Source organism: Pleurodeles waltl, chromosome 1_1 (assembly GCF_031143425.1).
Source record: "Pleurodeles waltl isolate 20211129_DDA chromosome 1_1, aPleWal1.hap1.20221129, whole genome shotgun sequence".
In the NCBI taxonomy this organism is placed as follows: Eukaryota; Metazoa; Chordata; class Amphibia; order Caudata; family Salamandridae; genus Pleurodeles; species Pleurodeles waltl.
Genome location: NC_090436.1, coordinates 395472523 through 395544611, shown reverse-complemented (window position 1 = coordinate 395544611; position 72089 = coordinate 395472523). Strand labels below are relative to the sequence as shown.

Genomic DNA, 72089 nt, shown 5'->3' with positions numbered 1-72089 from the left:
CAAACACAACCTTCGGGAGTAAGAGGGTTCTGGTGCAAACAGGTCCAGCACAGAAAGGTAGCAGCTCCTTCAGAGTAGTAGTCCAACAAAGTGGCAATCCTTTCCGCAGCACAGCAGTCCTTCTTCATGGCAATGTATCCACAGGTCCAAAAGTGTAATATAGTGGTGGTGTCTGACGTCCTTCTTTTATTTACAGTTGTGGCTTTGAAGTGGGTAGAAGCTTCTATAGGATTTCCCTGCCCTGGCTTCAGACTAACTACAGGGGGTATGCAACCCTTTGTGTGAAGACGGGGCACAGTCTATTCAAGTGTAAGTGGAGCTGTGCCCAGCATCTCCCTCCCATCCTGCCAATGATGGCCTATACAGTCAAACCTAAGATCCCATTGTGTGCGCCTGTCTAGGAGGAATATACAGAGTTCAACTGCCAACTATACCTAGTCAGGCGAACAGAGAGAGTCTGCAGGCACCAAATGGTTAAGGCAAGAAAATGTCAACATTTCAAAAGCAGCATTTTTAAAATCTGACTATACAATAAATTAGGATTTTATATTAGGATTCCAGGGACGCCAAACATTAACTAAATATCTACTCCCATCTAGAAATTACACTTTTAAAATGTAATAAGGCAACTTCAATGGTATCCTATGGGAGAGAAAGTCCTTGCAGTAGTGAAAAATGAATTTTCACTAGCAGGACATGTAAACTTAAAAGTACATGTTCAACTTTTGAAATATACTGCACCTTGCCATTGGGGCTGTCCAGTGTCTAACATAGGGGTGACATAGATATATATAAAAAGGAAGATTTGGGCCTGGTAAAAGTTTAATTTGGTATGTTGAAATGGTAGTTTAAACTACACGCACTGTCACATAGGTTCTCATTATCCTAATGAGACTACTGGATTCGGGCAGCAGAATCACCTGTACTGCGGGGGACTGAGTCTGATCCCAAACCATGTGACACCTGTCGGCCTAATCCAGGTTTATTCCAGCTAACTAGCAGTGCCACATATCCACCCGCGAGCAGGGATGACTGGGGAAACCAGGTCCATGACATAAATGACTCCTCAGGGGAATCGTGGTCACTCAGATCTCATACGTTTCTCTCAGCTACATTAGTCTCACATTTGCAAGGACAATCAGAGGCAGAGTTATAGTTGAGGTATAGTTCAATAAGGTTTTATTGAAGTAACTGCATCTTAGGTAATAAGACATTTATTGCAATAACTAGGACGATGAAGCACAATAGAATTAAAATTGTGACAAGGAGAGTAAAACACAAAAATAACGCTACCATGTTGTCACTAATGTCTTTAAGGATAGCTCCTACCTAAGCTATGTTAGAGCACAGCATGTTATGCTCTAATTCTGCCCTTCAGGTTTCCTCCTGGGAATACATCATCCCTCACACTTGAGCAAGAGGCCAGTAGTCTACATAAGTAGCTGCAGCAAAGCAATCAGCAATCAGCATACAGTTGTGGTCATCTGGCTGGAATCTCCCTCTAACATACATAGGTCAAAGTAGTATTTTTATAATAAAACAGCTGATGTTCCAAGAAAGGATTCCCACGTAAGAGTTTGTATGTTTCTGAGAACATTGGAGACAAAGCATATCACTTTTGGCGGCAACCTATCTCACTGCAGCCTTGAGAAATGCACAGAGTGAAAGAAATGTCTTGTTTAAGAACGCAGTGCTGACCTAGGCGAAGAACAGCTAGACAGAAAAAATAAAACAAGACCGCAAATGTGGCTAATATAACGAAGCTAAAATAAAACATATCTAGGTTAAAGTGCACAGTGGCAGGCCTAGTTTGCTAAATAATATATAAAACTATAGCTAAAAATGGCTACACAACAGCACGGGCTCTGCAGTGGTAGGTCTGAGACATGTTCAAAGGGTTACTTAAGTGGGTGGCATAATCAGTGTTTAAAGCACACTAGTAGCATTTCATTTACAGGCCCTGGATGCCTGTAGTGCACTTTACTAGGGACGTATACATAAATTAAATATATCGATTGGATATAAGTAAGCTTTATCATGTTTTAAGGAGAAAGTACAAGCACTTTCACACTGGTTAGCAGTGGTAAAGTGCACAGAGTCCGTAGGCCAACAAAATGAATTCAACAAAAAGTAGCAGGAGGAAGGCAAAACATTTGGGGATTATCGTGCAGAAAGGGTCATTCTCTACAACATGTGCTCACTTATGTCTGCCTGCTCCCCAGGAAAGTCTTTAAATTCAACAGTTCTCATTCTATCAAAACGACATTCAGAAGCATTTCGCTTAAATGCAAAATGTTGATCACTGCAGAGTTAACAGACAGACTGCTGCTTGTGTTGGAAGTACATGTTTCACTCTGCATGTCAGAATGTTTTACTGATAGGGATGAGGAAGATATCTGAGAAATCATTGAAAATGTCTGGACTTTAGCTTCGTAGAGCACTAGCCATACTTTTCATGACATACGGAAACCCCTAATTTCTTCATTTACTGCAGTACGAAATGCCTTCAGTTTTACAAGTTTGATTCCAACAAAATGATGTTTAGGTGTGCCACACTCTTGTCATAAATACAGAATGTTAGTCCTGTAGTTGTAGAAAACAAAGGTGAAGGTACAATAGAACACTGGGGACTCAACAAACAGGCTGCTGTGGAAGTACAGGTTTTACTCAGAATATCCGACTTTGTTCTCACATGTCTGAAGAATATAGGCCCTCATTACAACCCTGGCAGTAATTCCCGCTTACCGCCGTGCTGACGGCCATCAAGATACCGTTACCACGGCGGAAACCCGCTACAGGTATTACGACCCACATTTCGTAATCCGCCACAATACAGACACCCACACAAGTCAGCCACACCAAAGGTCAGTGATAAACTGCCGATAGCAAAACCTACACCGTTACGGCAACAGGAATACGCCCACACTATCAGGACCCATGAATCAACGCAGCGGTCATTCAACCGCGGTAATCCATTGGCGGTACACACCGCCGCGCTCAAAATACACACACATTTACAAAACACAACCACATTGGACAATTCCAAATATACACACCTGATACACATACAAACACCACACACACACACACTCACACCACTATAAAACACATACCAACATTACCCACAACCCCTTACAACGACATTTTTTCAAAAAGCAGAGAGAGAGAGAGAGTAGCAAACACAACACCAGCATCCACAGGCACACAACACCATCACTCATACAACATCCATGAACCTCAAAGAACACACCCCAACACAACACATCACACAGCACAGCAAACATCACCTCACACATCACCCACACCACAATATGGCACCTCAAAGACACACAAGTTTTTCTGAGGAGGAGCTCAGGGTCATGGTGGAGGAAATCATCCGGGTAGAGCCACAGCTATTTGGATCACAGGTGCAGCAGATGTCCAATGCAAGGAAGATGGAGCTATGGCGGAGATTTGTCGACAGGGTCAACGCAGTGGTACAGCATCCAAGAACACGGGATGACATCAGGAAGAGGTGGAACGACCTGCGGGGGAAGGTGCGTTCCGTGATAGCAAGACACCAGGTAGCAATACAGAGGACCGGCGGTGGACCCCCTCCTCCTCCCCCACAACTAACAAAATGGGAGGAGCAAGTCTTGGTGATCATGCATCCTGAGGGCCTCGCAGGAGTAGCAGGAGGACTGGACTCTGGTAAGGCCAATATTTACTATTGTATCCCCCCACCCTACCTGCATGCCATCACAAACTCCTACCCCTACCCTCACACCCATCACCCCAACAGCTCACAGATACCCCACTATCACAACCCACACATCCCAAAACCAAGCCCTGCATGTAACACCAATGCATGGTCACCTGTTACCAAAGCATGTCCAGTAGAGAGGCTCACCCAGGTCCCTAACTCACCAATCACACAAGGGCCAATGCAAAAATGCAAGCACAGTAGTAGAGGGTAACTCACCCATTGCATAAGATGGCACACACAGATAAAATAGCAATGCATTTACACCCCTACCCAACGTCACCAGACAGGAGGTGCCAGCCATATCCAGTCCCCCCACAGAAGAGGCCCACAGTGACGACAGCAGCTCTGCACACCTGGATCAAGATGACCAGCCCGGCCCATCAGGGACCTCTGGACAGTCTGTTCCCGTGCCACAGTCCCAAACCACCACTGAACCACCCCCCTCAGGAAACACCACCACAGCACCCACCCAGCGGGCCCACCCCTCTGTCCCCAGGACACGTCAATCAGCAGTGTGTCCACCACTACAGGGAACCCAGGCAACCCCACTAATCCAAGACAATCAGGGACCTGGGGTCAGTGGCAGTGGGCACACGGTTCAGGGGACAGAGGCACAGGACAACAGGGAAGCTGGGAGGACTGCTGTGCGACAGGGGGAGGACAGGCCCAGGGAACCCACTCTCCATGAGGCACTCTCCAACATCACGGGAGCATACCACCATTCCCAGGAGACCATGGGCACGGTACTGGCCAAGTTTCAGGGGACCCAGCGGCTGCAGGAGGAACAGTACTTGTATATCAGGGAGGACTTGAAGTCCATTAAAACCACCCTGGTCACCATTGCAGGGGTGCTGGCAGACATGGCCAACACCATGAGGGAGACAGTGGCGCACCAACTGGCTCCTGACTCTAGCCTGAACGATAAACAGCCCTCCACGTCCGCCGGCGCTAGTGGACAGGAGGTGCCGCCACAGGACCAACAGGCCACCAGAACCCCACCCCCTGCAGAAGGAGAACCACCCCCCAAATGGTCCCTGAGATCCAGGTACAAGACAGAGAACAATGCCAAGACCCCCGCCAGGAAATAAGACTCTCCTGATTGTCACCCTTCTGTCCCACTATGTCACCCTGACAACCTTGAACTGCCATTACTCCACTCCCTATGCCCCCTTGGACAATGCACCTGTGATAGAAAGAGACTGGACTCCACCATGGACATTCCTCAACCATCATCCCAGCCTTTTGCACATACCAATCTACTGAATAGCACCCTAGAATCACAAAACGATCTGGAGTCAGTCTGTACTTTAAGTGTGTTATTACAACCTCTCTGACAAATATCAATGTCAATGTTCATTTTCACATACCAATGTTTGACAGTTGTTGGGCAGCAGTAAACATAGCTGAAGGCAGAAAGCGATATCCAGATCTGTGAAATGGAAAGGCAAAGTGAACTGTCAGGGTCCATACACAGAGGTAAAAAGGCAGAATCATGCAATGTCCTACAGTAGTATGATATGAGAGGAGCAGTGCCAGTCACTTACCTGGGTCTCACTGGAAGTATTGCATGATGATGTTGTTTCGGTTGTCTATATCTTCTTCTTCTGTCTCCTCTTCTTCACTGTCCAAAGGCTCCACAGCTGCCACAAGACCAACATCAGGCCCATCCTCCTGCAGAAAAGGCACCTGGCGTTGCAAAGCCAGGTTGTGCAACATACAGCATGCCACGATGATCTGGCACACCTTCTTTGGTGGGTAGTATAGGGAGCCACCTGTCAGATGGAGGCACCAGAACCTGGCCCTCAGGAGCCCGAAAGTCCAATCTATTATCCTCCTAGTTTGCCCATGTGCCTCATTGTAGCTTTCCTCTGCCCTTGTCCTGGGATTCCTCACTGGGGTCAGTAGCCATGACAGATTGGGGTAACCAGAGTCACCTGCAAATATTGAGGGGTATCTGTTAGACAAACACCAACCCTTAGGGACTCTCCCATAACCAGACACCTATTCACTGTGTGGGGACCTTTGGCTCACCTATTAGCCACACACGGTGCCTCTGGAGTTGCCCCATCACATAAGGGATGCTGCTATTCCTCAAAATGTAAGCGTCATGCACTGAGCCAGGATACTTGGCATTTACATGGGAGATGTACTGGTTTGCCAAGCACACCATCTTCACATTCATGGAATGGTAGCTTTTGCGGTTTCTGTACACCTGTTCATTCCTTCGGTGGGACAAATGCCACATGTGTACCATCAATGGCACCAATGATGTTGGGAATATGTCCCAGGGCATAGAAGTCGCCTTTCACTGTGGGCAAATCGTCCACCTGAGGGAAAACGACATAGCTGCGCATGTGTTTCAGCAGGGCAGATAACATTCTGGACAACATGTTAGAGAACATTGGCTGTGTCATCCCTGATGCCATGGCCACTGTGGTTTGCAAGGAACCACTGGCCAGGAAATGGAGCACTGACAGGACCTGCACTAGAGGGGTGATACCTGTGGGATGGCGGATAGCTGACATCAGGTCTGGCTCCAATTGGGCACACAGTTCATGGATTGTGGCATGATCAAGTCTGTAGGTGATAATGATGTTGTCTGTCTTCCATTGTCAACAGGTCCACCAGGGGTCTGTATACAGGAGGATGATGCCATCTCATCATCTGCCCCAGCGGATGTGCCCTATGGAGGAGAAGGGTGAGCAGAGGGTCATATACCACATAGCTTGCACAAGGGTGTTTTGCACTATTGTGAGGTAATCGGTGTGTGGCGCTGTCTGTCCGTGTTACTGCCCAAAAGTGCTGTGACGCAGTTAGTTGGCCTACCATGTGGCCCCCCGAAATTGCAGCTGCCTGACCTGTAAGGAGGGACAAGGGGAAATGAGGTAACTGCGCTGGCATTGTGCAGCGTTGCGGTAGGCGGACGAAGACCGCAGCGCAATTCAGCATTGGTTATCATTGGGCCCTATTGGTTCCAGGAGCCAATGACGATGTTCGCCGGCGGTGATGGTACACACCGCCACGGACGTAACCGCCATTTTCTATCTGTTCAATCACTTGATACCTGAACTTCAACAGGAGAGGACCTACATTGCAAGTGCTGCCATGACCTGAGTCTGGAAGCGACAATGGCTACAGTGTTTGGGGAAGGGCCCCTGCCTTCACCGCGGAGGAGGTGGCTGGGGTCCTCCCCAGTACACGCTACTCTACAGTCCTCCACACAAACAGGTGAGTACACTGTGAGCATGATGGATGGGACATGAATGTATGGAGTGGCATGGATGTAAGATACATGTGGGGGGGGCTGTGGCCACCATGTGAGGATGGTCAGTGTATGTGTTTCAGGGCATGGTTGGGAAGTTGTGGCCAATGAGTAAGAATAACCGTACGGGGAGTAAAATCCATTCTCAAATCACTTTTCCTCTAGGTCAGCGCCCACCAGAAGAAGGGTGTTTGGCATGTCATCGTCAAGGAAGTGGGGACCCTGGGGGTCTACCATAAACAAAACACCCAATGCCACAAAAGATGGGAGGACCTGTGCCGCTGGACCAAGAAGACGGTGGAGGCCCAGCTGGGATGGCCTCCCAACGTGGAAGTGGTGCCTGTCGCACCATGACCCCCCTGAAGTACCGGATCCTGGCGGTGGCATATCCTGAGTTGGATGGGCGCTTGAGGGCATCACAGCAGCCACAAGGGGGTGAGTACAGTCTCATTCAGCTGACTCTGCGCGCTTTACGAGGTGTCTGGGTGTCTGGGTGGGTGAGGGAAGTGGGCTGTGGATTCCCCTAGGCCAGAGCAGGTCCCTTGTTAGGCAGGCTCTGTGGCACTCCAACCCCAAAAGTGGTAGTGGCCATCTACATCCCCTGTGGGTTCCAGGTGTGCAGCAAATGGGCTTAGGCACAGTCCCCCATGGGCAGGTGATTTTCCTAAGAACTGTTAGTGCATGGCCTAGTGCATAGGGCTGCTCCCTGTGTGTTGTGTCCGCCAACGGTGGTGTTGTTGCTGGCACTGACCATGTGTCTCCTCTGTCTTTCCCCCTTTTTTTGTCACCCTGTCCTTGTATGCATTAGCATCATCTGGGGGAGGAGCAGTGGCACCGGAGCAGGAGGGAGCTGCAACCCACATGGCCCAGGAGGGTGAATGTACAGAGTCTGCAGGCACCAGTGGGACGGAGGGCGAGGGGAGCTCCACTACGTGGACAGGAGGAGACACCAGTGACAGCGACTCCTCCTCTGATGGGAGCTCCCTTGCGGTGGCGGGCACCTCAGTGCCCAACGCAACAACAGGTACAGCCGCCACTCCCCCTACCAGAACTGCCCTCCCAGCAGCCCCTCAGCGTGTTTCCCGTACCCGCTCACCCGGGAGGGTGGGCATCTCCTTCACCCCAGGCACCTCAGGCCCTGCCCCAGTCAGCCCTGCTACTCTCAGTGAGGAGGCTATTGACCTCCTGAGACCCTCACTGTTGGGCAGTCAACCATTCTGAATGCCATCCAGGGTGTCGAGAGGCATTTGCAACAAACAAATGCACACCTGGAGGGCATTCATTCTGGCGTGGTGGCCCAACAGAGAGCATTTCAGGCTCTGGCCTCAGCACTGATGGCAGCCATTGTCCCTGTGTCCAGCCTCCCCCTCCTACTTCCACTACCCAGACCGAATCCCCTCTACCTCAGCCTATCCCACGCACACCATCAGACCAGCATGCACACTCATCAACACACAAAAGTGGCTCAGGCAAACATAAGCACCACACATCCCACAGGCACTCACACAAGCACCATACCCATGCAGACACACCAACATCCACTGCCTCCACTGTGTCCCCCTTTTCCACATCCTCCACCTCCCTCCCAGTTTCGTCTCCACTCAAACCTGCATGCACTACATCCTCAGCCACTACTTCCATCTCCAGCACGCCCATCACCACACACCACTCACGTGCAATCACCACCACCACTACCATGCACACATCCCCTGTGTCCTATCCCAATGTGTCTGTGAGCCCTCCTCCCAAAGTATACAAACGCAGGCACACACCCACTCAACAGCCATCCACCTCACAACAGCCTCCAGCCCATGCACCCTCACCCAAACTCAGCAGACTTATACCTCCTACAACCACTACCTCTTCCTCCACTCCCAAAACCCCCTCCATCTTCCCATCCCAGTGTGTCTAAAAAACTCTTCCTAGCTTCCATTGACCTCTTCCCTACACCTCCCCCCACCCCGTCCTTCCCCTAGGGCCAGGATGTCCAGATCCCAACCCAGCACCTCAGCCACTAAATCCTGGAGCACTGTGGTCCCTGCAAGTCTGGGAACATCGAAGGCGGCACCCATCAGGGCTGCCAGTGTGCCACCTAGTGAGGCCAAGGATCACCCTATTCCGCCACTTGCCAAGGTGAAGAAGAGGCCCACATGCCATAGGTAAAAGCCGCATCAACCACCCAGCAAGGCCTCATCCAATACAAAAGTGGACAGTGCCAAGGTCCCGGCAGCGACTTCCAAGGTGGGGAAGGGACACAAGGCCAAAGGGAAGTCAGCTCAGGGCACAGAGCCTTCGGTGAGGGACTGGTGTCACCGCTTCTGCAAGACAGAACAGCAACCAGTACGACGGTGGCCACCGCCACTTGCACCGCCACCTGCACCGCCACCTGCACTGCCACTTGCACCGCCAACTGCACGTCTGCTGCCTCTGCTACAGTCCCTAACATCATCCCCAGTGGGCAGCCGTCCGAGACTGCAGGAAACGTCCTTGTGTCTCCCTCCACAGGTGCTGACACCTGCACAACCGGCAGCATCTCAGCCGCAGACACCGCCGCAGCCACCGCCACCTGCCCCCGATGTGCCCAGCCAGTGCCACAGCGGACATCAGCAGCATCCCCAGCAGGCAGCTGTCCGAGGCTGCAGGAGACATCCTGGACCCTGCACACACTACATGAGGCATCACTACCAGCACTGGCAGTACCAGCGGTTGGCAGGCTAACTCGCCGCAGGGTGGAGTGTGTCTCTGCCTCCATGGAGTATAATGCTACCTGTTCCCAGGAAATCTCGTGGCTCAGACACCCAGGTGAGGGAATGGGAACTGCCACACCCCAGGTGCAGCACTCTGGGCACAAAGCCCCCTCCAGAACCAGTGGAAAAAAAGCATTCACTAACACAGTCCTTGGCAGGATGAAGCACTCTGGGTACAAAGCCCCCTCCAGAACCAGTGGAGAACAGCATCCACTAACACAGTCCTTGGCAGGATGAAGCACTCTGGGCACAAAGCCCCCTCCAGAACCAGTGGCGAAAAGCATCCACTAACACAGTCCTTGGCAGGATGAAGCACTCTGGGCACAAAGCCCCCTCCAGAACCAGTGGAGAACAGCATCCACTCACCCAGTCCTTGGCAGGATGAAGCACTCTGGGCACAAAGCCCCCTCCAGAACCAGTGGGGAGGCCATCCACTAGAGAGACTGTGGCTTTGCACTTCCCAAGATCAAGCTGTGGGCAACCCACTCACTTGAGAGACTGTGGCTTTGCACTCCCCAGGACCAAGCAGTGGGCAGTGCACCCACTTGAGAGACTTGAGAGACTGTGGCTTTGCACTCCCCAGGACCAAGCAGTGGGTAGTGCACCCACTTTAGAGACTTGAGAGACTGTGGCTTTGCACTCCCCAGGACCAAGCAGCGGGCAGTGAACCCACTTGAGAGACTTGAGAGACTGTGGCTTTGCACTCCCCATGACCAAGCAAGGGGCATGGAGCCCCCTCGAGGAGCAGTGGTGTTGTCCCATCATCCGGCTGATGTGCCCCCCTCCCCTTCCACCTGAGGTGGCTGTGTTTTCTTCGACCTGATGCCCCTGCAGTGTTCTCTCCGTTTTGAGGCAGGTGTCATGTGTGGGTTTCTCCCATGCTTTTTGGGACCACTGGTCCACGGACATGTGATGGAACAGTATACAGACTTGTGTACTTGCTGTAAATATTTGTATTTCGTCGCCGCCGTCTTTGATGTTCCTGGTAGAAGAGGAGGTAAACCAACATTGGTAACACCTGTAACTCGGGCTCCATGGCATCCTGGTTCCTCGTTGGGTGTCGAGAGGTGAGTGATTTCCATTCCACAGGCTGTTTCCACTGTGCTTTTGATGGCATTGGTACCGCCCCGGAAAAGCTGGCGGATTGGTGCCTTGTAATAGTGTGGGAGGTACATTGTCTTCCGGCTGTCTGTTGGTGGTGACCGCCGCGGTGTTTGTTTCTACCACCGTGGCGGTCGGAGTGTTGAAGTGGCTGTCTGTGTTGGTGGTTTCCGCCATGGTCGTGATTCCATTTTTTTTACCGCCGGCCTGTTGGCAGAATTACTGCTGCTTTATCACCGACCACCAGGGTTGTAATGAGGGCCATAGTTTGAACTTACAGAAAATATGTTCTCACTTTAACTTCTGGAACATCTTCCATAACCTCTATGAGAGAATCATGAGAGAAACATGGTTCATCAAATCCCAGCAGAGGACCATCATTTTTCACAAAATCACACAAACACAACTCATAAATTTAATATACTATTGCCAACAAGTGATTTCCAGTGTGACTAAAACTTATCATCTTTCATATGTGTTCTTGTCTGTGTCTCTAAATAGAATCTTTACTGAAATGGATTTCAATAGGGACTATCATGTGGCAGTCCTGTAATGACTGCCACAACATGTCCATGTTGTGACCAGCCAATCAACGAGGGGTCAGGGTGTGCTCACCCTGATACTTTATGTGTTGCTCACATTCATTTTCAGGATGCAGGGACCATGAGTGCTGTAATGGTTGTTACACCATATTGTACATGTTGTGGCAAACTAATACAGACTGACCAATTCCCATTAAACTGACCAAACAAAACCTATCTGGACACTAATGGTCGAGATATCACTAACTTTTTCTGGTATTTAATCCCCGTATGCTCACTCCAAGCACATTTTTCAACACTAGTTTCTTCAAAACAATAAGCAGGCTTATACCAAAAACTGAAAAGCACATATATATATATATAGATAGAGAAATTTGAGATTTGGGAAATTAAAGGAAATCCAAATTTGGATATATAGGCATGTGAAAAATTTGCGACCCCTCCCAATCTTTTGCTGAGATTTGATTGGCTGCCAACATTTCAACAAGGAAGTGTTGGTAGCCATGTTGGGACTCAACTTCAGCTGAGCCCCACAAAAAAAGAATTAAAAAAAACAAAAAGAGGCTACAGTACGGACAGCCTGACCCCTTCGCTCTGGGACCCAAAGGGACCCCCACAGGGCTAAAAACATTTTTATTGCCACTGTGATTTGCGGCAGATCCAGCACAAATCCTCCAAAAAATGAAGCGCGGGCTTTGTAATTCTGAAGTCCCAGAGCCATTGCTAATATATTGCGGGTAGGGCCACCCAGCCCCCCGGGAAACACCACCTGCCCAGAGCTTTCATGAACTGTAAAGGGGTGCCACCTGGCCCCCCCCCCCACACCACTAGGGACTGCCACCTCCCCAGGACTTGAATCTAATTATATGCGGGAGCCGCGTCCCCAGGGCTTTTAACAAACTGTGGGGTGGGGAGGTGGTGCTGCCTAGCATTGCAGCTCCAGGGACCACCAACTCCCCAGGGCAAACATTAAAAAATAGGAAGGGGGTCCATTTCGTAGCCCCTGCAGCCTGGGGTACCACCACCTCCCTGGGGCTATATTTGTGGGATGGGGGCCGTGTGGCCCCTTTTGAAGGAGCCACTAATAGCCCTAGGGAGCACCACCCCTGAGGGCCGACTCTTGCTATGTCCTGAAGTGTCCACCATAGCCTTCCAGCTGCCACCAAGTCTCAATAAACACTCCGGTACGATGAAAGGAGAGCTGTCAAACAGCTTTAGCTGCTCCTTCTCTGTGACAGTAATGCTGGCTCCCACAGGTGGTAGGGAGCCAGTTGGAACCGTGGGGGCCTTCAGGCTCCCTCCATTGTCCCCAACATTGTAAGTGGGTGCCCTGGGAAGCACCCAGGTCACATTGCCCGGCCTTGGGGGATTGGGTCCTCTTGGCCAACATGGCACTCCTTCCAAAAACAAAAACAAATAATAAATTAATAATAGGAACTCCCCTAAAGAAAAATATATATTTAGGCTGGGCGATGGGGTCCCCAGGGCCAAGATTGGCCTGGGGAGAAGGGCCAGGCAGCCCCCCAAAAAAGAGTAAAAATTAGGCCAGGCCCTGGGGGATGGAGTACTCGGGCTGAGATCAGCCGGGGGCGGGGGCAGCATGTATATATATCTTTCTGGGTTTTGCACAAAGTGGTCCCATCCACCTGGCGTCTGGGTGCTCCATTGTGAGTGTGAATCCCACCAACTATAGCCAGCATACAGCTTTGGAAACCGAAGAAGAGAGGCACTCCAGGGTAGTGTAATAATAATGCTTTTATTCTCAGCAGAAAAATCCAACGTGTTTCGGCTTGCATGAGCCTTTCTCAAAGAGACAAGCCCCACCACTGTTGAAAATAAATATACATGTAGGCATAAATACTGAAGAGTTCCTCCGTTAAGTGTTCAACAAGTCTACTATGCATAAACAGTTAATAGTATCCATAATGATATTAACATTTGATTCTACATATAAGTTCCAAAATATAATAACGAAACATGATCCATAAAGTGCTCAACAAAAAATACGCCAAAAGGAAAATCAGTCGACATAAAAGAAATACTAGATTCCACATAAAATGGAAACTTATTCATGAACCTGAGTGGTAATACCTGGGATGTGGTACTTGATGTCCTCTCAAAGCAGCTTTTAGTACATTAATGAAAAAAGATGGCGACACTTCCTAGTCAGTCAGAATAACCACATATCGCACAAATGGGCAATTCATATGCACAGAATATATCAGCGAGTGCGATGCATGTGGAGCAGTGCGTATATGTAAGACAAACAATCTAGACATCAAAATGCTAGAATTTCACCCTATTGGGCAGGACATATTATCACAATTCCCATAATGTAAAATGCATTTAACTCAATATATTTATATGACAACACAATATAATACATACATCGCATCTCTTAATAAAAAAGTTTCAATTAATTAATGCCAGATTCAACCATATGTACAACACATAGAATGATACTCCAACAAAAAAAAAAATAGAAAATGGAAAATAATAATGCAACAGAGTCTATCAGAAGAATCAAATCAAATATGATCGATATAAACAAAGCTGCCATCTAGCAGTCAGAATGCCACCAGGATATAGGAGAGTGATCATATACCATATCATGAGTCATCACTACAATATGTGGGTTTTCAACACCTCATTTTCTTCATTAAATTAGCCAATATGCACCTCTAATTCCTCATCCTTATTAAGGCCTGTGGTATGTTTTGTCTATAGATCTAGGATATACTTTGATTCTAGTTGTCTTTTGCCTCCAAGCTCATTTTAGTTTATTCTGCCAATACTAGATAAAATATGCTGTATAAGCTGGAATACATCCTGCTGGTGAGTTAGAGAGAAATGCCTTGCTACAGAATAAGAAACGTCTACATTACTAATCGCTCTTTGATGCTCACAGATGCGTTTTCCTGAGTGGAAAAGTAGTGCTCCCTATGTACATTAAATTGCAGGGGCACTTAAGTATGTATACAGAGACCTCTGAAGAGCATGTGAGAAATTGGCTATTACCTCTCTTTTGCCCTCTAAATGACACATATTCATGGGTATTCGAGATGTGTTTGCAGGCCTTAGATTAGCCACATTTGGAAAAGCCCATGGATTTGCACAGCCATGTTTCCTCCTTCGATCCTCTAGCATGATAGTTATGTGGCAGAATATCATCCCGTGATTTGCCTCTCCTATGGGATATGGAGGGTCTAATATGCAATTCAGTGGTGTCTATAACCCCATTATTTCTGAGATAAGTCCAATGTTTCCTCATGATGTTCCTTTTCTCATGTGAAGATCTACTGTAGGTGGTAATCAGATATACACACTCATCTTTCTGCTATTTATTAATGTTGAGGAATAGTGCTTGGTCTCTAGTTACTGTGTCTGCTTTTCCCTCAGCCATATTCAAAATCTTAGCAGTATACCCTCTCTCTTTAAATCTCACATTCATCTGAGTTTTTTGTTTCTGAAATTCATTTTCAGTATTCATACCTTTTTGATCCTCAGCATTTCGCCATAGGGGATGCTGTTAACTAAATTTCTGGGATGATGACCTCTGAGATGTAGGACACTATTTCCTGTTATTTCTTTTCAATATATAGAGGAATAGATTGTACCTTTCTCTACCCAAGGTTTTACATTCAGGAAAGCAATTACAATTTTACTCCTTCTGGTTGTGAACCCTTAGGTTGAAGGGATTCTCATTTAATATCGGCAAAAATCTTTGTGCTTTCTTTAAAGACCTATTCCCCAAGAGGAACAATTCATTGATGTTCATAGTCCACAGGGCTATGTGTTCAGTAAACTCTTTATTTTTTTCTGCTCAGACCACCTGCTCCTCCCACCAGCCCATCATGACATTCACAAAGCTGGGGAGAAGCAGGTGCCCATCACAGGGCCAATCCGCTTCCTGTAATACATGGCATTAAACATAAAGATATTCTCCTTAAGACAATGGGGGTCATTCTAACCCTGGCGGTCAGCGACCGCCAGGGCTAAAATGACGGAAGCACCGCCAACAGGCTGGCGGTGCTTCCTTGGCCATTCTGACCGCGGCGGTAAAGCCGTGGTCAGAAAAGGGCAACTGGCGGTTTCCCGCCGGTTTACCCCTGGCCCAGGGAATCCTCCAGCGCCGCCATGGGGATTCCGACCCCCTTACCACCATCCTGTTCCTGGCGGTTTTCACCGCCAGGAACAGGATGGCGGTAACGGGTGTCGTGGGGCCCCTGGGGGCCCCTGCAGTGCCCATGCCACTGGCATGGGCACTGCAGGGGCCCCCTAACAGGGCCCCACTAAGATTTTCAGTGTCTGCAAAGCAGACACTGAAAATCGCGACGGGTGCCACTGCACCCGTCGCACCCCTTCGACTCCGCTCGGAGCCGGCATCCTCGTAGAAGGGGGTTTCCCGCTGGGCCGGCGGGCGGCCTTCTGGCGGTCGCCCGCCGGCCCAGCGGGAAAGCCAGAATGGCCGCCGCTGTCTTTTGACCGCGGTGCGGTCATTCGGCGGTTCCCGCTTCGCCGCCCGCCAATGTAGGAATGACCCCCAATGTCTAATCATATTAAGCACTATCCTGCTATGTTCATAAAAAGACAACCCTAGTTTTTCAAAAAAATATTCCACACTTGTGTTTCTAACTGGTCAAACTGGAACAGTTTCATTCATAATAATCATGACATATGTGTCGACCCACTCAGTATACTGTATCTTGGTTAGGAAATCACTACTATCCCTGCAATAGGAGGGTAACGCGGATACAAAGGGAATGAGAAAATCATTTGAGGAAACAATTGTCCTCTGGGGTAATGGCACATACTTTACTGGATCTTAGTTAATAAATAAAAGCATGGTGTTTTGGGACAATCTTTCCTTAGAAACAAATATTTGTCAAAATCCAATATGGCCTGATCAGGCCATTCTAAAAGATAATCATAGTATTTTCATACTGACTCTTTATACATTTCTAATGTGATGGTCATATAGCATCCTGTCTGGCTCAGCTGTTTTAATACCCAATTTTCATACACTGTAACATCGAACACCACAGTGCTACTACCCTTGCCTGAGTGCTTCTGCCACTTTCATCCAGTGCCATCCACAACAAGCTGTAAAACGACTATAGAGAGCTCTGAAGAGCTATAATAATAGTAAATCACGTGCCAGGAGTTGCTTTTATTCATTCCAGGTTGGCTTGGATGGGATTTTACCATTCCAAAGCTGCAATACTGTGCCTGAAGTGGTAAAAAACGTTTGTCATTTTACAGATCAGCATAGATGGCACTCTGCTAATCCTATGCTTACAGAATTTGGGCCTGATATAGATTTTGGTAGATGGGTTACTCCTTCACAACGGTGACAGATATCCTGTTCGCTGAAATATAAATCCCATAGAAAAGAATGGGATTTAGATTTAGGCAGAGGGGATGTCAGTCACCATTGTGATGGAGTAAACCCCTTCAGTGGACAGGATGTCTGTCACAGTTATGATGGACGAATCCATCTATTGAAATCTAAATCAGGCCCTTTGTTGTAGAATTTGCAAATTACTTTGTCCCTTTCCAGCTTGGCATGGATGGCACTGTGCTAATCCGATGCTTAAAAACCTTGCTACAAAAACAGAAATTTGAGGTGAGCAGATTCAGGGTGTTGCTGGTGTTGTAGGGTACTCTATGGAGAAGCTTCTCTCCACCTAAACTACCCAGAGTTCTCTGCATTTTTCTTCTTTTGATTAGGTGCCACTACTTAACATGTTTCAGCACCCATGTAGCTTTGTTCACATTACTAGGCACAATTTTACAATCACTATGTAAAGTGCACTTGGGCAACGGGATAAAAGACACACTATCACCAAGTGTCACATCAGTATTCTTTCATATCCATTTTTCTTACATCCTTCTGTGTAATACTTTGCACAATATATTCACATGGAAAATATAATTGCAATAAATAAACAGCAATTAATACTGTTTATCATCCTTCCCCAGTGGGCAAACCTTATTACAAATCTTTAAATTATACCTCTCATGGGATTAATCTAAATTCTTCTCACTTATGCAGAGCTATTCTTGGCTTTTTAAGACCTACCAAGTTCCTATCAATTCAAAATGTAAATATTTTTATAAAATTACTATGTTTTCCACAAATAATGCCCAAGTGGGCTATTTCATAAAATGTATCCTTCCTCTGCATAACACACTAACACGCTAATAAAATGTCACAAAGTTAATTTCCTCCTCTAACAAATGCTTAACCATAAATATATATCTGAAGTGACGCTACAAAAAGTGATCAAGTTAAAGTGCCTATTAAAAGTGCTATTGCAAAGTGACTTGTGCAGAAACATAATAAAATCTTGACATCACCCTATCACCGCTGTCAATGGGAGGGAAAGAAGAGTGAATGCTTATAAATGTGTGTGTAAATCCTCTTCTACATTTAATCCTGATAGCATCTTTGTATTAAGCTCAATGATGTACCTTGATTCTAAACAACATCTCTATCTCTACCTCTCTTATGTCTGGGTATTGCATCAATAACTCTTCAAAATGCATTGCAACCCAAAAATGTTATTCTAATTTATTAGATGAATAAAAATAAATACATTCTTGTGGAGTGAGTGCGTATATATATATATATATATATATATACGCACTCACTCCACAAGAATAAATACATTCTTGTGGAGTGAGTGTATATATATATATATATATATATATATATATATATATATATATATATACACATATACATACACTCACTCCACAAGAATGTTGCTGGGTGGCTTCTGCACTACCTGAAACCCCCCACAAACATTAGAAAAAATTGTTGGTGGTGCCCTTGGCCCTTCTAGGGCCACCACTAGGAATAAAAAAAATGAAAAAGACCTAAGGCATTATGGCGTGTTCCTTGTATGAGGCACTTAATATTAAATGAGAAGCTCCTACTGCTTATTTCGTCTTTTTTTTTTTACATAAGTGCCTCAGTGCCCACCTGGAGCACCCACAACTTCTCCAAACATTGGGAGCTGCAGGGTAAGCCTATGACTGCATCTCCCATAAAGGGTGCAGGAGGATGCCAGCAATATTATTTTTAAAGTGGGTGTCCTGAGGTCCACTCAGGCACCCACAACATTTTCAAATGTTGGGGGCCACAGGAGGAGAACCAAGGCTACCACAGCTTCTTACGTCACTCTTGCCAGCATCCATACTTGGTCTCAGCAGTTGCTGGGATTTTTTTTAAAGTTGTTGACTCAGTGCCTACCCAGGAAACCCACATTCTAATGTTGTAATCCATGGGAGGAGCCTAAATGCTCATACAGCCCATGCAGCTCCTCAGCTAGCACTCTTTGGGGTACTGTCAGGAGGTGGACCTTTTACTTTGCTCCTACCTGAGTGAGGAGGATCAAAGTTGAGTTTCCTGCCCAGGAGAGTTAAGGCAGGCAATGAAGTTTATATTCCCTGACTACCCTCTACTAGGCAGAGAAGACCAGAGTCCCAAGCAATGGGGTTGCCACAACACTGCACCAGTCATTGAGCCCTGGGGGACAGAGTCCCTGGGCTGATGTACAGCTCAGGGAGGGGGCCACACCCCATCCTCCCCAAAATTGAAAGCCTGCCTCCTGGGGATGGGGTCCCTGGGGCCCAATGAAACTAGGGAAGGATGGGCTGCACACCCTAGCCCCTAAAAAACAGTCATCCCCGGAGGATAGAGTCCCTGTGGCTGTACCTCCCATTTCCATTTAATGCTAAATGGACCTGTGGGATGTGGTCCCTTGGACCTCCACAAGTCTCAGAGAGAGAGGCTACATGCTCCCTCCTAAAAATCAATAAACAAGCCAACACTAATAGGACCTGGCCCACCCTGGGGTGCTCAGATTTAAAAAGGTCAGGAGCCAAGGGAGGGAAGCAGAGAAGGTTTATTGGTGTTGTGGATTTATGTGATTTTTTTAATGTTATAAATTGCCACTTTGTAAGCTTGTTATCCGCAAGAAAAAAAATGAAAAAAGTCTGCTTTAGGCAAAATGACCACTTACTATCAGTGAAAGGAGATGCTGGGTTTGCAGATCCATCCACACCAATGAGATATGCAGCAGGCCAGCATTGAGATTTAAATATGGTGGATATATATCCAGCCAGGCAACAAAGATTGTGTTCTCTGCTCACAAATTAAGACAGCAGGCCACCAGCCAAGGAATAAAAAAAGGGACACTGAACCTTGTTTAGGTGTTGAAGGATGGGATACTCTGTCACAAATTTGGACCATGTCTGTCTGCCTTATTACAAGTTCAATTTAAGCTTATGGCACTTATAATGTGGTGGACAGGAGATCCATCATGTTTTGACAGAGTATCCCATCTGCCAAACTTTAAATAAGCCCCATAGTTAAATAAATGTTCCCAAAAAATATAACTAAGAGATTTATATTCTTAACCAATGTGCAATGTGTCTGCATGTTATGAAAAATTAGACTTAAGAAATAGTGTGTTGCAACATATCAATAATGAACCTTGAAGCTTCTCTTGCATTTGTCAGACAGGCTATGTCAGACTTGTATCTTTTTCAGCAGAAGTGAAATGGACACGAGGTAGTCCCCAACTTCACTGAGAGACAAACGGTCCCCAAAACTTGTTTCACCAGGACAAAGAGACAAAAACTTGACCAGGATCAGACCAATCCTCCACTTGGCAAGATTGAGTTTGTCTAATTATGTTCTTTTCCCCTTGCTTTTCAGGGTCTGGTTCCTAAGGACTGTCTGTAATGCGTGTGATTCATCCTAGTGTGAACTATAGGAGAAAATATCAGTTCTGTGTATAATCAGGGACCAATTTCTCTAGAGTTTCAATTGTTTTTTCCCCTCAGCATGAGCATTTAACGAACACGCATGGTAATTAAGTGATGTGTGTACTAAAATCAATAACTTTTCTTTCTCTTTTCCTTTTAGGTAAAGCAGAACGTAAAGAAAAATGGTTGACTTCACCAAACTTTGTTTATAAGTTCAATCAGATAAGTAATCCTTGTTTGAATATAAAGAAATGTCATAATGTTACCATGTAAGTACAAATTCAGCTTTCCTGAACTCTATTGTTCTTGCTGTTGCTTAAATCCTTGGGGAAAAGATCCAGACGCAAACAAAAAACAACTTAATCAGGCAGGAAAGAGAAAAGACGACCCAACAAGTTAATGGGACACCAAACTCTCCGAGAAAATGACAAAATCAAAGGATGCAAGTGAGTATGGGGGAAAGGGCACAGACGATAAGCAGTTGTCATGGAGCAGCACGCAGCCTTAAAGGCTAAGAGCCGCATCACACGGGAGCCACCACGCTTCCCTGCTTAAAGGGGCCACAGTGGCTAATAAGGCTCCCCACAGTACACCCCCCAAAGCGCCACCCACCGGTTTGGGTTTGTCAGGATATCGCCAATGAAAAAGGCACAGCAGGAGGGGGCGTGCACATTACACGCAGGCTCCCAGGTACGATCCTCAGGTCCATAGCCCTTCCAGTGGATCAAATTATACAGTCTGTGTCGTACTCATTTGGAATCCAGGATCGCTTCCATCTCAAATTCTGAGTCGTCATCTAACAGTATTGCAGGGGGTTTTGCTGGTAACGCAATTCCAGGAAAGACAGGTTTTAACAAGGACTCATGAAAAACAGGATGCTATCACAGGTGAGACGGTGGCTCAAATTTCATGGCAACATCATTTACACATTTCAGAATCGGGTAAGGGCCAATGTAACGTGGCTGACATTTCTATGTTACTTTCAGTTTCAAGAATTTGGCGGATAACCAAACCTGATCTCCTACCCTATAATCCAGACTTGCTCTGCGATCAGTATCTGCATTTACCTTATATCTCAATTTAGCTTAATCCAAATTATCATGTGTTGCTCGTTGAATAGTTCGTAACTGATCCATGTAGTCTTGAACAGCAGGATAAAATCTTTTACGCTATTTCAGTGCAAACTTAACTCCATATTTATATTTTGACGCTAGACCCGTCTGGTGTCAAAATATTGGAGTTAAAGATATTTTTTGCCTGTGGAAAACTACCTTGCGTCAATAGATGCAAGGAAGGCGTTCCAGAGCAAAAAATGACTCCAAGGCCCATTCGTTTTATTTATCCTCCCATACAAAAATGGTGCACGGGAGGAAGGTGGGCCAAAATAATGGCACTAAGGTTGCTTAGCGCCATTATTTAACGCCTGGGTCAGGGCATGGAACAGCGTGGAATAAGTCCACAGGTGCATTCCCCAGACCCCAAGGACACCCTCACCTTTACCAGAGGAACAGCAGAGGTAAGTATAGGTAAGTATTTTATTTTAAGTGCCATTGGGGACCCTGAAATGGGCCCCCATACATGGCACTGGGTGCAATGAACATGCCCAGGCGACCCTTGTCCCCTGTGCTGGCCATTGGGGTGGTGGGCATGACTCCTGTCTTTTCTAAGGCAGGAGTCATGTGGTATGGTAGGTTTAGGGTAATCTTTTTTTACTCTACCCAACCTAACGTCATTTTTTGGTGCAAAAGCCTCTTCTCCCATAGCAACACCCCCACCCGGCTAACATCATTCTCTATGACGTTAGCCCACCCTTTGCGCTGGATTGCTCCATTCCATAAATAAGACGCCCGGCCGGCGTCTTGGAATGGCACTAGCCGGCGGTATACTTTTTTAAGCTAACCTGCGTTAGCGCAGTTTAGCTTCAAAAAGTATAAATCAGGGCCTTAGTACTTGGCACCTACTATATTGTTCCAAACATTGCTTGACCCTCTCTGTCTGCCCATCCGACTGTGGGTAGATTGATGTCTATTTGCAAAAGATTGCACACAGCACTCAAAAAGGTAGAAATATATTGAGGGCCCGGATCAGACACAACAATAGAGGGCAAACAATGCAAAGATATATATGCAAGTGTTTTGGATGTAGGTAACCCAGTTAAGGGTCTGAAATGAGCCATCTTAGTAAACATATCCACTACCACCATAACTGTAGTATAACCTTGATCTGTCTTGGGAAGTTCTACTATAAAGTGTAAGGAAAGTGTATGCCAAGGGTGAGGAGGAGTGGGTAAAGGATGTAGTGACCCAGCAGAAGCCTGATGGGAATTCTTATTTTGAGCACAAATAGCACATCTTTGTACAGACAGGTTTGTGTCAGTTACCAATGTGGGCCACCAGCAATACCGTCTAATTAATTCTAAGGTCTTCTTTTCTCCCAGGTGTCCTTCCATCAGATCAGTATGACACCAGTGCAATGCTTGCTGTTATAAGACAGGAATAAAAATAAACAATATATCATGTACATGATGCAAGTTATTTACAACTTGAGGTTTGTGTCCTTGTAAGGCATCTTGAGCTTCCCTGCTGAGCTGGGTGGCAGCTACATCTGCCAAAAATGATTTTTCAGATGTCATTGCCCCTAAAAAATGGTTGGGGTATTATGAAAGGATTTTCTGATTTATGTTCCTCAATTGCATGGCCCAAATGAGACAGAGCATCCGCTTCCCCATGCTGCTGACTGGCTTGAAATTGAATGACAAAATCATAGGCTGTGAAACATTGCACCCAACGCAACTGTATCATAGACAAGGCCTTAGCTGCTTTGAGAAATGTGAGGTTTCTATGATCAATAATAACTGTCATGGTGTGAAAAGCGACCATGACATGACGCCACACCTCAAAAACGTTTTTATTGTCAGCTATTCTTTATCTCCAATATGAAAGCTAATTTTGGCAGGACTAAGTTTATAGGAATAATAGGCTATGGGGTGTAATTCTCCTGCTTCCTCATTCCTCTGAGATAAGACCCCTCCTCCCCAACTGCCACTTGAGAAGCATCATCCTCTACCACGAAGAGTTGTGTGGTATCGGGATGCTGCAGAATGGGGGCCTTAATAAACATTCTTTCAATTGCTGAAAGGCATGTTCTGCAGCTTCAGAGCAATGAAATAGAACTCCTTTGTTCTGTAATTGAGGTATGGGGGATACCAATGAGGAAAAATTGTGAATAAATTATCCGTATAAATTAGCAAACCCAAGAAAACTCTGAGCCTCCTTAACAGTTTTAGGAAACTTCCATTGCACTATCGATTCTTCCTTCTGTGGGTCCATACTAACACCTCGTGAAGAGAGGACATAACCCAGAAACGTAACTTCAGAAGCATGAAATTCACATCTCTCCAGTTTGACAAAAAGCCTGTTCTCATGTAGTCTTTGCAACACAACCCTGACATGCTCCTCATGATTTGACAGAGATGGGGAATATATCAATCTATAATCCAAATAAACCACCACACACACATCCAGAAAAATTCTCAAAACCTTATTTATAAAAAGCTGGAAAGCAACAGTGGCATTCCATAATCCAAAAGGCATCACTTGGTACTCATACAGTCCACATTTGGTACAGAAAGCTGTATTCCACTCGTCTCCCTCCCTTACTCTTACCAGATGGTAAGCTGCTCTCATGTCCAACTTAGTAAACACCTGGGCATCTTTACCTAGTCTATGAGCCTAGAAAGAAGGGGCAAGGGATAACGGTTCTTAATTGCAACATTGTTCATTGCTCTATAATTGATGCAAGCACGTTACTCACCCTATATCTTGGGTACAAAAAATAAAGAAGCAGGTGAACGGGAAGGCCTGATAAACCTTCCCGTAGTGCATATATCCTGCTACATGGTGTACGTGCCCCAGGAATCAGATCTATTTGGCAATCATAAGGGTGATGTGGAGGGAGAGCAGTGGCTTTCTTTTTATTGAGTACATCTGCTAGGTCTTGGTAACTTGGAGGAAACTGAGGAGTTTCTGCTTTGATAGATAGTGCTGCAATCCTGCCTGGTTCTGTCAGAAGAATCCTGTCTGGTTCAGTTTCAGAACTAGTGTGTAAACAGTGCTCCTTACAATAAAAAGAGCAAAAAGTTATCTTATGTTTCTTCCAATCAATAGTGGGATTGTCTGACTCCAACCATGGAATTCCTAAAATGGCTTGGAATTGGGGTGCTTGTATCAAATCAAACTATATCTGTTCAGAATGAGTTCCCTGAATATTGAGTCCCAAGGCAATAGTGGCATGAGTTATGGGGCCTGATTCTAAAGCACTACCATCTAATGTTTTCACTTCTTCAGTCTGTTTCTTTAGTTCATGAGGAATGCCATATAAAGTAGCCAGGATACAATCTATAAAATTCTTTGTGGCTCGTGAGTCAACTAATAACTGGAAAGTAATAGAAACCCCATTCCAGGGCAACTGAGTTGTGACACGGAGTCTCTTCCTTATTTGAATCTCCTTTATTCAGCATCCACCCACAACAACCAGCTCCAACCTCCTTCGATGTCGTCTTCCCACAAAGTTCCCAACCGTTCACCATAGAATCCCGAGAACGAGGATTCTATCACCAAAGCGATCACCATGGAGATACCATGGATTAAACATAACACATCTCCCTCTTTAAATAACACGAAATGTTAATTCCCCCCCCAATAACTATATACATTTATATAACAACAACATCACATAAGATTTGCAGAGAAATTAACAAGTTGCAAAAACATTACAAAATGTGCATTACAGTTCTTAACACAAGTATTTAATGCATGGCTTGAGTATCATTCAAATTACAAAATCCCTAAGATGTCTAGGATATGTGCAGTTCCTTCCACTCCTTCTTACTCCCACATTCACATCCACATCAGGCAAAACAGTATCATGTTCATCTGATAACTTGGTACACTTAGTTAGTCGAGACATGCTCCAAACCTCACCACCTTCCAGGACAACAACATTCTTCTTCACTTCTACAATCCTCCTCGGTCCAACATATTTAGATTCTCCTTTAGGACACCAAACAGGTTTCTTAATAAACACCAGATCACCTACACACCAACTCTTTTGTCGCGCACAACGCCTCTCATCAAATCGTTTCTTATACTTTGTCTGGTTCGCAATTATTCTGGCTTGAATATTCTCTTTGTCACGAAACTTTACTCTAACTTGAGTTTTAGAATGCAACCATGAAGGATTCAACTTCGAGCCTGCTAACCTGCCCTTCAAAATACGAAATGGAGACATACCGGTAACAACGTTGGGTGCATTCCTGTGAGCCCACAACTTCTCCCTCAAAACAGTCTTTAATGGCCATTTGTTCTCTAGAGCTACTTGAGCACTTGCCTTCACCAACTGATTCATTTTCTCAACTAACCCATTAGCTTGGGGAGCATAGAGTGCAGTGCGATAATGAGAGATTGCCAGATTCCTAAGGAAATCCTTCATCTCTGAGGAAGTGAACTGAACCCCATTATCAGTCACTTTCACTCTGGGAATTCCTTCACAAGCAAATACATCAGTCAAAAAATCTATCACAGTTCTGGTGGTAACAGAGTGTACACAGCTAGCAGTGACCCATTTGGAAGTATAATCGACAAGAACCATCACAAATCTTTCATTGTATGGTAACATTTCAAAGGGTCCTACCAAATCCAGACCCAATTTGACCCAAGGTTCATTGGGAATAGAAACTGGAGATAAAGGAGCAGTCCGAACTATTCTGGATTTATCATTTCCAGCACATTGTAAACAGTCCTTGACAAGAGCTCCTACCTGTTTATCCAGACCCGGCCACCAATAGCACTCTCTAATGCTAGATTTTGTAAGATTTCTACCTAGATGTCCTTCATGGCCTAAGTTAATCAGTTTCTCACGTAAACTGAAAGGAGGAACCAACCTATTATTTCTGAACAAATTGCCATCGATAATACTCAACTCATCCCTAACTTTCCAAAAGGCTTTGGTATCTTCATGACTCTCATGCAAGCATGGCCAACCCTGAACCACATAGTCCATAACCAACTTTAAAACCGGGTCTTTACTACATTCTCCATCCCATTCCACCTTGTCTAGAGCAGATTCCTTAATCCACAGCACAGGAATTTGCCCATCAAAACTACAATCAACCACTAATGATCTAGACAAGAAATCTGCAGGAATATTCTTCTTGCCAGGAAAATATTCCATAAAATAAGTAAAATCTAACAAACTTTCTACCCAACGCTTAATACGTGGTGTCGTACTCTCAATATTCCGACAGGTGAACATCTGTACCAAAGGTTTATGGTCACTCCTGAGCACAAACAGTAAACCCCATAAATAATATTTGAAATGGTTTATGGCCCAGGTACAGGCTAATGCTTCACGCTCAATTACTGAATACCGTTCTTCTTGACTTCTAAGGGAACGTGATGCAAACGCCACCACTCTTTCTTCTCCATCCACATGTTGTGAAAGGACCGCACCAAGACCTTTCATACTAGCGTCAGTGGATAAGAATGTTTTCCGCTTTACATCAAAATGGCCTAAGGTGGGCATCTTCCCTATGTCATTTTTCACTGCATTAAATGCCTCCTTACATTGTGGGGTCCAATCATACTTCACACCCTTCTTCAGAATCATTCTTAATGGTTGGACAATGCTAGCAAAATTCTTGATAAATTTAGAATAATATTCTGCCAGGCCCAAAAACGATCGTACTTGATCTTTGTCTATAGGTATTGGTACAGACATAATTGATTTTGCTAACTCTAATTTTGGTTTGATACCATCTCCAGAAATGGTATGACCAAGAAACGAAACACTTCCAACTCTAAATTTACATTTCTCTTTCTTCACAGTCAAACCATTCTCTCTCAATCTCACAAGTACAGCTTTTAAAATGGAATCATGCTCATCAGTGTTTTTGCCATAAACAAGAATATCGTCCTGAAAAAACAGAACAGAACTAAGGGCCAGATGTAGGAAACGATTTGCGACTCGCAAACGGCAAAAATGGCCGTTTGCGAGTCGCAAATGTGAGTTTCCTATGCAGAAATGCATTTTGCGAGTCGGGACCGACTCGCAAAATGCATTTCCGACTCGCAAATAGGAAGGGGTGTTCCCTTCCTATTTGCGACTCGCAGTGGGATGCAATTCCATTTGCGACCGCGTACGCGGTCGCAAATGGAGTCGCAGTTACCATCCACTTGAAGTGGATGGTAACCCACTCGCAAACGGGAAGGGGTCCCCATGGGACCCCTTCCCCTTTGTGACTGGACCCCATATTATTTTTTCAGGGCAGGTAGTGGTCCAAGGGACCACTCCCTGCCCTGAAAAAATACCGAAACTAAAGGTTTCGTTTTTTTTTTTAAGTGCAGCTCGTTTTCCTTTAAGGAAAACGGGCTACACTTAAAAAAAAAAACTGCTTTATTTAAAGCAGTCACGAACACGGAGGTCTGCTGACTACAGCAGGCCTCCATGTTTGCGAGTGCCTTGACTCGCTATGGGGCCGCAATTTGCGATCCACCTCATGAATATTCATGAGGTGGGTCATTGCGACCCCATAGCGAGTCGCAGTCGGTGTCTGAGACACCGTACTGCATACCAATTTGCGAGTTGCAAATTGCGAGTCGCATGGACTCGCACTTTGCAACTCGCAAATATTTTATTTGCTACATCTGGCCCTAAGACCCTTGAGTACTTCCTTCATCACTCTCTGAAAACAAGCGGCAGCAGACGCCAACCCGAAAGGCATTCTAACATATCTGAATGCCCCCAAAGGAGTGACAAAAGAGATAAGGTGTTTTGAATCTTCATCGAGCAGGATCTGATGGTACGCTGCTGAGAGATCTAAAACACTGAAAACATTTGCCCCAGTTAACATGGTCAAAGTCTCATTGATATTAGGCAACGGCTGGCGGTCTACCCAAATGCACTGATTGAGACCTCTAAGGTCAACACATAATCTGATTTTTTTTCCATTATCTTTGGGAACCAAAACTATGGGTGCTAACCACTCTGAGGCTTCAATCTCCTCTATAACACCTAAACCCAGTAATCTGTCAAGTTCATCTTGTAAGGGCTGCAACATCAAATGAGGTACCTTTCTCACTTTGTACACAACTGGTCTAGCATTGGACTTTAAAATAATTTTATGTTTAAAATGTTTCAGTAGTCCAAGTCCATCACCAAAGACCTCCGGAAAATTGTTTACAATTTCCTCATCATCACCCAAATTGGAAACAGAAAGAACCTGGTCAGGAGTATTCGGGTTCAGAACAATACCTAAATCCCTTTGATGACGCCACCCCAACAGATTATTACCCCGTTTTGCTACATAAACTTTCCCTACTGTTTCACGTCCTTTAAATTCTATTGTCATCACAGAATATCCAATAAGGTCAATCTTCTGTCCACCATATCCAATAGGGTCTATATCAGGTGGAATTAGTTCAATTCTTTCACCTGCAAAGATCCTTTCCCAATTCTTGTCTCCAATTAGTGTAAAAGGGGATCCAGAATCAGCAAGAACTGGGACAGTTTTCCCATCAATACCAATATCACACTTTGGCATGACTAATTTATTTTCACTGCACTGTTGATTTGTGTAATCAACCTGCAAAATCATCTGATGTGTGCTTGCTGACTCATTGACCATGTTAACTTTCGAGCTTTTACAAACTTTCGCTAAATGCCCCCTTTTTCCACAATTCCTGCAATTTACATTCCTAGCAAAACATTTTGGGTTGTTAGCCAAATGAACAACATTTCCACACTTATAACATCTTACATTGCTCTTCTCCAGAGTATCATTGTTGATTTTTGCTTTACTGGACACTTTCTGGACAAGGTCACATTCCTGAACGCAATCACAGGAAGAAACTGGAAATGTAGGTTCAGTATGGATGCCATGACTGGGACCTGCACCCTTCATCTCCTTGGCCCATAAAATGGCATGTTCCATACTTTCAGCAATAATCTGCGCCTCCTGCAAGGTTGGGTTCTTTGCCAGCAGCTTTTCCTGGACTCTAAAGTTGTTGGTACAACGCACAAGTTGGTCACGTATTAGAGAGTCTGTAAGTTCAGCAAAGTCACATGTCTGAGCCAGTGTCTTGAGTGAAGCAATGTAATTGCCAACTCTTTCATCTTTAGCTTGTGCTCTCATGAAAAACTTGTGTCTTTCCATGACAACATTTATGCGACCACCAAAGTGTTTTTTTAACATCATGAGTGACATCTCGTAGATATCTCTAGGTTCACCCTCGGCTGTCCCAATAGTTATTAAATCAAGGCTGTCATAAATATACCGTCCTTCAATTCCTAGATTATGTAATAAAATGCCTTGTTTTCTTGCAGGGGAAAATTTTTCTCCACCAATACCAATTAAGTATGAATCAAATAAATGTATCCATTTCTTCCATGGTAGAATTGGCTCACCCCGTGCAGATAGAAATTGTGGAGGCTGAGATAAACTGAGAAGAGGTTGTTGAGTCATTGTTGTTGAAAAATATTGAAATTGTAAATAAAACTGTTGCACTTCCTGAATGTGCCAGAATTCTCTGGGTTAGCACACTAGTTTATATTCACTTCCTGTGATGAGGAACTTCGCTGATATTATCTTCCTGCAGGCTCAGTGTTCAACTTTCTATGCGCAGATGATGATACAGGGCTGGAAAACCCTTGCCGAGTCTTTTTGAAGACTAATAAGAGTACAGCCAAGAGGTGAGGTGTGAGCGTCGTCGGAGGAGCTGAATGTATTGGTCGCACTCACCGTTGTAGCGTTACACACTGCAGCAAGCGGCTGACGCTGGATACTGAGGCGCTGGATACTGACACTTAGATCGGCTCATGCCGCTACATACTGCGGCAAACAGCTGACTGTTATAACAGCCCTGGGACAGAGCGGCGCTCTGTGCACGAAAGGATGAAGTGTGAGCGCCGCGGAAAGAGTAGCCGCGCTCACGTCATATAAATAGATAAAACAGGTGTGATTGCTCAGTCGCGCTTTTGTTAAAGGCGTGCGCATTAATAAAAGTTGTTTTCAATGAGAATGCGCGTATTACAAAAGCGCATTGCTCCGGGTCAGCTGTAAAATCAGCTGTTGTTCCACACACTGGAAAAGTACATGAACGAATACATTACAGACAGCCAAAATGTCGCGTAGGTCCGATGAAGGGTGGATGATCGTCGCCACTTGACACGGAGTCTCTTCCTTATTTGAATCTCCTTTATTCAGCATCCACCCACAACAACCAGCTCCAACCTCCTTCGATGTCGTCTTCCCACAAAGTTCCCAACCGTTCACCATAGAATCCCGAGAACGAGGATTCTATCACCAAAGCGATCACCATGGAGATACCATGGATTAAACATAACAAGTTGTTATATAAAAAAGACGGGAATAGTGAACACAAAATGTTTGTGTTAGTGTTTGAGAGGCTAAACGAATCCGTGCACCTGAAATAATTGCCTCTTCAGGTTTTGTGTGTTCTAGTTTCCCGCCTCATTTTTTAGGTCAAGCATAGCTTTTCCAACGTGTTGTATGTATCTGACATTTTAAACATGCCCACCACACGCCTATCACTATCACTCATTCATAGGCTTGCCTTTCAAAAATCCTTTGTTTTCGCTGGTAAATGTTTTACATTTGTCCCTCATTTGGGGGTTTTTGCCATCGACCCCGTTACATGGATAATTGCACTTTTGCCAATAACTTTGACTGAGAGCAAATTTATTTTTCCTTATGTGTCTCTCCTTCGCACTGATGCTCATGGCGGCGGTGGCGCTTTGAATCAGCTCGCTGTTGTCAACTGTTTTATTTTTAGTCTGTGTGTCGAGACAAGTCCGGTTAGAAAGTGTGATAAAACAGGGCTGATTGCAGAGGCCCCCTAACTTTTTGCCCCCATTTTTCACTTTTTGCGGGTGTTTTCCTGACTTTGATGGTGCCCTGGGTAGTGCTAACTAGTCCCAGTGCCTGTGCTCTGTATGAAATAAGTATGCAAATTAGGCTAATTATAATTGGCGATGTCTAGCTACCTATAAGTCTCTAGTAAATGGTAGGGCATGTAGGTTTAGGGACCCCAGCATAGATAGTGCACCCATAGGTACACTGCTGAGGTGCCCAGGGTCATTTTAAAGGCAGGCCTGCCTTGCTGGCTGCTTTTAAATTAAAGCTATATGTGAATTCGACTTTGGAATTAAAAGTACTTCCACAGTCTTAAACTACCTTATTGTTACATATAAGTCACCCATAAGGTGTGCCCTATGTGCTCCTAGGTTTGGGTGCCATGTAACTATAAGCAGGGACATTATAAAAATAGTTTTGTAAGCCCTGGTGGGGTAAAGGAGACAAATTCATTTTCCCTCATTGTAGTGAATTGCCTCCATAGGCTAGAATGGGGAGACTTTATTTTAATTTATAAAGTCCCCTTAAGTGTCAGATACATCAAGTTTGGTATCAAATTAATTGTTATAATAAATTCCACAACTTACAATTGTTGGATTTAATGTAACGTGTTCAGGTAAAGAGTTTTAAACTATGCCTAAAAAGTCGCCAACTTCAGCCCTGTAGTGCTCTGCTCTGATTGGCCAGCCTCTGGCTGCCTGGCCAGGCTGCCTTGATGAGGTGTGAAGTAGCCTGGGCTGTACACAAAGGAATGTGCCTGTGGGAGGAGAACTCCCCTAGGCAGATGAAGAAGCAGGAAGGGGGAGGGCTGCCAAACTGGTCTTCAAAGGCAGGGAAGGGCATTTGGAGTAGCCCAGCACCTCCCTCGCATCCTGCAACCCCAGATAATTAGATGCCCTCTTGATTAGATTATGAGAGGGCAGTAATTGGTGTGTTTAAGATTTTTTGTCACACCTGTGGGTGGGCTCAGCCAGATGTAACCTCCAAAAATCAGTATCAGTCATGATGGATTTTTGATGACTGTTGCTCCCTGGGATTGAAATTTTGCAACACTTCCCAGGAAGTGGTAATCACAGAGGGAAGGACCCTGCATCTTATTGGAGAACCAGGACCCCACTGTTCTTCACCAAAGAGCAAGGATAAATATGGCAGAGCTGCACCCACACTTCAGTTCCCTACCAGATCCCAACAAGGAAGAGCATCAGAAGAAGCAGGACTGCCCTGCTGCACCCCTGACCTGCACCTGTACACTGCACTCTGAATGACTGCACTAGCTGCACATTTGGGCTTCATCACTACAAGGACTTTGCCTGTCTTCTACTGCTTCAAGAAGGGACTCCCTGTTTGTTACAGGTACAAAGGAGCTGCCCAGAGTCCCCTGCATCATGTCCTGCAAGCAGAGCCCATCTGACCAGAGTCCAGTGGCCATTTGAGGATTCTGACCAGGTGCATTATGGGAATTGTAGTCCCAACTCCCAAGGAGCAACTCAGAGCTTCTGGAACCTTGGATCAAGTTGTGGACACTTCAAGGACCCAAAAAGTACCTCTGGAAGAAGATCCAGACGTTTGGAGATGTTTGGAGCAACTCCATAAGTTGAAGAGGTGCATTGTGGGAGTTGTAGTCCAAGACCCCAAGAGGCAAACCAGAGCCTCTGAACCCTTGGCTGGTGCTGTGGACCAAGAAACACTTCTGAAAGTAAGTGTGACAGTGTTACCTTGTGGGTTGCCTGAACTCTGGACTGTGTTCCTTTCCAGTGTGACCTTTTTTTAACCCTTTGAGTGATAGTTGCTTCTATGCGCTAGAAAGCATTAATTCTTTAAAAATTAATATCTCCGTTTCCCGCTTATCCGATGCTATTCGTTTTGGTGTCATTTTAAAGATAGAAATATAATCTATTTTTATAAATTGGTGTTGGATTTTTATTGTCTTTTGTGTTTCACTTATTTACTGTTTTGTGATGTTTAAATGCTTTACACATTTGCCTCCTAAGTTAAGCCTTGTCGCTCATTGCCAAGCTAACAAGGGTTGAGCTGGGTTTAATTTATTGAGACCTAACTGGGCCTAAGTGGAGGTTAGTGGCCTTTTGCTAAGTGTAGGTACTTACCAGCACTTACCAATAATCCATTTTCCAACAGAAAGTTACAACGCTAATACCTATAACTCGAGCAAACGCAAGATCCATTGCATTGCAAATGCTTGTCATTCTTGGTTTCTTAGGACAGTCCTGTAAGAACTGTCCCATATCTCCAAACTACAGACATAGACTTAAGGTTCTTCGTCTCTGACGTTCTTCCTCGCTTAAGGACCCCTTAGACTACCAATCTGCATGGGTTCTGGTTCTTCATTTTACTCTGGCTCTACCTTCTTTTCTTTATATACTGTCATTCAAGGCTCTATTCGGCCTTTATCCCACCCACGTTCAGACAAATGATGATCAAGGTTCACCACTAAGCCTATAAGCTCACTACAGTTCTTAGGGAGAGTAACCACTTGAGCCAGAAAATCCTTCAATTCATCTCTCAACCCTTTGTAGAATAAGGAACTTCTTTTGCTCCCTGGCCACTTAGATTCTGTTACTGAGCGACTGAAGGTAGTAATATAGGTTAGTAAATATTTAGTACCTTGTTTTAGGATTCATAATTATGTGCCTGTACTAATTGGACAAAAGTTTGGTGCTCAAATAATTTCTTTAGATCAGTTTTAAATGCAGAATAATCGTACATTAACGGGTCCTCTACTTCTACAACAGGGATGGACCTGGTAGTGGCTCTATCTCCCAAATATGACAAAATGAAGGCTACCTTGGACTAGCCATAAGGAAAGCATGCCGGTTTACAAATGAAATGTAGCTGACACTGATTATTAAATGTAGCAAATTTGGAGGGTTCCCCAGAAAAACGCTCAGGAGGCGCCAAAGGAATAGCAGAAGGAGGCGTGGTAACATGTATTATTGGTGCACATGAACTACGACTGAGTCCAGCTCCCTCAGACTGTGAAAATATCCCTAATGTAGCACCATGCCTATGCTCTGAGCCCGAAGCAGAGAGACTCTTTCTTGCATAGGGGGCTACTTTTTGTGCAATGTTTCTGTCTCTTTTTGCAACTTGCCAATCACATTGGCTAAATCAGCCAGTGTAACCTCTTGTCCCCATTTCACTGAGGCGGAAACTCAATGTGGGCTCATCGCACTGTCAGGCTTTTACCTTTTTCCTCAGGAGTGAAATGGGCACTACATAGTTCACAACTTCCCTGCAAGACAAGCGGCCCCCAAATATTAGGCACGCCTTTTCCCCCGGGACAAAGGGACAAAACTTGACCAGGACCAGACCAATCCTCCACTTGGCAATATTGAGTTTGTTCACTTATGTCCCTTCTCCCTTTTGTTCAGGGTCTGGTTCCTAAGGACTGTCTGTAGTGTGTGTGATTCATCCCAGTGTGAACTAGAAGAGAAAACATCAGTTCTGTGTATAATCACAGACCAATTTCTCTATAGTTTTAATTGTTTTTTCCCCTCAGCATGAGTCTTTAATGAACATACATAGTAATTAAATGTTTGTACGAAAATCAATAACTTGTCTTTATCTTTTCCATTTAGATAAAGCAGAACATAAAGAACAATGGTTGACTTCACCAAACTTCCTCATCAAGTTCCATCAGATAAGTAATCCTTGTTTGAATATAAAGAAATATGATAATATTACCACATAATTACAAATTCTGCTTTCTTGAACTCTATTGTTCTCGTTATTACAGAATCCTTGGGCAAAAGATCCAGATGCAAGCAAAAAACAACTTAATCAGGCAAAACACGACCCGATGAGTGAACAGGATGTTGAGTGCTCAGAGAAAACGCCAAAATCAAAGGATGCGGGTGACTACGGGGTAAGGGCAAAAATGACGAGGAGTCATCACATGGCAGCTGATAAGCCGCCTGACAGGCTATAGTGTAACAAACATGGAAAATGCCCTATACATTATATGAGAGGTGCATAGTAGTTAGGGTAACTTTTAGTATGGCAGATGGAACACCCACCACGTTTGTGACAGAGCGCCTGTTCACCTAGATAAAAGAAAGGAACTTTTCTATGAATTAAGTGAAAGGCCCAAGCACCTTTTCTATGAATTATGTGAAAGGCCTGCACACCAGACAAAGGGCCTGATTTAGATCTTGGCGGTACTGGTCCCGCCGCAACTTTTCAACTGAAAACCTGCCCGCCACCATGATGGTCAGCCCGCTGTATTTAAGTAGTGGAAGTCCCATAGTTGAAAGCCCGCATTTGAACCGCCACCTCTGCCAAAAAACACCGCCCACGGCACCAAAGGGAAAAGTGGCTGCCAGCAGTACCCCAGCAACCCTTTTGTCGTGCAGATTTGGATGTGCCTAACCGCCAAGCACAAAGTAGCAGTTCCACCTCCACTTCTGACTTGGCAGATTGAGGGAGGGGAGTAGTGAAAGCTCACCTTTTTTGTGATTCCACCCCCGTATTCGACTGGACACAACTGGACAAACACCTGCCGTCACTGTTGCCATTGACGCACAGAAAGAACACAAACCTCAGTCGCCGGACTCGAAGGTAGTATTTCCGTGTTTCCAGGGTACGTTGGGTGGGCACTACAGAGGAGGTCGGGACCAATTGAGGCATATAAATGTCACAGTACTTTTTAAAATCACTGTGACATGCATAAGTCGGAGAGGCAATTGTGCCACACATGGCTGTGGACACACTGGCACAACATGCATTGTGGTGTCGTTATTCTTTGGCAAGTGAATGATGGCACCACTATGATGATACACTCACACTTGACAATGGTGTCCATGTGTGCAAATTACAAGGGGACCTGCACTGGTAGGTTTGTGCTATCTGTTGTGTATGTGAGTCAGTGTGCATGTGTGTGTGTTGGGGGGGATTGGCTGGTTGCAGTGGAGGGAGCTGGAGTGAGTGACAAGGTTGTGTCTATATTTGTGTCACTTTTATGTGGAACTGATGTATATATTGTGTAGCTGTGTGACACAATCAGGTGAGTGTTGTTGTGTGGCAGACGCTGTTGTGATGTGTGTAGTTGTACCTTTGTGTGGGTGTGTTTGTGTAGCTGAGTGTGTAGTTGTGTTGGTTGTTGTGGTTGTGTCGTGTGTGGGTGCAGTGTCAATGGGGTGTGTGCCTCGAAACCCTAACAGCGCCTCGAAACCCTAACGGGTACATAGCGCGCTTTATAAATCTATTGATTGATTGATTGATTGTGTGTTGTGTCATGGATGTATGTTAATTCATTTTTTCAGCATGTACGAGTTATGTGGTGTTGGACTTGCAGTGGATGATGCTGTGTTGTGTAGTGCTTAGTGCAGGGGGACACCTATGGTTAAGGTAGGGTTGTGTGGGTGTCACTTACCTCTATTCCATGGCCCCTGCCATTTTTACAAAGTCCATTGGTTCCTGCGCCTGACTTCCTCCATTAGCAATTCGTCACCAGTTCACCTCTTGCAGAACTGTAACATCTAAATACAACTGGTGGAACACAGTGGATGTGACGGCCTTTTTGAGTCCGTCGCAAACACAACTTGATGGTAACACCGTCAAGATCTAAACCAGGACGAAAATTATGTATAAATTAGTCAATATTGCATTATAAAAACATGGAAGCCTGTAATCCCTGTGTAAATGCCTGTCTATAATTTCCTCATTACAGGTGACTTGTGACAACTCTAGTCTCCTGTAATAAAGAAATTATGTAGCGGCTCAACTATAATGAAATATTACAGGTAAGATCAGACATCACAATGCTTTCTGCAAGCACCCAGGCTGAAATGCATGTCATGCAGCTGTGCTTGAAACAAGAAAAACGGAAACTGACCTTTGCTTTTATTGACATGTTTTCTAAAAAGTAAACATCAGTAGAAAGAAGATATTGTAATATTTATTTTTTACATGCTATAGTTCATTACAGGAAAGATAGAATCTGTACATGTTTCTGCACACACTAAGCCACAGCATGTTTGACCTGATTTACATTAAACTAGTTCTAATATATGTTTGCGAATGTTACTAACTGCTTTTTAATTTGTTTAATTTTGCAGTAAAGATTCTGCTTTTTTCCTTCTTGTCTGAAATGAACAGGAAAGAGAAACACACTATCTATTGTAGAGGTTTAAAGGAAAAGTTATGGTATGGCAATGTTTTATACGGGATAAAATCCCCCCACCCCCTGCTGTACATTAAAAGTATATTGCAAGTCCTCTCAGAGTTTACATAGCATTATAAAGGAGCTCTGCCTTAGGCCTCATTCCTTTAAATGGTCATGGAACACTTTCGTGACTCACAATATCATTATAATGTGCAGTCTGTAGTACTTTTTCCCACATATAACGTTTGAAGATATAGATTTATTTTTTTCCTCTGAGTTTGGAAAGAAATGTGGCATACTCCTTGGGATTGAAATTAGATTAACCATGTATTTGTCAGATGATGCCTAAAAAAGACATTTGTGTAATATGTAATAATTAATTCTTGGTCATATTTTTATTTATGTATTTAATATAGAACTTCCTCACAATCTGAGGAAGAAGCTAGCTCATGGCACAGAATGCGAGTGGGCTGGCATGGAAGATGGCACTGTGTCAGGATCCAACACAGAGTCTGAAATACTTTTGACCCTGGAGTGCTCCTTTTTTTAACATGCTTTTATTGCATTGGGTACAAAAACAAGGCACAGTGAGACAGTACAAATGATTTAAGTAAAGTGGAAAAGCATCCGTTTCCACGTTTAGAACCAATTCAGTAACCATGAAAGTGGCCAGATAATCTGCAGTAAGTAATGTATGACAAAACAACTGAAACAACTAAAGATTACACAAACTTGAGCACTAGCAGTAGGTCAATATGTCTGCAATGACAGGAAATCCCCACACACACTTAAACTACAGATAGAGGATGGTGGGGAGGATGAAGCATGTAAGGGCAGCAAAGAGAACCGGTGGAAGGGAACGAACAGCTGCAATCTCTATTCTCCATCAGCGACACACAAGGATGCACATGCATCCTGTTAGATCGAGTTGCCAAGCTACCACCGAAACCTTCTGCAGGGGCGACCGCCGGCCCTGGGTTCTGGCAGGCAAAAGGAGATCCATCTACCGGCAGTTCTACCTCTGCCAAACTGTCCAACATGTCCTCCCAGTTTTCCGGATCTCGTTCAGCATGCTTGTCAGTACGTAATGCACGCAGGACGCTGGCCAGCTCCTTGTTATGGCAACAAAGACTCTGCCGTCTTCTACTGAAGCACCCCTATTGATCCGGCAACCCCTACATTGGGAGGGGGGGTGGAATTGAAGACAACGGGCTAGGGTCTCGTTTGCCCCAGGCACCTCTCCTCCTGTTCCTGTACCACACCTCCCTCTTTCAGAGGAGGCACTACAAGTGTTGAGGGGTGTTAGTGCTGGGCAGGCTGCATTGCTGATTGCCTTCTAGAATTTGTTCCAGAAGGCGGACCAAAAGGTCCAAATCCTGGAGATATTTGTTCATCAAAGGCCCAGCACCTAGTGCCTTCAGGAGATAATACCTGTTTCGAAACAAGAACCCCACCATTCCCAGGGCTCAGAATTTCCTCTTCTTGTGTCTGTGCTATCAGCTTTTATAGTACCTATCCCTTCTGCAAGCATTCCAACATTTGCCCACCAAAGAAAGGTATCTGGAGCTCCAGAGAAATTGCTCGAGCAGTCCCTAAACGAGAAGGAGGGTGATCAGTTATAAAAACAAGGCAACAGGTTTTAAAAAACGTAATCCCCCCCCCCAACTTCCTCTTTATAGACTTTTATCTAACCCTTCCACCCCAATGCCTGGGATGTGTTTCGGTTTATTTTTTTATAAAGGTAAATTGAGGTTTTTGAAGTTACAACTGTGTTTTATACATTCTAATATGTTAAGGAGTTTAATTTATATTTATAAATTATTTGTTGGTTAAATAAAAAAACAGTATTTCTACATTGGACTCCCTGGCACACTACTAATGTGATGTATAATGGTACTGGTGGTGTACTATTTAAATATACCAAAAACATACTGAAACAAAATTCTTAATTTTGTATGTAAAGATTGATAACAATTGGCTATATTCCATGAGGATGTTTTGTGTGCCTTTCAAATTTTGCAAGGTGTAAGATTTTTTAATGATTTTTCTTTTTACATTTAAAACATTTTAACTATGTTTTACTTAATGAAAATGTTTTACATTTACCTTTGGTTTTGTACTGCAGCAGCCAGTTTGTCCACAGGTTTCCCAGATATATTTCCTGGGCTCTGAGCAGCCGGGACTTCATGCCTGATGTTTATTGTGAAATTAGTGTGTCTAGGTTTTGGCTATATGTCCTTTCTTTTTTTACAATAATAGATGTTGAGTATCTACCTCCATGAAGGTGCCAGCAGATGATGAACTATAACTATGACAGACAAAGTACTGGTATACAACAGATCATCCATCAGTTTTCATCTTTAAAACTGGTGATGGAAGTAGTAGGAGGCTGCGGAGGACAGACAACAGATATTCATTCATCGTGCTGCCAAACTCTAAATACAGCATACCGTATTTTATGGAACAGGGCGCATGAATCACCAACTTTTGATGGTTCAGTCAATCAATCATCTGTAGAATGCTGCACTATCACCCCTGGGGGTATCTGGGTGCTGGTGGGCGAGGTCTCCATCGATGAGTCAGGTCTTGAGTTTCTTCCTGAAATCTGTTAGGGAGGGTGCTGTGAGAAGGTGGAGTCTCAGGGTGTTCCTGGCCATGGCAGGGGTGTAGGAAAACGAGCGGCCATAGCTGTGACTGTGACAGATTCAGGAAGTATGTGCGAGGGCCAGTGAGAAGCGCAGATGTCTGACAGTTTGGCAGACGTTCAGTTGGTAGTTGGTGCAGGCTGATCCTTGACCATGTAGGGCCTTGTAGGCATGTGTCAGGATTTTGAACGGACATCTCTTCTGGATAGGGAGCCAGTGGAGTTCTCTGAGGTGGGGGGTAATGTGGACATGTTTGGGGAGGTCTAGGATAAGTCGGGCTACTACGTTCGGTACAGTCTGGAGTCTTATGAGGAGTTGGTTGGATATGTTGCAATACAGCGCGTTGCAGTAGTCGAGGCGGTTGGTGATGGGGTCCTGGGTGACGGTTTTCCTAATGTTGACTCAGACCCACCTGAAGATCTTGTGTAACATGCGGAGGGTGTTGAAGCAGAAGGAGGAGTTTGAGTTGATTTGTCACTTCATGGTCAGTTCACTGTCAAGGATGACGCTGAGGTTGCGTGCATGGTCTGTAGGTGTGGGGTGGGTCTGAGTTCCAATGGCCACCAGCTGTGGTCCCAGGTGGATGTGTTTCTACTGAAAATTAGGACTTCTGTTTTGTCGGAGTTGAGTTTGAGACTGTTTGCTTTCATCCAGTTGGCTACGTTGGTCATGGTTCATCCGCATCTGCTAAACTCTAAATAAGCCCCTATGTTTCATGGATTCTTTTTCCAAAAGGTCTAAATATACTTGAATATTTTATTGGTGCTTTTGTTTGGTGATATCTTGTTGGGTTATGAGGCAGTGATGCCATTCACTAGGAGGCCCTCCATAGGTTTTCCCCCGCAGCAATGATCTGCCATACCTAGAACTGAGCAATGCAAAAAATAAATTGCTTTGCCATTTGTGAGGGAGTATAGGTTAGTCGTATGGTTATCTGAAATCTGTTAGGGAGGGTGCTGTGCGAAGATGGAGTCTCAGGGTGTTCCAGGCCATGGCAGGGGTGTAGGAAAACGAGCGGCCATAGCTGCGACTGTGACAGATTCAGGAAGTATGTGCGAGGGCCAGTGAGAAGCACAGATATCTGACAGTTTGGCAGACGTTCAGTTGGTAGTTGGTGCAGGCTGATACTTGACCATGTAGGGCCTTGTAGGCATGTGTCAGGATTTTGAACTGACATCTCTTCTGGATAGGGAGCCAGTGGAGTTCTCTGAGGTGGGGGGTAATGTGGACATGTTTGGGGAGGTCCAGGATAAGTCGGGCTACTACGTTCGGTACAGTCTGGAGTCTTATGAGGAGTTGGTTGGATATGTTGGAATACAGTGCGTTGCAGTAGTCGAGGCGGTTGGTGATGGGGTCCTGGGTGACGGTTTTCCTAATGTTGACTCTGACCCACCTGAAGATCTTGTGTAGCATGTGGATGGTGTTGAAGCAGAAGGAGGAGTTTGGTCATGGTCAGTTCACTGTGAAGGATGATGCTGAGGTTGCGTGCATGGTCTGTAGGTGTGGGGTGGGTCTGAGTTCCAATGGCCACCAGCAGTGGTCCCAGGTGGATGTGTTTCTACTGAAAATTAGGACTTCTGTTTTGTCGGAGTTGAGTTTGGGACTGTTTGCTTTCATCCAATTGGCTACGTTGGTCATGGTTCATCTGCATCTGCTAAACTCTAAAGAAGCCCCTATGTTTCATGGATTCTTTTTCCAAAAGGTCTAAATATACTTCAATATTTTATTGCTGGCAAATTATATTCTATTTCCTTCATGGTTTCATATTTTGGCTTATTAATTAAAGTTTAAAACTTGCTAGTTTGGCTGTGCACCAGGGGTGGGTAGGTTCATCAATGAAACTTCTCACAGTGTGATAGCTCTTCACTGTCTTCCAGTACATGATAAAGTTGTCACTTTATGATCAAACATGCAATCCAAACTACAGCAGGATACTAGATACCCCTCCCCAGAAACGAAGTCTCACACAGTTATAGCAATGTGTCATGATTTTATTACTGTCCAATTATAAAACTGGGTCCTATGTTTCAAGGGGGCATCAGTGGAAAATGAAGGAGGCGCAATTAAGATGTCGGATCAGTTTTGAGCCTACAAAACCACTGACTGGAATGCCCCATAAAGGACCTTCCGCACACAGGCATTCTGTGATGTTGCTGATGTCTGGCTGGCTTTGAGACAGGGATTTTGTTCACTGGAATTCCATTTAAAAGTTCTGCCCAGCAGTGATAGTTTGTGTGCTTGTTTGGTAGGCTCTAGTTGGATTTTGAGACCCTGGCTTAATAAACAGAAGGTGCTTTAATGTTCTCACCAGCAGCAATATTCTCTGCTTCTGTTTGGTGATATCTAGTTGGGTTATGAGACAGTGGCATCATTTAGTATAAGACACTTTAAAGGTTCTCTCCAGCAGCAATAATATGTGCTTTTGTTTGATGAGATCTGGTTGGGTTATGAGGCAGAGACGTCATTTAATATAAGGCTCTTTGGTTCTCCCAGCAGCAATATGATGTGCTTTTGTTTGGTGATATCTGGTTGGGTTATGAGGCAGTGATGCCATTCACTAGGAGGCCCTCCATAGGTTCTACCCCGCCGCAATGATCTGCCATACCTAGAACTGAGCAATGCAAAAAATAAATTGCTGTGCCATTTGTGAGGGAGTATAGGTTAGTCATATGGTTGCAGTAATCGTGTTCAAGTCAGTTTTCAGGTGGAAACCAGCATTTGACAGAGCGCCTCCCCAATTGAAGAGGTGCGGCGTTTAGGACCCGGAGCCACCGCGGGTCCGGCTCTGTACGCTGACCCAGCATTTCTGGACTGGTGACATCCGCCCCACCCGTTTCGCGAGACAGGCGGGGTGGAAGCAGTCATAGAAAAAGAGAAATCCGGAGGGGGGAGAGAAGTGCGTCTCTTCCGGCCCGCCCCACATCCCTGGAGGGGTATTTAGGCAACAACCCCCACGAGTCGGCTTCAACCTTTCTGGTGGATGTGGTGCAGGCAGCTTGGCCCGGACCATTGCGTCCTTAGGTTGTTAAAACATTTGTTTTTGTGGTGCTTGAAGTTCAACATTAGATTCCAGGCAAGACATGTACCCAGCGTTCATAACAATGCAGCTGATGCTTTGTCTCGCTCATTGATGCAGGATTTTCGGAGGTACCATCAACAAGCGGCAGAGAAGATTACGGAGTTCCCAGCATATCTGTGGCAGTTTGGAGTCCTGCCCTCTCAGAACTAGTGGCAGCATCTCTAGCGAGTCAGACTAGGAGAGCATAAGAAAAGTCATTTCATGAGTATAGAGCCTTCTTGCGCTCTATTCAAGTACCTAGCTGGTTTTCAACTGAGGCCATTTGTCTCTTTTTAGGGAACCGTAGGGATCTAGGCAAACCGATATCCTGGTCTAGGGCTCACCTTGCTGCTATCTGTTTTTTCACAAGATTACAGGGCAGAGAGGCACAATTAAACTCCTTTTCATTAAAAGGGCAATGGCTGGGTGGGCCGCCTGGAGGGCCCTCAGAAGGACAGCAGACAGCCAGTTCCCCCACCATTTTAGGTACCCTCTTGTCCTACCTTGAGAAAGTCTGCAGTTCTTCATTTGAGGTGTCACTATTCGCAGTAGCATTCACAATAGCTTTCTATGATGCATTCCGGGTGGGTGAGTTAGTGAGTTCATCCAAGAGTTATTTCACTGGGGGGCTGCAGTTTGCTGATGTACGCATTGATTCAGGGTGGCTAACGATTTGGTTGCGTAGGTCCAAAACCGACCAGGAGGGGAAAGGGTTGGCCATTAAGCTAAAGGCTGTGCTGGATTCCCCCTTATGTCCACTTGATCGCTTGGGGTCATACCTAGCGGTAGGCCCAGCCACTGGTGCCCCATCATTATTAATTCACGAAGGCAGAGAATCCTTGTCGTGATATCAATTTTCAGCAGTGATGACTGCCGCTTTAAAGGCAGCTGGGGTGGACCCCTCAGGCTATTCGCTGCATTCCTTTTGCATTGGGACGGCCACCGTGGCGGCTGAGGCTGGCATGTCCTTGAAAGGAGTGAAAACAATTGGTCGATGCTCCTCCGGTTGCTTTAGGCGGTACAGTCAGCCGATTTTGCCGTAATACATATTACATTCGTTGTGTTTAAGCATCATGCCTTTACATCACTCACGCTGTTTTCTTCTGTTTCAGTAGCATGGTGCCACATGTGGTTTGGGTGCTCGGGCACTCCTTTATCCGGGGAGCGGCCTTCAGGTTGCAACTGCTCCGTAGGCCTAAGCTGGAGTCACATCACAACGTGTCCTTCCAGTGGTGTGGGATTGGCGATCGGAGAGTTACTCAGCTACAACAACTCGTAAGAATTTGCAAAGGGATGTGAGGGACTGCAGTTCCCAGACCTCATTGTGTTACATATTGGAGGGAATGACCTCATCCGACTTGGGAATAAGGCACTCAGGGAAGCAATCTTAGCAGAAATATCCCAATTGTCCAAAGAATTTCCAAACACAACCATTGCATGGTCGTACATGGTACCCCGGCGTAACTGGGGGCACAAGATAAAATCAAGGACTATCAATGTGTCTGTGAGGCATCTCAATTCAGAACTGGCGAGGTTGTGCCCAGGACCAGGGTGCTTGTGGAATATCCCACATAAACTGCTCAAAGGCACAGACATGTTCCATAAGGATGGGGTGCATTTATCGGATGTTTGCACAGATTGGTTCATCGAGGACATATGGCCCTTTGCTCACTGTTTGTTCTGGTGTGGGGAAGGCAAAGGACCTCTGGGCCCCTGCTTGCCCTCGTGGCGTGACAGGCGATACTAAATGCACCCTAACCAACTGAGGGGTACCCAAAGCAGGGTACTCAGGATAACAACGAAGGTAGGATCCTGCAGGCCTGAACCAACCGATGGATGTACACACCAGCTTGGGGGCTAGGATGCCCAGATCGCTGGGGTGCACATGGGCTCCCGCTCCTGACACCCCATTGTATCCCCACAGAGGATTGTTGTTTTGGGGGGGCAGAACCTGGAGCACGAGGACAAGGTAGAGTGAGGTGTTGGAACTGCCCCCCGTCTCAGGGATACAGGTGAGGTACAGTTCACCTGTGTGGTGCAACAGTGGGTTCAGGACGCGGCCGGATCCTCGGTTGGGTGTCAAAAATTGAGTAATGATTTTGATTTACAGGTTATGCGTTTTGCCTTTGTTTACGAGTTATGATATGATTAAATTAATCTTGCACAGTGTGTATTAAATGAGTGTAATCTTCAATAAATTTTCCCAATGCCAAAGACACTCAGACTCCATCGGTTTACGTTTGATGGGTGTTGGGGCCGGGGCCTACTGGGGGCATTCGGGTCCCACACTACATGAGAAAAAAGTTCAAAAGCATAGAGGCACCCGTTTTATGCATAAAATACCTGCCAATGAGACTAAGTGGTGAGCGTGCTTTGCTGCACTTCCTGCAAAAAACAAGGGGAAAATATTCTGACATTTGTACTTTATTTATTGTAAAAAAAAAAATGTTTTTGTGTTGTATTATATACATGCCTTCAAGTGGCTTCAGCTAAATTTTAGATTTCAAAAGCATGAAGAAGGCAGTTTATTCTGAAGACTGTGTGGTGTACATAAACAAGTGTTTCTGCAGCACTGTGGTCCAGCTACATATCAAATGCAGAAAATGGCGATGGTGTGTCAGTATTACTCTTTTTACACGTCTGCATCGGGTGTCTCAAACACAGGCCTGATGAATACAAGCGATTACAAACCTCAAACTCAGAAATAACCCATGAAGGATTGAAGCTGATTAGAAACATTCTGCGGGGAGATGGCAGAATTAATGAGCACGTCGTTTCACCATGCCACGATGCTGCTGCCTCCTAGCAATGCCCTCCGATGAGATGGAAAGGTCAAAGGAAGGTTGTGGCCGGCAGCTCAGCACGGGCTTCGCCATCATAGCTCAGAGACAGAGACTTTACACATCCCGGCGCACTACACAACACGCTGGGAATGTTAGACACTCTGCTGCGGGAAGCGCTTTGATAAGCAGGTTAAAACCGAGCCTAACGTGCCTAGTGAAATGGTTCTCCATTCATCACACACAGGAATTTGTGACAGTGGCTGCGGCAGGAGGGCGGATCTTTGTCAGTGTCTGGTAGTAGAGAGCAGCAGAATCATTTATTTTCTTACTTCTTGTATTTACTTAAGGATAAATAAAGCGCTTCATATCACCTGGGAATATTTCATGGCGCTTTCTGTTCATTTTAGACTGGTTGAAAATACTAATTATTTAAATGGGGAAATGGAATTGCAATGGTTTAGCCCAAGTCCTTAATAGACAAAAATTAATTTAAAAATAGAAAACACTGTACAGCCTTTACGGGGAAGACGCCAATAATGACCTGTCATTTTTGTGGATTAAATAGAAATATTTGAAACTTATTTGTAAATACATTCAAACGTTCAGACGAACATGAAAATTGTTCGAGAAAATAAGCAAAAAAAGTCGATGACCACGTTCATGTTTAATTTGCTTTTTAAATGTCCTTTGATTCGGTTAATTGGTTTTGTTATCTGAAGCCCCGTGGCTTGATTATTTCATTTCTGATATGAGTGTCTTTTTATTTAATCAACTGTAGAATTCTAAATTATAGAAATAACCTATTTACAAAGCTAAAATGTATTTAACGCGTTGTTTGCATATGGTGCGTGTGTCTGTATGCGCAAATACTCTCTATTTGTACAACTATGTAACATGCATCCGACACTTATTAGCAGGGGCGTTGTGAAGCTACAGTGCCGCGGATGGGATCTGATGCTTGACGAAGAAGAGCGAAGACGAAGTGCAACCAGAACCCTATGGTGTCCTTATTGGACCCTAATACAGAAGATGCCCATTAAATATTTGATAGGAATATCAAACAATTCCAGATTTGCAATTGATTTGTACCAGTGCTCTGTATGTCAGTCTGCAGATGGAGCTCAGTGAAGATTTCATCGGTATTAAGTGCTGTTTGTTCTGGTGTTGTGTTGCACGTTTTGTCTGCAGCCAGTGGACTCATCTTAGCTGCTGGGTTCATTTTCATCTAGGAACGTGTTTCTGATTGAACAGAATACTCATATGTGTTTACTTTTCACGAGTAGTATATTAATTGCACAAAGGTGATTGGTTACACCTGCTACTATATTTTGACCATTGTACGCGGGCATGCGATGGCAGCACTTGTTTAAATCATTTGTGAACTATCTTGTGATAACAGTCACTAATGCAACATTCCTGTTTATCCTGGATGAAATTGGCATAAATTGTAGGCAATAAATCACTGGTGTAGCAGCATTCCTTGAGTTATAGCCGTTGCCTACTGTGCTATATGTGCAATAACAACAGGCAGCGATGCAACATGCCAAGTAAAAGCCATTCCATGTTAGAAGTCTACTGACCGAAGTGACAGTGACACCACCAGACTATCAGCAGTGCACTCTCAGGTGCACGGGGTCCGCATTGTCGGAACAAAGCCAGGACCGGGAGCCATTACCACCACAGCGGACATGAGTTCCAGAACTGGGGTGCCTTTTGATGCAGACCTCGGGTTTCACAGCCGCGGGGGAGGGTCTTATCTCACGTTCAGCTCGATTCACGCTTGAAGTTACAGAAGCCCCCGGCGGAGCACTGAAGAAGAGGGTCTAGGCGCACTCCCATCCCTGGATTTAACCTGCAATCCACACAGTTGAGTAAAGAGGGTGCACCTTAATAGGTGCTTTCTTGGAGCCCTCGCCTTGATGTTGGGAAGATCACGGTTTACCAATACCTGTCCCTGCTGTCTAAGAGCATGTGGGGAGGCAACAGCAAGATTGGGGGAGGGGTGAAATTAACGAAGACAAAGAGAGAAAAAGGTAAGATCAAGAGAAGGGAAAATAAGAGTGACGGGGAGAGAAGACCGAGAGGCGATAGGGGTTGGAGGATGTCTGTTTTCTATGAATAACAATGCCAACAGGTGCACAGAAGCCACACAACGGGCTGACATGTAATTACTGCTGGGAGACGAGGCAGGCCTCCTTCTATTTTTACGCTGTAATTGATTACGTACACTCGTTTTAAAGTTTGACATTAGAAATGTCCCCTTGTGTGTGGCTTACTCAGTTTCAGGTACTGGTATTTGACGTGAGTGGGTATAACAGCCAAGTCGATTTAAATTCTCTACATCGTCACTGAAATCGTAAATCAAGAAAGTATCACCAATGGCGATTTTTTGTTTGGACTGATGTTTTTATTCGCGTGGCAATGAAGCGTAGAGAGCCAATAACGTTCGACAGAGCTCAACGTTATGGTTCTTAGTATGGTCATACAATTGACACCATTCACGAAAGCCTAAAACCCGAAACGCTCATTTCGTCTGAGGGCAATTGAGTGTCCTTTAGAACAAAAACAGTACAGCTTCTTTCATTATATATTTAATATAGCTGAATCTCCATTTACTACTGTTTACATGCGTCTGATCAAACTACAAAAGCTTGCTAAATTATATTATTTGTATGAAGTTGAAATGCTGAAGATGGGATTCATTTAAACCTTTGACAAAATTCACAGTGCTCCAGATCACATATTGAAAATGATTTTATTTATCCATTTACATTAAATTGATATAAACTTGTCAGGAAAAGTCAAATAATATATCTTATATTGTCTCAAACATTTAATAAGAAAACCCAAATTTCAATAAATAAGCACAGACAAATAAGTTAAAACATATCACAAATTGACCATTATTAACAAGAATGCTTTATCTACACAAAACATCCTATCCCACAGGTTTGTTCATTCTCAGAAATAGCTTCTGATCTCCGTCATCGTATTCGACCAGCACATGCAGAAAGAGCTGATTGTTTTCTCTGTACAAAGTCCAAGGTTGTCACTGTGCCACGTGCACAATATGTGCCACTGGTGTGCGGGGTATGCAGAGTACTGGCATCAGCGACGTAGTAGGAGTAGAAAAAAGACTATCAAACCAACGTAAACAATGCAGACAAAACGTGAAGTGCTTTTGCTTTCAGACTTTGAAAACGCATGTGGATTTTTTCTTTGTTTTCTTACTTCGCAATAGTTGAAAAATGACTTGAATGCTGTGTAACATAAGCTCTACTGGCTCTTCCAACCGCGCAAAATATATGTTTTTTTAACAAAGATGGCCAATTGTACCGGCGTTCTTTATTGTGCTTACAAATACGGGATTTGCTTATGCCCCATAGATACTGATAAAGTCTTTGAGATAACACAGAGAAATTAAACAAGCTCTGGTGATTTCAGTTAAGCCAAATCAGCAAGTACACGTAACAGCAGAACCACTTTTTGTACATGTCAGTCTATTTGCATCTGAATTCAACCTCTGAGACAGGAAAATAGACAATTACGTAAGCGGTGGATGGGAAGGCAGGCACGCTAAAATGGTAACAAAAATAGCGGGGCAACAGAAAACGCAAAATAGTGACTTACTTAACAGAATATAGGAAGGACAATAGCCACATAAGGAGCAAAGCAAGTGGCATGAGAAGTGTTGGAAAGATGTGGATATAGCCACCAGTGCCATCATGCGTAAACCATCGTCAGAAATATCATTTAATCTCCAGTTACAGATATTGGCAGATTGAGAAAACATCTATACAAAACATAAATACAATTTGAGAAAAGTGATGAGGTTGGAAAACGCTGGATAGAAAAAAATATGAGAGGACTATTGACTCAGTTTGGTCAGTAGGGTATGGATAGGAAAAGAAAAGGGTTGTGAAGATGATGAGGGTTCACTTGCCAAAGCATGAGAATGGATTTCCATAATGTTACCCAACCCTATATCTAGAAAGCGGTCCCTATTTGACGGTACCCTGGGTGTTTTATTTCAAGGACTGTTCATTGTAGCCCATACTTGCAATGCATGAGAACTGCAAAGAGGCACATTTTAGGGCTATGTAGGCCTGAAAATAATTATACCACACGAGGCCGTCCCTGTGAATCATCGCAGAAGTCCATTTGAGAGATTTAATTTCAGTCAAATGTAAACACAAAATATAACATTCAGGGCCGGGGCTACACCGAGGTTGCCCCCATTTGGACAGGCGGTGACGGGCATTTTGCAGAAGGGTTGTTTTCCAGAATTAAGCCTAGGTAGGGCTAGTCCAGAGCGGGGAGGGGACGTGGCCGACAGGGGGCGCCATTAGGTGAAGCTCATGGACACTGTGTGCTCTAGCGCCTTGCGCCGCAGGGAGGCGATGCTGGTGCCCCGCCACACGTCGCTGCTGTCCGGGGAGCTGCAGAGCTGCGGCGAGCCCGTCACGTTGTTGGGGCCCTGCAGCGAGGCGGGCATCATGCCGGGGAAGGCGGGCTGGTAGAGGTGAGACTGCAGGCCCGAGCCGTTGGAGCCGCCCAGGCTGTTGGCCAGGCCCATGGAGTTGGAGGGCCCGCCGCCCAGGCTGCACTGCGACAGGGACTGCGCCATGGCCTGCTGCCGGCCGAGGGACGGGGGCAGCTGTAGCTGGGAGACCCCCATGCCGGCCGTGGCCCAGCGCGTGTCGTTGGCGTGGAAAGAGCACAGGCTGTCGCCCATGGCTGCGGCGGCCGCTGCAGCCGCCGAGTTGAACTGCGGCAGGCCCGGCGTGGGCAGCAGCGTGCCCGGGGAGCGGAAGACGTTGGTGGTCTTCTTGCGCTTCTTCCACTTGGCGCGGCGGTTCTGGAACCAGACCTGCGGGAGAGAAGAGAAATGGCGGTCAAGGCCGGAGAAATAGTGTGACTTACATACCAGCGCGCGCGCAACACCTTCCCGCCGTTCGCCTAGATTGAACCGGCCTCCGTAGAATAGACGCAACTCGAAGGACCTGTTTAAGTGAGCGCATGCGCAACAGCCCTCTAGCCTTTACCCTCTAGTAATGGAACCGCGGCTCTGACGGCCATTTTGAAGGATAAAATCGCAGTGGCGGAACCCACTAGGCCCCCCCATGTCACTTCTGTTACAGGCCTTGCCTCTGTGTACACCCTATCCCAAGAAAACATGCTGAACTGTTCTTGCCTCTGTAGAAATTGGGAAAGTTGTCTTAACTGTTCACCCTCCAGTGGTCAGGACATGGGCCCTGAAGTAGGGAATGTGGGGGTGATTCTGCAGTACACCCAGAAATAGTTATGAAGGCATTCGGAAGGTGAATGAGTTGTAAAGATGCTTTCATATTTTGAGTTTTTCTTGTCACTTTTGCTGCCTGTTTATAGTCAAAGGTCGCATATCAGGTTATGTTTTCTGACAAATTGCTGTTTATTTGGAAACTGATGTCTACTTCTATTTCTCGGACTGCAAAGTGAGAAGGTTCTGCCAAAGTGATCTAGGTGACATTCCTGCTGGTGTACATGAAGTGAATGGAACAGCTGTAGGATGTTAGTTTTTTCCTACCACACAACATTTGAATTAAATATACCCACATTTCAACTTAAAATAACCGGAAAGCACAAATGCCCATTTGTTGTAAGTCTGAAGTGCGATGGAAACAAAGATCTTAATAGGATCAGAACAAATCCAGACACTTTACTTGGCATGTGCAAATGATACATTTTGGCTGAAAACTGATTTCCACACATTATCGTTTTTAGCTATATAGTTTTACTGCTAAAACTATGCAAAGTGAGTGGTCATTTCAACAGAAAATATGCTGCCTGCAAATGACTATGCTCTACCCCACCAGCCCTTTAAAACACACCATCAGGTGCATACCACACCCTTACCACTCTCCCCCTGAATGGGCAAGGCATATTTGCTACACTTGTGTTTTTTGTGTGACACTTGGATTTTTCACAATCCTGGTGACTTCAGTGATACAACCTCAATGGCAGCACCCATAGTCTGAAAATAGCACCTATGCCTCAGGAGCGTTGCTACTTCCGGTGGTGGTGTGGGGATCAGGGTTAGGGAAAATTGAGGAGGCTGTCAAGAGCAAATATCAGTTCTGAAACCACAAAGGCCAGTTAGCATCCCCCTCCCTTCCTTTTATAAAGAGATAGTTTTGAGCTATGCATCGAGATAAAACGAGGCGAATTTTATTTGGGATTCTTACGTCTCAGCCCTCCCCCCTTAGCGCTACATCCGACACGTCCTATCAAGCACTGTGCCCTATTTATTGGCAGACATATCAACATTGTAAATAACTAGTTTATAGATCATGTTATTCGCACTACTGTTGCTATTGTTTCCTGCATTCTCCGCACCGTTTTCCAATAAACGCCCGGTCACCCACGTACCAACAATGTTAGTGTTCTCCTTCCGTATGCAGGGTACACCTTGGCATAGAATAATAACACCTATGCGTTATCACTTCACTTCGTAACAACATCGTTGCGGGGTAGTCTGCTTCGAATTATCTCATTCACATTAATGTTTCCGTTCTTGAGGGCGTCTTGAGTTCTCATTAGATCTTCTTTTCTTTAAGTTATTGCAATATCTTGGGTAGCAATAGTTTTTCTTTTTATGTTTCAGAAAAGTGAAAATACCGTCGATTTCTCCTAGTTTTAGTTTTACATAAACGCGGGATGCGAGAACCTGAGTATATGACACACTAATCAGTGTTCTCCACTAAATGGCGCGGTCACAATAGGAGGTGTATTTTTGTAACAGAGACAAGTCTCTGTGGGGGAGACATTGTCTAGTGGCTAAATTGTTCAACCAGAAGAGCCCTCGTCCCGCATTACCGAATTATACCGAATTATAGAGTATTAGGGCAACTCTTCCTTTGGGGCTAATCTTGAACTCGCTTAGAAACCCAAGGCTACATAAAGCGCTACATAAAGAAGTATTCGCTTGTTTGAACGCATCTCTGCCACACACTAAAATATGATTTGGCAATCGCAGGAGCGCTGTTTGCATATGATGGGAGTTGGTGGGGGTTGTACTAAATACATGCCAAATCTTCCAACGCGTGTGGACCTTCGCACTGCGGTTATTTGTTTATAGGGCGGGTTTTCCACGTTTTACCTCTTAACTAAAATACGAAGGTCCTTCAGTCCTTGTCTGAGGCGAAAGTTTAGGCGCCCAATTTGTCGGGATTGGCTTCTGTGGTGCTGAAATGCTGACAGGCGAGTTTATATTATTCAGGCCGTAAACTGAATACTTGCCTACATAAATGGATTGATATAAACCCACATTTGTTCAGTAGCTACGTCACTGCGGGTCGGCGGAAGTGGGAGAAGAATAAATAGTACGTGCTAGCTCCGGGTGAAGATGAAACGTGAAAGTAACCGTTTAACATAGTGATGTGTAATGGATCCTAAAACATGAAAATGACGCGAGACTGTGGAAACTATCAATCAAAGCAGGTCTCATAATGGAGGCCGTTAATCTTCTGACGAAGTAAGTGTCATTTGTTTGATGTTAACTCTGGGTAACATCTTCCTCACATCGAAAATGGCGACAAGGAGGATTTGTCAAGTAATTTTGTAGTCGCATTAATGTTTATTTTTCACAGATAATAAAGGCGACTTTTAAATCATAAACAATTTACACTAGGATTAAAGTTTGATGTAAAATGCAACCTCCTCTAAAAACTGCGCACATGAAACTCGGTATGTAGGCAGGCATGGTGAAGCCGACATATTTTTGACATTCTAGGGGTACACTTAGAACATTACTCAAAATGTGGGTCAATAACGTCAATCTCGGGTGTTCCTAAATGGTGTCCGCTATAACAAGACATCTTGTAAGTGTCCGACCGCAAGGGCGCCTTTCTAATACAAATGGATTGCACAGTGTAGGAAATGGATTTAGTATCAATGCGCGGCCTCAAATAATTATGCTTTTGATTCAAATTCACATCAACCCCTTTTGCTAGCAGCCTTTGATGTTTGGGATTCCGTATCTGCGTGAGCTGCACTTGACCTGCTTTCGAGATAAAATGTATCTTCTTAATACCCACCCGTCGGTGAAATAGTTCGTTGTGTGCTTTTGCCTGTATCAAACCTCAGTGGAACACTCACTAAAATAAATACCAAAAAGTCTCGGTTAGGTGCGCCTCGGGGGTGGGGGGGGAGTTACTCTACTGCGGGTGTCTTTGCTCATTGCCCCCCTGGCTGTGGTTAAAGTCCATCTGCAGACCCCATAGGTCAAACAGCTCCCGTAGTAGATTGGTTTCAGGTCTTCAAAAGGCTTGAGTGCGCTCTGGATTGTGTTATTTAATCGCTTGCCGTAATGGCGCTTTGTAGGGCTAATTGCACTCAGTTAGTCTCGGCGCCCTGAGCTACCGAGGTCTCTCCTGACCCATCTCGGGTCCGACCTCTATTGGCGCTTCCAGGCCTCGGGCCCGCCCAGGATCCGCTGCGCGCAACTTCCGCTCAGACAGCGTGCCAGGACCCCTGCTTCGATCTGCGCCCCTGTCTTCACGTCTAATGCACCTGTGCGTGGTCCTAGGGGCTACCGACACCGTGTCTATTATAAAGCATTTACCTTTGTATTTAAAATACTTATTAAGGTGGAAGGTCTAAAACTGAAATGGAACTAAAGCATGAGTAAGGCCAGTGGTCGGCATAGGTCGAGTAATAAAAATATCTCTTAAGCAGCCTTGGTAAAAAAAAAAAAAAAAAAACAGAAAAATAGAATTCGATAACACTATCTAAAATTATCGAATGATATCGAAAACGTGAAGACATTTGGAGATTCTAGGGGAATAATGCCGCAATTTCGGTTGGTTTCACAAAGTGTTTCTCGAGCAAGAAACCTCCCAATACAAGAGTCCTGTTATATTTTATATTTTTGGGTCGGTACTCAAAATATAAATATTCGTGACCCCGTCCGGGGCGCGGGGTGGGGTCGTTACTTCTTCAATGCAGGTGACCAAAGACACCGGAACCGTGCTGTACCGGTTCCTGTTAAAAACTATCTGTGAAAACCACGTTCAACGTCTGCACTATGAGAACGAGATTTGGAACTTTGGCAGCTTGAATTATTCGCTTAATTAGGATCGTTGGGCATTCATTTCCTAATCACTTCCATCTGATCTTTGTTGGATTGACTTCATTTGGCACAACCTCCCTCCAAACGACTTTACTAATCGAAAATATTTAGTATGAATATACTCTCATCCCACATGCATGAACAAGTGTGCCTAGATAGGTTTACGGGAAAAAAATCATCACAAAAAGTACAAAAGGGTTGGGGATGAGGAGGATGATGGGGTCCCTTGCATGTACTCCTAGCGTGGGGAAGAACCCAATGATTAATCATCCAACCTAAGGGGACGAAGGTTCACCTTCCTGAATGAGGACATCCTAATGTATGCATGGGATGACGAATAAAGTGGAAATTACTACTGACAGAATATACTAATAAACTTGCAGATTCCAGCCTAGAACGTTCACATGTATTGGTTGGTTTAACCAGGAGTCAGCGATGGTGTAGAAAAGTAAATAATATTACTAGAGTAATAAAATATATACACATAACAAAAGAAGCAGACCATTTTAAATAACTCTGTAACTTTGAAGGAATTTGAAATTACAGACTAAAAAGTAAGTTGGTATCTTTAATTGGATTCGTTGCAGCCCCTTCCGTACAGAAAGCTGCAGTGTGGCCGAGTAGCGTGTCTCTGAAGCACTGGTGTACAGCAACACAAAGAGAGGCTGCGTTAGGAACATACAAGAAGCACTGGTGTACAGCAACACAAAGAGAGGCTGCGTTAGGAACATACAAGAAGCACTGGTGTACAGCAACACAAAGAGAGGCTGCGTTAGGAACATACAAGAAGCACTGGTGTACAGCAACACAAAGAGAGGCTGCGTTAGGAACATACAAGAAGCACTGGTGTACAGCAACACAAAGAGAGGCTGCGTTAGGAACATACAAGAGAAAGTGACGTGCAAAAGCGTAGTATATCACTTCTCTTTAAAAAAACTAAACCACACGTTGAAAAGCTGTGAGCCTCCCGTTAATATTACATTTTCAATTTTTGTTTGTGTGCTAAAGAAAACATTTTGGAATTTGTTTGAATATACTTTTTACTGTAATTTTGGGCATTATTGGAGTTTAATGTCCTCAAAATTGTTTGGGCGGGGGTCCCTGGTTTACAATAGCATTCGAACATGCCTGCGAAGGTGGGGGAGGGGGCGAAATGTAACATCTTTAGGCTTTATGAGCCTCTTTAAAGGCTTCAGAAATCAAAGTTTAATATTAAGATGGTAAGAGCTACTGTCTACTATTAAAGAATAAGATGAGCCTTTACAGAAGTAAACATTCAAAGAGTTAATGTGGGAGCTGAACGGTTTCAGTCCGCGGCTCCAGTTACAATGCGGCCACCAAGACATGTTCTATATTTTTTTTTTCTTTTCTTTTTTTGTAGTTTTCTTTTACATAGCGCGAACTCGACTCGAAGGTATTGGAGCGCTTTACACGAGCATCATTTCAAGCGCTATAGCAAATAACGAAATGGAAGCAGTCTGTGTCTACACTACTTAGGCGTTAGAGCGCATCCCATTAAATTCAGATTAAACGGTAAAACACGGAGCGAGACTGTAATTTCGGCTTTACTGCAACCGACCGCAGAAATGAACGACTGCTTATGAGGCAGGCTACTGTTTTCTTCAATATCACAGCAGAATGTATTCCTTCTGAAAGCTGATAGTGCAATAAAGCAGGAGTGCTTTACCGTAAACATGTTTAAAAACACAGAGCCCTTTTGATTTATCAGCTGCAAATGTCAGGGAGACAGTCCCAGAAAACATTGCATTTATTTGGCCTTATGAAGATCTCATCGGAATTCAACTCTGCGCTTGATTAATGGGAAGGTTTGGTCGGAAATCTGGAGCGCTGCGTCCCAGCTCGGATTGCGGGTTCATTTCGAGCAGCGAGCCGTGAACTCGGAGCCGAATTCATTACCCTGGAATAGAGCTGGGAGAGGAAGAAAATGCAATTCCTCATTCCATTAGAAAACTCGAAAATACTCTCAGCGTGTCCCCTATTAAGTTGTGGCAGGTGACAGCCCCATTCTGGGGACTTCGTGCTACTCTCCCCGAATTACGAGGCATTATTTGTGCTCTGACACGAAAAAAAAAAATACAACTAGAAGCCCAACCCTGCTGTGCAGGAACCCATTCCGTTGATTTGGCTTTTATGTAAATAAAGTATCGAAAGTTAATTAATCCGTGCTAGAGACTAATGATTATGCTTATTATATCGCGTTCCATCGCCAGTTTGCATGATTTTCGCATTGCTGCTTAATAAGCCGTCCCGGGTTATAAATAATTCTGAAATTGGTTTCTAATAATGGCGTGTCATAAACGGGATTGTTTTATAGCCTGCAAAGCAGGGAGGCACCGCATCTGGCCCTGCCTGCTAAGTAGCACGGCTCCTGTGGCTGCATGCCCTCTGCACACACAGGTACCACCCTGGCGGGCCCCGCTGCTGCCCGTACAGCGCCCACGAGCAGGGCTTCGAGCCGCTGCAGATCCGACCGCGAGAGCCAATTACTCTTCCGTTTGCATTCAGCGCGCCAGACGGAGGATTGTGGAGCAAACAGGGTTTACTGAAATGAGATCTGCCTGAAATGAGTATTAATCATCTTGAAATGTTAATTAAGAAGGCAATGCGGATACGATGGCGCTCAGTAGCTTAACAGTGGAATGGTAAAAACATTCAAATTGCACTGCTGCTAAATTGCTGCTTTTTCTCCAATTGTCATTATCCCTCTTTCCGAGGCCCAGTTAAAAGCTTGGGCTTGTTTGCGTTGCTTGCATTTCAGGTGACGTTTATGATCAGCGGCGAATACTTAAAAAAAGAAGCAATTTTGCGTGCACTGGAATTATCTTCTTTTGTCGCCATTTACCTATTTAATGATTTGTTTTCGGTTTGCGCTAGAGCTGCCCGTCTGTTGTCCTACGAGTGCAGCTGCAGCCAAGTCACCTAGAAGATGACTCGTAACCATCCATGGAAGGTTTTCAAGAAAAATACTATCTTAAATGAAGTTTTCAGTTTATGTCTGTGAAACAATGGCTTTTCAATAAATATGATATTGGCTTGTACACCCGTTTTTTTAATGAACGTGTGTGAGGTTTATGCGATATTTCGAATGAATGAAACTCCCATTTGAAACTTGATTGAAGGGTGCATTACAGAAGCCTGTATTTGTGAGAGATTAGTGAGCGTGAGATTCCTTGTTTTGTTGTGTTTATGCTTCGATTGTCCATAAATTCACCTGCACTGTTTCTTCTGCCGGTGTCTGCGCTGAATGGATCGCCCCGACGCTGGCTCAGTTCAGGACCATGGTCAGGGCCTTTCGGCCGGGCGGACGCTTCAGCACCTCGGAGAGCTCAGGGCGCCCTCACAGGGGCGGAAGAAGGAGCTCTTCGCGAGATGTGGAGTTTTCCGCGCGATACTAGTCTCAGAGCTTTGCCTCAGTGTCTGCCATCTGTGTCACTGCGCCTTGAACCTTCCACAGTGCAAAGGAGCGCTGTTTCACAGGGGCGGCAGGGGCTGGAGATCCAGTGAAAGGAGAACCCTTTTGCGGGCCAGGCGTCGCTTTTAGATTTTTATAGACGATGCAACACAAGGCCAGTATGATTTATTTGTACGCTGCGCAGTGATTTAGCAATAATCTAACAATAACACTTAGTTCCTCATACCCCCTCCTACCCGTCACCCCCAATGAACAGCTCGCAAGGCGCCTGTCATGTCAGCGAGGGCGAGGTTAGTAAGGGCAGATATTACACTAGTGCTTTTCTATGCGATCGTGTCTGCTCTTCTCAGTCTGGTTTTTACTGCCACGAAGTGGTTCTGTTATTTTGTTTCTTAACTGCGATCTTATTAAAATGCTCTTCTGTAATATTCTTCGAAGCAAATAACTTATCAAACGGGTTTCCTCACAGCATTGTACATACGAATACCTGGCTGTGACATTCCCCTGTCACGGGGCTCCCTGCAGGCTGATTTCCATCGGGCGTGCCTGTCAGTGGCCGCTCAGTGAAGGTGTGCTGTGGACGGTGATTCCCAGGGCAATGAGAGTGCTAGGGGCATTTCTCTTACCTGCACCGTGGTCTCTTTTTTTACATCCTGATGTGGGCCACACTGGACCCCTGCCCTGAGAAAGGTATGGACTCATGTTTGTTACCTGGCGCCTAATTTTGGCCACATTCGGCTTAACGCCCCCGCCCTCCCTCCCACCCCCGCGCATTGAGGAGGGTATGGAGAAATGTATCTAGCCTGGTGTTGGCCACATCACTTACAACCACCCCTCCGCCCCTCCCCCCCCCCCCCCCCCCACGCTACTAATTGAACAAGTGTGACACCGGTAGCATTGTATTGACCACACCTTCCCTAGAGCAGTGGATGCTGTAGGGATTTCCTTTACCTGCAGCAGGGGCGCTTGATGCTACCATCCTGTTCTCGTTATTCCCCTGACATTGACGAATACACGCACAGGTCTGTCACTCGCACTATGGCCTCTGTGCAGTCCAGAGCTGGCCATACCTGACCTCAGCCCGTGGGCGTGGCACGGCTAGTGTGTCACCTGTCCCCGGCCTTGCTGAGGCCTGTGGGTGGCCACACCTGACCTAAAGCCCGTGTCACGTGTGTTTGTTATACCCGTACTACAGGTGCAAGTTGGTGTTTCCAACCTGGGGCTTGTTCCCCTGACAGTGAACAGTGCCCGGGCACCGAACACCGGCCCAGAGCTGGCCCTAGGGCCAGGAGGCCGCCGGACCATGGCTGTCTGCGGCCAGAGAGGGTAGCTTGGGCAGCACGCTTACCTGCACTCTGGACTCGGTGAGGCCGATCCGCAGCGCCAGCTCCTCCCGCATGAAGATGTCGGGGTAGTGCGTCTTGGCGAAGCTGCGCTCCAGCTCGTTCAGCTGCGCCGGCGTGAAGCGGGTCCGGTGGCGCTTCTGCTTCTGCTGGCCCGGGTTCTGGCCCTGCTGCTGGCCGCCCTGGTTCTGGTTCTGCTGCTGCTTGTCGGGGTCCTTGGAGATGACCGCCATGGCCGACTGGTTGGAGCCCACGCTGGTGATGTCCTCCCCGGACAGCAGGGTGGTTCCCTCCACCTGGTCTGAGTTGGGGGCCAGATCCCCCGGGTGCACCGGGTCCGACCCGCCCACCCCGAGCCGGCACTTCACTGCCTCCCGATGCCCCAGGAGCTCGGCGGCATCCTTCATGCCTGTGGAGAGAAGAGCGCAGGTGAGCCCGGCAGACGTCTGACTGTGCTACCACAGACCACCCCAGTCACAGAACAGAAACACAGGCCTCCCGATCTATCCCACAGGCTAAAAGGAATTATTAAAATAGATAATTATATGCCCGACATCAAAAACACAAAACTCCCAATGAACCCCGTACTAGAAAGAATGAAGGTAACAGATAAGTATACCCTAGGTATTCACACCACCACATCAAAATGCTCCCGAACCCATACCCGAAATAATTAATGTAACAGGCAATTATATTGTAAATATATGTACCCCCACATCACACACACAACACGCTTAATGTAACCCATGCTAGAAAAAAAATAATATACCAGACAATTATATTTTAGCTATCTTTACCTCCACATCACAAACGCACAACACTCCTAAACCCCATACTAGAAAGAAATAGTGTAACATAATTATATTCTGGATATGCACCCCTCAACCAAAGAGTCCATACCAGAAATAATTAATGTATCAGATAGTTATATTCTAGATATCAAAAACACCTACAACAAAACTACAAGACTCCAGGTGTATCCCCGGCTACAAACAATCAGTGGAACACTGAAAGCCATACAGAGCCCCAGTGCAGACCCAGACTAGGAAGAATTGTTGGAACAGAACATTATGTATTAGAATTCTATCTCACATGAAAAAACAAGACTGATAATGTATCACACAGTCTAACGCTGGAACATACAATGTTCTAGAGGTGCTAAACCATGTATTGTAAGGACAAAACTACAAATGCGCCCCTGCTTCGAAACAAGATTATATATATATATATATATAGATATATATATATATATATATATATATATATATATAGATATATATATATATAGATAGATATAGATATATATATATATCTACATCTCACGCACTGTAAACTCACAACTTCTAGAATAGCCGCAGACAAATACAATAATTAGAGCACATACTTGTATTCAAGACAAACAAATACTTAATTAGTCCTGTATATGCCCGAAACAGAAAATGATTTTGGAACATGTCATTCTATTGTAGATACTGCACAATATAAACCACGAGTACAAGGCTCCCTCTGATAAAACAGCCACCATCGAAAATATGGATTGTAGCACAAATGCGCAGACCGCGCAATCAGAAACCAGTCGCACGATCGAATATTACTCTAGAGATGAAACTCGTCGTTACAACCAACAAACTTCGCGCTTCACCCTCAGTGCCACATTTGCCAGCTTTAGGGACGAAGAATCGCATGCCCGTTGTGGCAAGCACCTCTTAAAACTACAAACCCCCGAGTGGAAGCTAGAGCCTGCCTGTCGCACCCGCCCCAGACAGCTGTCTCTAAACAAGTCCCAACCTCAGCACCTTCTCCTGCTATGGCCGTCCTAGGAACCAGCTACACCCCAAATAAATATCTCTGGTCCCCCCAGGCATAGAGCACAGTGCAGAGACATGGTAGTAACTGACCCTAGTCGATTTCTAGAGAGGACCACAGCACCCTAAACTGTGATGGACAGAAACGACCCCGGCCCATCACATCTAGGGGACCAGTGCAGCCACACAACACTATAAACACAAGGTGTGGAGAAACTACCCCGGCCCATCACATCTAGGGGACCAGTGCACCACACAGCACCATAAACACGAGGTGAGGAGAAACTACCCATGTCCCTTCACATCTAGGGGACCAGTGCATCCACACAACACTAAAAAGTGTGATGGACAGAAACTATCGCTGCCCATCACATCTAGGGGACCAGTGCAGCCACACAGCACCATAAACACGAGGTGAGGAGAAACTACCCCGGCCCATCACATCTAGGGTACCAGTGCAGCCACACAGCACCATAAACACGAGGTGAGGAGAAACTACCCCGGCCCATCACATCTAGGGGACCAGTGCAGCGACATTACACCATATGCGTGAGATGGGGAGAAACTTACCCCTGCACATCACATCTAGGGAACTAGTGCACCCACACAACACTATAAAGTGTGATGGACAGAAACTATCGCTGCCCATCACATCTGGGGGACCAGTGCAGCCACACAGCACCATAAACATGAGGTGAGGAGAAACTACCCATGTCCCATCACATCTAGGGGCGCAGTGCACCACACAGCACCATAAACACGAGGTGAGGAGAAACTACCCCGGCCCATCACATCTAGGGAACCAGTGCACCCACACAACACTATAAAGTGTGATGGACAGAAACTATCGCTGCCCATCACATCTCGGGGACCAGTGCAGCCGAACAACACCATAAACATGAGCGGGGTAGAAACTACTTCACACGGTATCACATCTAGGGGACCTGTGCGCAGGCATAACACCATAAACATGAGATGGGGAGAAACCAGCCCTGTCCCAGCACATCTAGGGCACCACTGCACCCACAAGACACCATAAACATGAGAGGGGGAGAAACCAGCCCTGTCCCAGCACATCAAGCGGACAAGTGCAGCGATTAACACCCAAACACCCGACGGGAGGAGCGCACACATTGCCGCTTCATACTCCGCCGTAGGGACCCGGGAGAGAACTAGAGCATGACATAACACCTCAAATATTTCTCGAGCAGAACCCAAGCGCAGATCCAGTCTGAAACGGCGCGAGAGGACCAGCGCCAGGGCTCGGCACCCCGAAATATGGGGCTCCGACACCTCAGGAACCGGTCCATCCCGTGTCCGACTGCAGCCTCTTCCCGTCCAGTACACGCGGCTTCTTGCCCGGCCCCACCAGCAGCCTGCCTCCGCCTGCACCCTGCAGGTAACAAGTCAGTGAAGAGACCGCTGCTGGCGCTGAAACAGAAACACAGCATCAAAGTTCAAGCAACCACTGTCCGCCCCACAGATCTGCCGCCCTCAGGGCTCCACACCCCACCGTCTGCGAAGCATCTCTTCCCGAGGCAGAAACAACCACTTCAATTTTATGATCATTATAAAAAAGAAACGAAACATTAAGATCTTGAAAAAACACACACGCACACATCCCAACCCAGATGCCTCAACATGCTACCCAGATTATCTTAAATACGAAGCTAAATCAAATTAAAGTTGAATAGAGTACAATTACTTTGGAAGGAATTAGCCCATTTAGCGGGCATTAGCGTGGAGTAGGTCAGCAGCGCCGCCGGAGCCGCGGGAGGGAGGGAGGCACACTCACCGAGCCGCGCGTCCAGGAGGTCGGCGTGAGACAGCATCGCGCACCGCTCCAGGGCGAAGGCCTGTCCCCCCCAAATCCTGCCGCCGGACGGGGAGCGATTTTAAATAGATAGATATGGATATCGATATGGATCAGCTAAATGAAAGAAATTTCAGTTTGTGGTTAAAAAGGGGGGCCCTTTGCATTATAATGTCCTTCAGAGGGAGGGGGAGGCGCTTAGCACTTGAATGGGCCGGTGCGAGGCGCTCGGGCCGGACCAATCACAGAGCGAGCTGCAAATGTCACAGCCCGAGCTCCCGCTCGGAGTCCGAGGCGTGCGGAGCCCACCCGAGTGACGGGGTCTGAGGGCTGGGGGTGTGCCCGTGTGGTGGGTGGGGGTATGGGGCAAGCCTGCCCCTGACCGCCCTGGGATGGGTGAGGGTGTGATGCCCGACTCCCCCTGACGGTGCCCCTGCGATGGGTGAGGGTGTGACGCCTGACTCCCCCCGACGGTGCCCCTGCGATGGGTGAGGGTGTGACGCCTGACTCCCCCCGACGGTGCCCCTGCGATGGGTGAGGGTGTGACGCCTGACTCCCCCCGACGGTGCCCCTGTGATGGGTGAGGGTGTGATGCCCGACTCCCCCTGACGGTGCCCATGTGATGGGTGAGGGTGGGGGCACAAGGGGCAGGAGGCAAGCACCCCACTGACTGCAATAGGTGGGATGTGGGTGAGGGTTTCAGCTTGGCTCTCCCTGACTGGCGCCCAGTATGGGTGATTGGTGAGGGCGTGAGGCATGCCTCTCTCTCTGTCTTACTGTGCCCCTGCTATAGGCAGTGCTTTAAATGGGCCGGTACTGTCCGGTACTCAGTAGTACCAGCAGTTTTTTATTTTGAGAGGGAGAGTACCGGCACATCTCAAGAAAAATGTAATACTTTTAATTGGAGAGTACCGGCACTTCCGAGAAACACGCTTTATTGTTTCCATTTGAAGCACTGGCTATAGGTGAGGGTGAGGACTTCAGAGGTGGAGGTGTGAGGTGAGCATCGCACTGGCCGTGTCCCGGCGACGGGCGAGGTGTGAGGGCGCCAGGCCTACTTCCCCCCATTGTGCCCAGCGATGGGTGAGGATGGGGACTTGAGTGGTGGCGGTGTGAGGGGTGAGAGTGTGAAGCAAACCTCACCCTGACTATGCCCCTGTGATGGGTGGGACGGAGTAATGGAGTGAGGCCTGCCTCTCCCAGACTGCGCCCTTGGGGTAGGGGGATGAACGTGTGAGGCCTACCTCTCCCTCGCTGTGCCAGCCTCATGTGTGAGGTGCCATGAGGTGGGCGGGGTGAGGCTGTGAGACTCGTCCCTCCCTGACTTTGCCAGTGTGATAGGTGGGGTGTGAGGGTATGAGTTCTCCTTCTCCCTCACTGTGCCCGTGTTATGGGAGGGATGGGGAAGGGTGTGAGGGGTACCCCTTACCTCACGAGCCAGTGTGATCAGTGGCGGTGGGTGACAGCTGGGTAGTTATGTGAGGCAAGACTTTCCGTGCCCGAAGTGCCAGAGTGACAGGTGAGGGTGGTGTGTGAGACGGGCCTCTGCCAGTGTCTGTAGGATGGATGAGTTTTGGGGCTTGGACCGGGAGGCAGGACTCTCCCTGCCTGCCAATGTTGTGCAAGTGGAGGTGGGGACTAGAGGGTGCAGGGGTGTGCACCAAGCCTCTTCGGGCCCGTGGCACTGTGGTGGGCATAGGTGGTGGCTAGAGGAGGTGGGCAGCGAGGCTAGGGCGACGCTTGGTGGTGCGAGATGCTTCCCGCCAGCGCTTGTGTGGGCAATGAGCTATCAGTTGGCCTGCTTCCTAGAGTCTACCACACGTCCTTCACTGCCCAGCAGTGTGTGCTTTATGAAGAACACTGCACAAAGGAGGATGTGAGGAGACCGCACAAGAGACAGCCAGTATGGGTCAGAGATGATTATAGCGCTGGAAGCATATACTCTAATTAATGAGGCAGATATATATGTGTAGAGGGAGATCACATCGCTATCAACGAACAAGCGCCCCTGTGTGTCTGCTGTGTATATGTGTGTGTCACAAGTGTACATCTGAGGGCCTGCGAGAATAGGTGAAGGGTGGTGGGGGGAGTGAGGCGAATTCCATGCCTGTCTAAAAAAAAGTCTGCGTTGTAGAGATTAGAGCAAAAGTGGGCACCGTGCCTGGCTGACACCTTGGCCTGTGTCTGTGTGTTTCACATGCCTTGGCCTGTGTCTGCGTGTGTAACACACCTTGGCCTGTGCCTGTGTCACCGGTCGCGCTCTAAGTGTAGATGTTTGTGCTAACCCCTCCCTCTACCACCTCAACCTCTCTAGTGCTTTTATGCTCAGAGTGAGGGGCTCCTCTGCTGTGCCCCTCCTTGTCCTCTGAGTGCGATACGGCTATGCTAGGGGTATCTTCTGTTGTGAGGAAGAAGGGGTGGGCCTGCCGCTGGCACTGGGGGGCTTTACTTTTCGGCCCTTTTCTTCCGTACGTTTTGCCCCTTGGTGTAGGTGGCGTGCTCCCACGCATGTGCCCCTCCTATGTCTTTCTTATGGGGTCCTGCCCTCAGTGCTCCGTGTACCAGCAGTGAGTTACCTCCACACACACATAACAATGGCTCATCCATGGGGACTGCCCTTGGCCTCGCTTACATCCGGTGTGCTCAGCGGTTCCACCCACAGCTCTGCCCGCGCACCTGGGCACGCGTGGAGGATGGGTGACCTCTGGGGCTCGCAGGCCCCTGACTGACCCAGCCCTTGAGAGTGCCAGGGTGTCAGCGGGAGAGGGACCTACCATTCCGCCCGCCCAGGGGGGCGTGTGTGCCCATGCGGGAGCGATCCCCCAGACGGGGAGTGTGCCTACCTCTCTAGGCCTCACTCCCCCTGTCTGCCTCTGTGCCAGGCCGCCCTTGCCGCTCGCCAGCCACCCCTCGGCCGCACAGGTGGCCCTTCTCACTCCCCGTCATGCCCCTGAAACGGTTCTCATTTCAAAACGACCCGAACTAATGCCCGTGGTGATTTACAAACCCAGCCCGATACATTTCTGGGGAGCGGCGGCTGCGCATCCCTCTCCGAGGCTTCACGGGAGGGAGGCTGCAGCTCGGCCCCATCAGTGTGTTCCTCGTTTGTGCGCCGAGAGCCGCATTCCCTCTCCCGCCTTACGCTTCCCATAATCACTTAGAGGTGAATTTTACTTGGGAAGGGGACCCGTATTTCTGGGTTCCGGGCTGTCTTTTCGGGCGATCCTTGGCTCGCGCTCTGCCTTCGGCTGATCTGCGTGTTTAACTAGATTAGAAAATGCCGAGTGCCCCCTCCCCACCACCCACTGCTTTCCGTCAAAGTTTCCAAGTTCAGCCCTCTCCGCAAACTCAATTTCATGCAGTAAATACGAGTTAAATGAATTTTATTTTCCTCTGACTATGTTAGACTATCAGAACAATTTCAAGTGCTTTGCACAAGTGAAGCGAACCGTCCCTAATGTTCTGATTTTTCAAAGCCAGCCAACAACAAAGTTTAGATTAGTAATATATTTCTAACCAGAGTAATTTTCAAGATCATTAGGCATTTATGTAATTAGTGCCAAATCTATAAGCTTTTATTACGATTATTAGAGTAAAATCAGTATAAATTTGTACTAATTTACTACTGTTTAGACTTGGCTGTCAAGCCAAGAGGTTCTGATTGTAAATGATAACGGAGGAAATTAAGTGCAAGACTCGGTACGGCTTCTGATCGGCCGCTAACCAGGCCGCTTCAATTCTGTCGGCAACAGAGCCTAATGCCCTCTAAACGATGTTAGTTAGTCTTGTTGGGGGCTTTTGTGTCATTTCTTTGCAAAACAAGAACCGCAGCAAAGAGTAAAAGGCGCGGCGGAAACTGATATTTACTTCTTTCGCCTGATTAGCATTGATTTTTAATTCAAAAGTGATGCAATTAAGACTATTCATTTAGCGTACATATCAGGGCACACAAAAAGGGATTCGGGAGACGGCTCTGGCGACAATACCGGACGAATGGCTTTTTTTGTTCGGCCTCCAATTGACTCTGACAAACGCGGTGGGTGCCCGGAGCAGATGCGGGGCCCGCCTTTCTTCCCGGAGCTGGTGGCTGCTGTCTGCGGGACGGGCCGGGGACAATGGAGGCGGCCGAGCGAGGGCGGACACCCTGTGTCCCCCATTCTTCTAATCCTTTCTTCCCGGGGTCTGAGCTGCACAGAGCGGTTCATCTTCTGTGCGAGTCAATCTGTTCCCTGGGACCGCGGAGATGCGGCAGACGACCAAGCAACCACCCGCGCTTGTAAACCAACACCCTCGGCCACGGCTGCGCAAGGCGAGTTCCGCGGGACCCGGAGAGGGGTCTGTAAACACTCGCAGACCGGCACGGTCTGCACACGGAGATTTAACCTGTTCCGCGGACCGGGCAGAGGTCTGCAAACCCCTCGGAGTCATGGGGCCGGAGACCTACCACACAAGTAAATAAACACAAACGCACCGCTCGGCACCGTGGAAGAGAAGCGGCAGACTCCACTCGGCGCGATGTCTGCAGACATAGCCACATACAGACAGCTCTTCCTGGACGAGGCGCCTCTCGGAGGCTAAATCATGTCATAAACACAATATACGTTTTTATTTTTATCACTCTTGATTTGGGAAAATATGTTGACTTGGTGCAGTTATTTTGTGTGTATAGATTTGTCCCCCTGTATTAAATATGAATTACCAAAAAATCGTTTTCTATTTCCATAATAAGTCCGTGTTCCTTGGAATAATTATTTTTGTAATTGTAATTGTAATTGATCCTGTATAGCGCTTTCTACCGTTAACGAGGCGTTGAAGCGCTTTTTGCATTCTGTTTGCGTGTAACTTAGGGAAGAGTGTGAATGTGGGGTTTTGCATATGATTAGAAGCTTAATGTCAGGTAAGAACTTGCATTGTTTGTGGTCCATACCTCTCAGCACACGAGGAAACAATGTTCGATTTATTTATTAATTGTTTTGTAGTGACTCCACCTTGCTACCTGCAACCAGAAGTGCACTTTACCCATCAATCTGCAATCTCCATATTCCACTTTTTCACACGTGAGGAGAGTTAAGTACGAACTTACTCTATTCATTTTGTTTTTTTGCAAACTTTACTCCTGTAACTTTGGCAGATGTTCAGTGTTACGTTTGAATTTGAACTTATTATGTATTTACATGATCGGCTTTTGATGGCTGCTTTATTTTTTAGAAATTGACTCACATTGGTTACAACCAAAGTCTGCTGCTGTTTTTTCATATATTATATATCGAAAGTTCACACAGAAGTTCTGTTGACATTTCACTGCTACCTTATCAGCTCTTAGAAAGTCCTGTTCCTCTGTTCATACTTATATATCACTGACTCTGTGTTTACATATGTTTAGAACGCTATGCGCATGTCGGATGTGATATATATTAACGTTAGATATTGTATTCTGCATTACATTATTTTACACTGTAGCATTTTATTTGTATATGTGTGATGTGAACACGGTCGGTATGCGGTGAGATTATATATATATATATATATATATATATATATATATACATATACCTACATATATGTGTGTGTGTCTGTGTGTGTACGTCCGCGTCCGCCTATGGTTTACATCTTTCACGTTAAGGGCATGGATATGTCCCCGTCTATACTTTATATGTATACTGTTATGGGCAGGTTGGGTGTGGTGTTACTCCGTGTGTATATACAAATAGATGCGACTATACTTTATATATTTACTGTTTCGAGCAAATTGGCTGTGTTGGTACTCGGTGTGTGTGTATATGTCTGCGCCCATGTTGCATATATTTATTGTTCTGAGCACATTTGATGTGCTCTCCCTCTGTACCTGTGTGTCTGTATACATGAATCCATCTGTGCGTTGTACAGGTTGTGTTATGAGCACGTCGGACTTGTAGGTGCACATATATCCGACTATGTACACTGTGTGCTACTGGCGTGTGCATAAATACCTATGCTGTGCACAGTGTGTTCCACGAGCTCGCAGGGCGTGTGTAAATATAATATGCTGTGCACAGTGTGTCACGAGCACGCCGGGCATGTGTAAATATAATATGCTGTGCACAGTGAGTGTCACGAGCACGACGGATATGTGTAAATATAATATGCTGTGGACAGTGTGTCACGAGCACACCGGACATGTGCAGATATACCTATGCCGGGCACAGTGTGTGTCACGAGCATGTCGGACATGTGCAGATATACCTATGCCGTGCACAGTGTGTTTCACGTGCACGCAGGGCGTGTGTAAATATAATATGCTGTGCACAGTATGTGTCACGAGCACGCCGGATATGTGTAGATATACCTGTGTCGTGCCCAGTGTGTGTCAAGAGCACGCAGGGCGTGTGTAAATATAATATGCTGTGCACAGTGTGTGTCACGAGCACACCGGACATGTGCAACTATACCTATGCCGTGCACAGTGTGTGTCACGAGCACACCGGACATGTGCAGATATACCTATGCCGTGCACAGTGTGTTTCACGTGCACGCAGGGCGTGTGTAAATATAATATGCTGCGCACAGTGTGTGACACTCACGAGCACACCGGACATGTGTAGATATACCTATGCCGTGCACAGTGTGTTTCACGTGCACGCAGGGCGTGAATAAATATAATATGCTGTGCACAGTGTGTCACGATCACACCGAACATGTGTAGATATACCTATGCCGTGCACAGTGTGTGTCACTCACGAGCACACCGGACATGTGCAGATATACCTATGCCGTGAACAGTGTGTTTCACGTGCACGCAGGGCGTGTGTAAATATAATATGCTGCGCACAGTGCGTGACACTCACGAGCACACCGGACATGTGTAGATATACCTATGCCGTGCACAATGTGTTTCACGTGCATGCAGGGCGTGTGTAAATATAATATGCTGTGCACAGTGTGTGTCACGAGCACACCGAACATGTGTAAAAATAATATGCTGTGCACAGTGTGTGTCACAAACACGCCGGGCATGTGTAGATATACCTATGCGGTGCACAATGTGTGTCACGAGCACGACTGGTGTGTGTAGATATACCTATGCTGTGCACAGTGTATGTCAAGAGCACGCAGGGCGTGTGTAAATATAATATGCTGTGCACAGTGTGTGTCACAAACACGCCGGGCATGTGTAGATATACCTATGCTGCGCACAGTGTGTGTCACGAGCACGCATGGCGTGTGTAGATATAATATGCTGTGCACAGTGTGTGTCACGAGCACACCGGTCATGTATAGATATACTATGCCTTGCACAGTGTGTGTCACGAGCACGATGGATATGTGTAGATATACCTATGTCACGAGCACGCAGGGCGTGTGTAAATATATGCTGTGCACAGTATGTGTCACCAGCACACCGGATATGTGTAGATATACCTGTGCTGTGCACAGTGTGTCACGAGCACGCAGGGCGTGTGTAAATATAATATGCTGTGCACAGTGTGTACCAAGAACACGAAGGGTGTGTGTAGATATACCTATGCCGTGCACAGTGTGTGTCACGAGAACGTAGGGCGTGTGTAAATATAATGTGCTGTGCACATTGTGTGTCATGAGCACACCGGGCGTGTGCAGATATACCTATGCTGTGCACAGTGTGTCACGAGCACGCAGGGCGAGTGTACATATACCTATGCGGTGCACAGTGTGTCACGAGCACGCAGGGCGTGTGTAAATATAAGATGCTATGCACAGTGTGTCACGAGCACGCCGGAAATGTGTAGATATACCTATGTCGTACACAGAGTGTGTCACGAGCACGCCGGTTATGTGTAGATATACCTATGCTGTGCACAGCGTGTGTCACGAGCACGCAGGGCGTGTGTAAATATAAGATGCTGTGCTCAGTGTGTGTCACGAGCACGCAGGGCGTGTGTAGATATACCTATGCCACGCACAGTGTGTCTCACGAGCACGCTGGATAAATGTAGATATACCTATGCTGTGCACAGTGTGTCACGAGCACACCGGACATGTGTAGATATACCTATGCCGTGCACAGTGTGTTTCACGTGCACGCAGGGCGTGAATAAATATAATATGCTGTGCACAGTGTGTGTCACGAGCACGCCAAACATGTGTAGATATACCTATGCCGTGCACAGTGTGTGTCACGAGCACGACGGACATGTGTAGATATACCTATGCTGTGCACAGTGTGTGTCACAAGCACTCCGGACAAGTGTAGCTATACCTATGCCGTGCACAGTGTGTGTCACTCAGGAGCACGCCGGACAAGTGTAGATATACCTATGCCGTGCACAGTGTGTCACTCACGAGCACACCGGACGTGTGTAGATATACCTATGCTGTGCACAGTGTGTGTCACAAGCACGCCGGACAAGTGTAGATATACCTATGCCGTGCACAGTGTGTGTCACTCACGAGCACGCCGGACACGTGTAGATATACCTATGCCGTGCACAGTGTGTTTCACGTGCACGCAGAACGTGAATAAATATAATATGCTGTGCATAGTGTGTGTCACGAGCACGCTGAACATGTGTAGATATACCTATGCGGTGCACAGTGTGTGTCACGAGCACGATGGATATGTGTAGATATACCTATGCCGTGCACAGTGTGTTTCACGTGCACGCAGGGCGTGAATACATATAATATGCTGTGCACGGTGTGTGTCACGAGCACGTCGAACATGTGTAGATATACCTATGCGATGCACAGTGTGTGTCACGAGCACGGCGGATATGTGATACCTATGCTGTGCACAGTGTGTGTCACTCACGAGCACACCGGACGTGTGTAGCTATACCTATGCTGCGCACAGTGTGTGTCCCGAGCACACCAGACATGTGTAGGTATACCTATGCCGTGCACAGTGTGTGTCACGAG

The 72089-nt window shown here is 46.1% G+C and overlaps 1 protein-coding gene across 2 annotated transcripts; it reads right to left on the bottom strand.

Moving 5' to 3' along the window:
- Window positions 1-48293: 48293 nt before the first annotated feature.
- OTP (orthopedia homeobox) lies at window positions 48294-63361 on the bottom strand. 2 transcript variants are annotated; one of them, XM_069223436.1, is made up of 3 exons: window positions 63198-63361; window positions 59603-60006; window positions 48294-50582 (listed from the first exon to the last, which is right to left on the bottom strand). In XM_069223436.1, the coding sequence occupies exons 1-3, from the start codon at window positions 63232-63234 to the stop codon at window positions 50058-50060; spliced, it is 966 nt and encodes a 321-aa protein (XP_069079537.1). In that variant the 5' UTR covers window positions 63235-63361; the 3' UTR covers window positions 48294-50057. The 2 variants fall into 2 exon arrangements, with proteins under 2 accessions (XP_069079537.1, XP_069079528.1); XM_069223427.1 differs by having other exon boundaries at window positions 48450-50582; window positions 63108-63355.
- Between the last annotated feature and the right edge of the window lie 8728 nt (window positions 63362-72089).

What these genes read in the sequence shown, in the direction of transcription:
- OTP (XM_069223427.1), bottom strand. Translation starts at nt 63,234, where the DNA reads ATGCTGTCTCACGCCGACCTCCTGGACGCGCGGCTCGGTGAGTGTGCC. An exon ending in ATGGGCTAATTCCTTCCAAA is followed by an intron (nt 60,007 to 63,107) that starts GTAATTGTACTC and finishes TTCTCTCCACAG; the next exon opens with GCATGAAGGATGCCGCCGAG. An exon ending in TCACCGAGTCCAGAGTGCAG is followed by an intron (nt 50,583 to 59,602) that starts GTAAGCGTGCTG and finishes TCTCTCCCGCAG; the next exon opens with GTCTGGTTCCAGAACCGCCG.